This window comes from Girardinichthys multiradiatus, chromosome 14, assembly GCF_021462225.1.
Source record: "Girardinichthys multiradiatus isolate DD_20200921_A chromosome 14, DD_fGirMul_XY1, whole genome shotgun sequence".
In the NCBI taxonomy this organism is placed as follows: Eukaryota; Metazoa; Chordata; class Actinopteri; order Cyprinodontiformes; family Goodeidae; genus Girardinichthys; species Girardinichthys multiradiatus.
The window spans coordinates 9,779,550-9,851,638 of record NC_061807.1 but is presented as its reverse complement, the minus strand read 5'-3'; the positions used below and the strand labels follow the sequence as shown (position 1 = coordinate 9,851,638).

The 72,089-nt window shown below is 39.6% G+C and overlaps 4 protein-coding genes across 5 annotated transcripts in view; 2 read left to right on the top strand and 2 right to left on the bottom strand.

Moving 5' to 3' along the window:
• Positions 1-1,747, bottom strand: part of LOC124881024 (zinc finger protein with KRAB and SCAN domains 3-like) — a 13,692-nt gene extending 11,945 nt beyond the window's left edge. Inside the window, exon 1 of the mRNA XM_047386509.1 lies at positions 1,692-1,747. The gene's annotated coding sequence lies outside the window, so the exon portion shown is untranslated. The remainder of the gene's footprint in view (positions 1-1,691) is intronic.
• A 197-nt stretch (positions 1,748-1,944) lies between these two features.
• Positions 1,945-21,735, top strand: LOC124880610 (Fc receptor-like protein 4). Of its 2 annotated transcripts, none has more exons than XM_047385885.1 (4): positions 1,945-2,075; positions 9,472-9,637; positions 9,717-9,959; positions 19,871-21,735. In XM_047385885.1, exons 2-4 carry the CDS (start codon positions 9,481-9,483, stop codon positions 19,879-19,881), a joined length of 411 nt encoding a protein of 136 aa, XP_047241841.1. In that variant the 5' UTR covers positions 1,945-2,075; positions 9,472-9,480; the 3' UTR covers positions 19,882-21,735. The 2 variants fall into 2 exon arrangements, with proteins under 2 accessions (XP_047241841.1, XP_047241840.1); XM_047385884.1 differs by lacking the exon at positions 19,871-21,735 and adding an exon at positions 10,032-10,700.
• Positions 21,736-26,334: 4,599 nt separating this feature from the next.
• LOC124881023 lies at positions 26,335-65,122 on the bottom strand. Its single transcript, XM_047386508.1, has 6 exons — positions 64,934-65,122; positions 61,067-61,188; positions 45,224-45,316; positions 31,372-31,517; positions 29,358-29,500; positions 26,335-27,128 (listed from the first exon to the last, which is right to left on the bottom strand). The coding sequence occupies exons 1-6, from the start codon at positions 65,120-65,122 to the stop codon at positions 26,397-26,399; spliced, it is 1,425 nt and encodes a 474-aa protein (XP_047242464.1). The 3' UTR covers positions 26,335-26,396.
• LOC124880567 (gastrula zinc finger protein XlCGF57.1-like) lies at positions 49,076-69,256 on the top strand. Its single transcript, XM_047385812.1, has 2 exons — positions 49,076-49,131; positions 67,296-69,256. Exon 2 carries the CDS (start codon positions 67,319-67,321, stop codon positions 68,954-68,956), a length of 1,638 nt encoding a protein of 545 aa, XP_047241768.1. The 5' UTR covers positions 49,076-49,131; positions 67,296-67,318; the 3' UTR covers positions 68,957-69,256.
• The last annotated feature ends 2,833 nt before the right edge of the window (positions 69,257-72,089 follow it).

Sequence of the window (72,089 nt, the reverse complement as noted above, 5' to 3'; positions counted from 1 at the left end):
TCACACATCGCATGTTTCCCTAATTAAGTACAGCCCTATTAATTAGTTCCTAAACAAACTTGTATCGGTGTCGAAGGCCAACAAACCACTCAAAATGGCGGACGTGTATAGCAGGCCATTTTAACATTTATTCAAAGCGCACACATCTCTGTTGTTCCATTTGTAGATCACTAAAATAGGATTATTCCTAGTCAAAATTACATTCCTACTAGTCAGAACTGTAATTATAGATGTCCTCAATTACATTTTTGCTAGCAGAAACTTAATTTCAGAATCTCAGAAAATGACATTGTACTTGTAAGAATTAAGTTTCAGATACCTATAAATCTTTACAATTTCTACAATTTTGACATTTATTAGCTTGACTGAATATGTATTTTAGATATCTAAAATAACATTCTTCCTATCTAAAATGAACATTCCAGATATCTTGAATATAATTCTTACTAGGATTAACTCTAATTTCATATCTCCATAATACGAACCAAAGTAAGTTTCCGAACCAAACAATCATGGAAAATAAAAATAAATAAATTCCTTGTCCTTGAAACAAAAACAATGGTAAATCATGCTACTAGATTACATCAATGAGTCACACTCATTTTTATTCCATTTTATGCATTTTTATATTTTTTAGGATTATTTTTAGTTCAAAATTAGCATTTTTCTTCATTAGCTTCCAGGTTATGTGACCTACTGACACAAAAATCAATATATCTGCCATATAAACCAGTAATCCATTACTGAAGAGTTTTAATAATACTTCTCTTTTAGAAGGTGTACTTGTGACTAAAATGGTATCAATTTAATCTCTTTCATTAAACCTCTACACACAACACCCCATTATGACAATCTGGAAGAAGTTGGTTTGAGATCGTTTCAAATTTATTATATATAGAAATCACATTTCCATAAGCATTCACACCCTTTGCTAAACACTTTGTTGATCCACCTTTGGAAGCAGTTACAGCCTCAAGCTTTTTGAATATGACACCACAAGCTTAGCAGACCAGTTTTGCCCATTTTTCTTTGCAGAACATCTCAAGCTCCATCAGGTTGGATGAGAGAGGCCTGTGCACAGCTATTTTCAGATCTCTCCAGATATTCCATCACATTCAAGTCTGGACTCTGGCTGGGCCACTCCAGGACATTTATAGGGTGGTTCTTAAAAATATAAAAATGCTTAAAATTTAATAAAACTGAGTGTGTTTCGTTGTAATCTAGTAGCATGATTTACTATTGTTTTTGTTTCAATTGGTCACAAGACAAGGAATTTATTTATTTTTATTTTCCACGATTGTTTGGTTCGGAAACTTATTGACGGTCCCTAAGTGAACCACCGCGGGTCAGAAGAGGGAGCAACAGAGAGCAGCTAGCCGAAATCTGAGTGCCTGAATCGGATCAACCGTCAGCTAGATGCCGCTAACTCCGCGGAGCTTGAATATCCAATGTCCAACTTTAAACTAACTTCACCGCGGTATATCATGCAGCCCTATTAATTAGTTTCTAAACAAACTTGTATCGGTCTCGAAGGACAACAAACCACTCAAAATGGCGGACGTGGGTCGTTCCCACCGAGTGACGAAGCGTTTACCGTTTTAAGTCTATGATGAACATTTGGTCTTTAAGAAGCTAATCCATTAGTCACCTAAAATGTTCCTAAACTGTAACTGACATGAAAACATACAAACCTAATCTGTGCAGCAGAACTTTAGGGTTGAAATCAGCCTCCAGGATGTTGAGACGCTGCTGATCTTCTTTGTCCTCTTTAGCTGTTTGGGAAATCTCTCCCACTGCTGCACTCTGCCACCGTTTGAGCTGCTGTCTCCACATCTTTGTTGTTAGCTTCTCTTCAAAAGATCCTTTAACAGTTACTGAGTAGTTATAACTCGGCTTCGATCCAAACTCTAGAGATGGAACATTTGAAGCAAAGCTTCAAGGAGTTTACAGAGTAAAAAGGTTCAATGCTTGTAAATGCAGTAAACCACGTGACCGATGACAAACGATGCCTCTTCTTCTTCTTCTTATAATGGCGGTTGGCAAACAACTGAAGGAGGCATTACCGCCACCAACTGGTAAGGAGTGTGAACCACATGACATCTATACATACTTATACATACCCCTTCATACACTAAATCCTATTATACAACTAACACTGTTTAAAAAAATTAAATATAGCCTGATATCCTCTGTGTTCTGAATCTTTTGCAATAAATGAACAATGTCTAATTTCATTTTCATATTACTAAGTTTCCTAACCAACTTATTCCTCTGGACCTGATATTTCCTACAATGTAAAATAATATGTTCTATTGTCTCATCTTCCTCGCACTCACATTTCCCTGTTTGATCTTTTCCTTTTATAAATATAATAAGACGTGATATAATTGTCTCTTCTCTCCTGTTTCATTCTGTTTTTCTCATTTCTCCAATTCTCCTTTGTATTTTATAAAACCAGCATCCTTTCCTTTTTTCTTTCTATAACCTCTGCCACCTCTCTTCCATTTTATGTTTTATTATAGCCTTTACTTCTTTTACACTAAACCTAACATTAATGTCAACCATTATTCTATTGCCGCTCTTTTTAGCCATATTATCCACCATTTCATTCCCCTTAACCCCGTGACGTGCTGGAAGCCATACAAAAAAACTGTAAGCCCCATCATAATGATTCTATAAAGTGTTTGTTGTATTTCAATTAATATATTTGGTCAATTATCTGATTGACTATGTTGCAAACTGGCTAATGATGAACTAGAGTCTGAGCAAATGATTGATTTTAATGGTTTAACCTCTTCCACCCACTGAACTGTTAGAAGTAAAGCAAGCATTTCTCCTGTATAAACCGATGCTCCATCACTTACCCTTTTTCCTACTTTAATATTAAATTGTGGTACAAAAAAAGCTATTCCTATCGTATTTGGAGCATTTTTTGATGTATCACTATACATACAGGGGTTGGACAATGAAACTGAAACACCTGTCAATTTAGTGTGGAAGGTTTCATGGCTAAATTGGACCAGCCTGGTAGCCAGTCTTCATTGATTGCACATTGCACCAGTAAGAGCAGACTGTGAAGGTTCAATTAGCAGGGTAAGAGCACAGTTTTGCTCAAAATGTTGAAATGCACACAACATTATGGGTGACAGACCAGAGTTCAAAAGAGGACAAATTGTTGGTGCACGTCTTGCTGGCGCATCTGTGACCAAGACAGCAAGTCTTTGTGATGTATCAAGAGCCACAGTATCCAGGGTAATGTCAGCATACCACCAAGAAGGACGAACCACATCCAACAGGATTAACTGTGGACACAAAAGGAAGCTGTCTTAAAGGGATGTTCGGGTGCTAACCCAGATTGTATCCAAAAAACAAAACACCACGGCTGACCAAATCACGGCAGAATTAAATGTGCACCTCAATGTGAAACATGTATTGTTCTCTGATGAGTCCACCTTTACTGTTTTCCCCACATCCGGGAGAGTTACGGTGTGGAGAAGCCCCAAAGAAGCGTACCACCCAGACTGTTACATGCCCAGAGTGAAGCATCAGTGATGGTTTGGGCTGCCATATCATGGCATTCCCTTGACCCAATACTTGTGCTAGATGGGCGCATCACTGCCAAGGACGACCGAACTATTCTTGAGGACCATGTGCATCCAATGGTTCAAACATTGTATCCTGAAGGCGGTGCCATGTATCAGGATGACAATGCACCAATACACACAGCAAGACTAATGAAAGATTGGTTTGATGAACATGAAAGTGAAGTTGAACATCTCCCATGTCCTGCACAGTCACCAGATCTAAATATTATTGAGCAACTTTGGGGTGTTTTGGAGGAGTGAGTCAGGAAACGTTTTCCTCCACCAGTATCACGTAGTGACCTGGCCACTATCCTGCAAGAAGAATGGCTTAAAATCCCTCTGACCACTGTGCAGGACTTGTATATGTCATTCCCAAGACGAATTGACGCTATATTGGCCGCAAAAGGAGGCCTTACAACATACTAATAAATTATTGTGGTCTAAAACCAGGTGTTTCAGTTTCATTGTCCAACACCTGTATGTACATAGTTATAATACCGGTTTATGTATTCTTGTACAATATATTTATTCATGATAAACTTTTTTTTTTTTTTTCTAATAATGAAAAATCTATTTTTGCATCAGGAAGTTTCCAAGGTGGTATTGTAGGTAATGGAACTCTGATCTATATCTAATTTATCTAAATTAATTTCATTAGCTTTAGATTTCATTATCCATCCAAAGCTTTTTATTTTTTCCTTTTCCCAACATGTTGTAAGCACTTTTAATGTTGGATGGTCATTCCTTTGTCCTTGTAAATTTGCCCAATAATTCAAAGATAACTGGTCCCTTCTAAATTTAAGAGGCATTTCTCCCATTTCAACTTGTAATGCTGCTATCAAAGATGTTTTAAAAGCACCTGTATATATTCTTAAAGCTTGATATTGAATATAATTTAGCTTTTAGAGAGTTGGATCTGCTGCTGAATTATAAACTATGCACCCATAATCCAAGACTGACCTAATTAATCCAGTATAAATGGCTTTCAATGCCTTTCTATCAGTTCCCCCACTCGGCTACAATACCTCATTATATTTAACACCTTCCTACATTTATCTAATATTTTCTTAATGTGTATTCCCCATGTCATTCTTTCATCAACCCACAACCCAAGAAACTTAAATGTTTTAACTCTTTCCAACTCCTGATCATATCATTTCAACTTGATTTTTCATCAACTCTTTTCCGTGTAAAAACATTATTTTAGTTTTTTCCACAGAAAACTTAAAATCCCATTTATATGACCATTTTTCTACAACTGAAATTGCCCACTGAAGCTTCTTTACAATACATTTTTAATTCCTTCCCCTTTTCCACATTGCTCCATCATCAGCAAAAAGTGAAAATCCCATTCCACCCCTTACTTCCTTAAACACATCATTAATTATAACAGAAAATAATAACGGGCTTACTATGCTTCCCTGTGGTGTCCCATTTTCTATTCAATCTCTCAGAATCTTCCCTATCGTCACTTGTATTTTTCTTCCTTCTAAAAAATTCTCAAGCCATCTAAACATACAACCATTTATACCCATTCTTCTAATTTTCATTAATAACCCTTCCCTCCACATCATATCATATGCTCTTTCAGTATCAAAAAATACCGTATCAACACTCTCTTTATTCACTTGAGCCTTTCTAATCTTGTTATGGGAAAATTCTTTTAATGCTCTGACCTTCTTTTTACCTCTCTCACCTGTGACCTCTGTGTTTGGTTACTTAAGAGCAGATGGGCTCTAAATTCATTATCAGGAGTTTTGTGGTTAACACTCCGTGAGGTGTTGTATCCCAAGGGATGGTAGATGGGTGCCCTCATAAATAACTTTGTTACCTCTGACCCGGGGAGGGTCTAGGGGCTATATTTCAAAACTCTTTTTAAGTTGAGGTAACACCCACATATTGGTATAAATACTGTCTGTAAATTCTGTTCGGGGCTCTGCTTCACTGACTATGCTCAGTAACAGGGTCTTCAAATGCTGAATGCCTTTGAATAAACTTATAAAGACAAACTCCGGTCTTTCTCCTGTTAATGAGTTGAAGTGTCTCTCACTTTGATAAGAAAAATCCACAACAATTTTGGCGTCACGAACAGGATCCGACATGCCAGAGAAATCCATAGGAGGGGATAAGGATGCCTGGCCAGCATAAAGACTAAGTTTTCCTCAGTCCACCTCCATTTAACAGAGGGGAGTCCTGGTGAGTGTGTCTCCAGCATTCATCTACCTGCCTTATCAAGCAGATAAGATTAAGTAAAACAGAACTTAAATTTGTTCTTCACAACGCTTCCCATCAGCACAGCATGTCCACGGTCAATAAAAAGAATTGTAAACAACTTAACACCATTTCTCCACTAGCCAAGCATACTTCAGGCACAGGAAGAGACAAAACTAGCTGGTTAGGAGGACCAGCTCTGTCCTGGGCTGCCCACTTGACTTTGTGGAGGTGGTGGGTGAGAGGAGGATGTTAGCCAAGCTCACATCCATCATGGACATAACTTCTGACCCACTGCACCAGATGGTAGAGGAGCTGAGCAGCTCCTTCAGTGGCCGACTGAGACACCCTCAGTGAAGGAAGGAACTCCTTCATCCCCACCGCTGTTCGACTGTCCAATTCTACCATATAATAACTAATCACAGTCAATAACTACCACAAATCACCTCCACCATTAACTCTACATAAGTTATTGTTATTTTATTTCATTCTTTTATTACTACTTGTTTTTACACATTAACCTTGTTTCTAATTAGATTGCAAATGTTTTCATAACTATCTGCACCCTACCTTTGTGTTGCTAAGAGCTGCTGTAACAAGTTTATTTCTCCATTGTGAAATCAATAAAGTCAATCTTATCTTACCTCATTGTATCTTATCTTATCTTACACACACACACATATATATCTATATATATATATATATATATGTATGTATATATATATATATATATATATATATATACATATATACATATATATATATATATATGTATATATGTATATATATATATATATATATATATACATATATACATATTTTCGTTGTCCGATGAGCTAACCCCTACCTCCTACTTCCCTATGTCTAAAGGGATTGCTCAATCCAGCTCTCCATCCAACGACTTCCCTAAACCTGAAAGATTTTACTAAGCAGGTTTACTGAAAGTTTTGTTAAAGCTGGTGTTGGGAAATGACTCACCTAGTCTCTGACAGCCTTCATCCAAAGTCTCGCCCTTCTTCAACTGGAGGTCTGGATGACCGAGTAGCCTCTCACAGTCATCCACACCTTCGACAGTCACTTTTGTTCATGGCTGAAGGAATAGTTGAAGGAAACCCGGAGACATAAATGAGGTTGATTCAGGGTTTCCAGAAGCCTGAAACTTAGAGCAATCAGCTGTCCACCGATCAAGTTCACTTCTGTTGTCTGGATAAAAAGGCTTTAGATTAAATCAGATTCTTAATCTTGGCACAGTCCTTTCTGGGCTCACGGGTTGATCCTCCTTTTTAATGCAGTCGATCAGTGGGGCTGTGTCTCTGTTCCTTTTCCATCTAAGCTTCTTTTCTCCATCCGATCTTGTTAGCTGGTCTTTTGCGAGGAAACAACCCCGTTTCTGCTCTCAGCATTGTTTTAATAGCACTTGATGCCTTCACCGGTCAGGCCCTTATTAGGCTTCTTAGTTGACGGGTACCGTGAGGCCAAGCGTGCTGCGGCCCGGGCTGTGGCAGAGGCAAAAACACGGACCTGGGAGGAGTTCGGTGAGGCCATGGAGAAGGACTACTGGTTGGCCTCGAAGCGATTCTGGCAAACCGTCCGTCGCCTCAGGAGGGGGAAGCAGTGCTTCACCAACACTGTTTATAGTGGGGGCGGGAGACTGCTGACCTTGACTGTGGACATTATCGGGCGGTGGAAGGAGTACTTCGAGGATCTCCTCAATCCTGCCATCACGCATTCCCTGGTGGAAACAGAGGCTGGGGACTTGGGGTTGGACTCTTTCATCACCCAGGCTGAAAAAGCTCCGCGGTGGCAAGGCTTCGGGGGTGGATGAGATCCTTCTTATGAAGGGGGACCGGAGGGTGTGTTCCAACTACAGGGGGATCACACTCCTCAGCCTCCCTGGTAAGGCCTATGCCAGGGTATTGGAGAGGAGAGTCCAACCGATAGTCGAACCTCGGCTTCAGGAGGAGCAGTGTGGTTTTCATCCCGGCCGTGGAACACTGAACCAGCTCTATACCCTCTACAGGGTGCTCGAGGGTTCATGGGAGTTTGCCCAACCGGTTCACATGTGTTTTGTGGACCTGGAGAAGGCATTCGACTGTGTCCCTCGTGATGTTCTGTGGGGGGTGCTCCAGGAGTATGGAATCGGGGGCCCTTTACTAGGGGCCATCCGGTCCCTGTACGAGCGGAGCAGGAGTTTGGTCCGCATTGCCAGCACTAAGTCGGACCTGTTCCCAGTGCATGTTGGACTCCGGCAGGGCTGCCCTTTGTCACCGGTCCTGTTCATAACTTTTATGGACAGGATTTCTAGACGCAGCCACGGGCCAGAAGGGGTCTGGTTAGGGGACCAGTGGATTTCGTCTCTTCTTTTTGCAGATGACGTGGTCCTGCTGGCCCCCTCTAGCCAAGACCTACACCATGCGCTGTGGCGGTTCGCAGCTGAGTGTGAAGCGGCTGGGATGAGGATCAGCTCCTCCAAGTCCGAGGCCATGGTACTCGACCGGAAAAGGGTGGCTTGTCCTCTTCAGGTTGGAGGGGAGTTCCTACCTCAAGTGGAGGAGTTTAAGTATCTCGGGGTCTTGTTCACGAGTGAGGGAAGAATGGAGCGGGAGATCGACAGACGGATCGGTGTGGCTGCCGCAGTAATGGGGGCGCTGTGAAGAGAGAGCTGAGCCGAAAAGCAAAGCTCTCAATTTACTGGTCGGTCTACGTTCCTACCCTCACTTGGCCATGAACTTTGGGTCATGACCGAAAGAACGAGATCCCGGATACAAGCGGCTGAAATGAGCTTCCTCCGTAGGGTGGCCGGGAACTCCCTTAGAGATAGGGTGAGGAGCTCGGCCATCCGGGAGGGGCTCGGAGTAGAGCTGCTGCTCCTCCACATCGAGAGGAGCCAGTCGAGGTGGCTCGGGCATCTATACCGGATGCCTCCTGGACGCCTTCCTCGGGAGGTGTTCCAGGCATGTCCCACCGGGAGGAGGCCCAGGGGACGGCCCAGGACACGCTGGAGGGACTATGTCTCTCGGCTGGCCTGGGAACGCCTTGGGCTCCCCCTGGAGGAACTGGAGGAGGTGTCTGGAGAGAGGGACGTCTGGGCGTCTCTGTTGAGTCTGCTGCCCCTGCGACCCGGTCCCGGATAAGCAGAAGACGACGAGTACGAGTACGAGTTATTGCGCAACCTATTCAGCTCAGCTTCTTTATTATTGCTCAATACTTTAGTCATGGTCCTTGTGACCTACTGATTCTACTTCTCACCCTTGGAGATGCCAATAATAGCCACGCTGGTCTGTAGTCGCATCCTCCTGTCGCTTTCAGCATGCAGCTGGCTCTCGTCACTCCTTGTCATCCTCCAATTTTTTTCCTAATCTGCTCAGTTTTAAACTTTACACAGTATTACACATTTCATTCTTCAGCTTCCAGCATTTACTTTAAAACACATTTGCAAAACCATCACTTCATTCTCTTTATTCATGCTTTAATGTTATATTTCTTTCATATATAGCTGATTGAGAATGTCAAACCTTAATGTTTTTCCTCTAATTCTCAGTTCTTAACCACATTTCACTCATACATCTTATAACTTGTTAATCAAAGACTACTAATTTTATTCAATACATGTGAAAGAATATAAAATCATCATACATCATTTCTTTGGATATACTTGTTTATATTTTTGCAAAAGATAAGACAGATGGCACGTGGCTCCACACAGGCCTCTCCAGATGTATGGGGAGAACCAGATGGTCTGACCTGTAAGATGACCTACATGGAAACAAGGGACACTGGAGTGTACTGGTGTGAGTCCAGAGAGGGAGCAGCCAGCAGCAGCATCCAGCTCACTGTCTCTGGTAAGATCAGACTGTGGAGTTAGTGTTGATGAAGCTGTGTGGAAATGGATGAAATGCTGTAGTTTGTCTCTGTGTTGAGGTGGATCAGTGATCCTGCAGAGTCCTGTCCTCCCTGTGATGGAGGGAGATGACGTCACTCTGAGCTGTCAAACAAAGACTCCCTCCAACCTCTCACCTGCTTTCATTAAAGATGGCTCCCTCATCAGGACTGAGCCTGCAGGTCACATGACCCTCCACCATGTGACCAGCTCTGATGAAGGCCTCTACAAGTGTTTCATCAGTGGTGATGGAGAGTCTCCATCCAGCTGGATCTCTGTCTCAGGTCAGGAGGATTAAATTGTTTAACTGGTTTCAGGAGAAAATGTTTGGTAATTATTTAATATCTTTATTTCAGAGAAGCCATCAATCTCTTCTAGTACTGGAACCACTTCTAGTACTACAACCTCTTCTAATACTACAATCACTCCTCCACCTCCCTTCCAGTCTCTTTCCTGTGTGTTCCCGTCTCTTGTATGTGTGATTGTTGTGGTTTTACTGGTGATACTGGTTCCACTGGTGAGACGACACGTTCAGAGAAAATCTGAATGTGGGACAAACCTCCTTACTTAAAGTTTATACTAAAATAGTTTTAAAAGACTTACAGTAAATTGGTTTACGTTGTTTTATTTTAGGTGTTGGATGGGTGCGAGGACTTGTTATCACTCATGTAAAAACTTTGTGCTGCAAGGCACCTGCAGTCTGCTCTGTATCTCTGGTATGCAGCTTTCCCTGTGTGCTGTCCTCCCTCCTGTGTGTGAGATCACCGTTATCTATTTCCCATGAGAACCAGCCTCCTTTCGGCCTCACACACACACATACACCCTGTCTGAACCGTCTGTTGAACTGTGCATATAAATAAAGAGATAGGGTGTCAAAACTTGGTAGTTGCACTGCAAAGTGGGCTACCCTTGTCACAAGTAAAACTGACTCTGTATCGTTCTTACCTCTGAGTTGACTAAATAATACCTAACAATAGGTAATCAACAAGTCGGAGGGGAAAATATTAATTACACTGACATCAACATTTCACATAATCGACGACAGAAAAACAAATCAAATGAAGGTAAAAAATGTGTCTGTGTCCTTGGTTTTGTTTTGTGGGATTTTCCATCTATAATGAATGATTTAGATGGATGACAGGAAACCCGTACTTTTACTGAGGTCCTGTTGGGTAGAAGCTAAAATATCATCTGTAGAACTAGAATTAAATAAGTTTTACAACTCTGCCACCTTTAGCTGAAATTAACTGTTTTACAAACAGACATTTTAAGGATAGTTTTACATTATAAGAGCTTTTTGAAAAGTAACATACCAGCTATCCATGTCACATATAAATAACACATCATGGCTACAACTCTAAATGTTTCATTTTATCACTGGAATGATTGTTACAACGAGACATCGGTTCCACCTCAACCAGAGTATTTTCTGTGGATCAAACCTGTGATGGTTTAACTTTTACACACAATGGACCTTTATTACCAGAAGTCACAACATGCTAACACATGAGCAGATGTTTTTAATTAGCGCCACTTGGTTTAAAAAGATCTCATGAAGATGGTTGGTCCTCTTTAATATTATAATCTAAGTTACCATGACAACAATGTTATTAATAAATGAACTTATTAAACTATTTTTATCTGAACATGATATATTAATTCATGCACAGTCAGCCTTTAGACATGGCCAAAGCACAATAACCATGACAACTGTCCTAAATAACATTCTTATTGCTCTGAACATGAAATCATGTGCTGCATTTTCTGTAGATGAATCTAAAGCATCGGATTCTGTAGATCATAGCCTTCTCTAAGAAGGTCTTCAACAGATGGACATTAGTACCTCTGTACTGAACTGGCTTTCCAACTAACTTAGAGAACCCAGTGAGAGTTTCCAGATAAAAACAACCCTGCAGCTTTGGAGATACATGGTTGGTTCTTTATCTAAATAGTGATGAGATAGATCTAGGTCCAACTATGGTTCATTATTATGCAGATGATGGTAGTTATACAGCGACATCATCCTTACAAGTAGCAATAGACTACATTCAGTGTGCATTTGACCTTTCTCAAAGTTCTTTGGCCAAACTAAAAGTGGTAATTAATACTATAGTATTATATTGGTAGGTTCATGTAAAGAATTAGGAAAAACTGCTTCCCAAACAGTTCCTGCTTATGAATGGAATGACCTGCAGAACGTACTTCATTACCTTCACCTAGTCATTTTAAACAACTTTTAAAGACAGGTTTGAAGAAGAGAGTCACGGATTTAATTAACTTGTTAATTAAACTCAAGACGTTCTTGTTGCAGTGTTAACTGTCTCAGTGCAGCCTCGTCTTGTGTTTTCCAGTCTATGTAGATGTAAAAGAAATGTTTGCTTCCTTGGCTAAAAGAAGATAAATTGTGTCTCAATAGAAAATTCTGTTCAGGACAAATTTGTTCTAAAGTGCTGCAAACAACCACACTTGAAGAACAAGATTAATCCAATGCTTCTGTATCAGGACAGAGGGAAGTCAGGATGAGGAAACATCAGTGATGTATTCAGATTTAAACTTGTCCTAATGAGATGGACACCTTATGAAAAGTTCCACTTTTGTCTCGTCAGTTCATAAAATATTTTCCTTGGGGGCCCAAAAAGATGTTAGACGGGTCTTTGTGTTTTTGGTCAGTAGTGGTTCTGGCTGTGGAACTCTCCCCTGAAGGCCATTTTTATAATTACTTCTGAACCACAAATACTTAACTTAACTGAGGCAAGTACTTTTGTGGCCTTCTGGATGACTCGTTTTTGCTCTAGCAGAGTAGATTTGGTAGGTCAGCCTCTACTGGGAAGGTTCTCCACTGTTCTATGTTTTCTCCATTTGTGGATAATGGATCTTCCTGTGGTCCTCTGGAGTCCCAGGCCCTCAGACATGGCTCTCTAACCCTTTCTAGACTGATAGATGTCAGAGACTCTGTTTCTCATCTGTTCTTGCATTTCTTTAGATCAGGAATAATTATTTGTGTTATGACAACTGTCCTATGACTGTCCCCTCTTTGAACCGCCACCTTAACGTGGTGGAGGGGCTTGAGTGCTCGAATGATCCTAGAGGCTATGTTGTCTGTGGCTTAAATGCCCCTGGTAGGGTATCCCATGGCAAACAGGCTCTAGGTGACGGGTCAGACAAAGAGCGGTTCAAGAACCCCTCATGACGACTACAAAATCGAGGCACGTGACGTCGACCGGTACGGCGGAGCCGGGGTCCCACCCTGGAGCCAGGCCTGGGGTAGGAGAGCGCCTGGTGGCTGGGTTGCTCCTTGCGGGACCCGGCCGGGCCAAGCCCGAACGAGAGACGCGAGACCATCCCCCAGTGGGCCCACCACCTGCAGGGGGAACCGTGAGGGACCGGTGCAAAGAGGATTGGGCGGCGGACGTAGGTGGAGACCTTGGCGGCCTGATCCCCGGATGCTTAGGCTGGCTCTAGGGACGTGGAATGTCACCTCGCTGGGAGGGAAGGAGCCTGAGCTTGTGCGGGAGGTCGAGAGATATCGACTAGAAAAAGTCGGGCTCGCCTCCACGCACAACGTGGGCTCTGGAGCCCATCTCCTCGAGAGGGGCTGGACTCTCTTCTACTCTGGAGTGGCCCACCACGGGGAGAGCCGGCGGGCTGGGGTGGGTTTGCTTGCCGCCCCCCAGCTCAGCCGTCTCGTGTTGGGGTTTACCCCAGTGGATGAGAGGGTCGCATCCCTGCACCTTCGGGTTGGGGAGAGGTCTCTGACTATCATTTCGGCCTACGGGCCGAGTGGTAGTGCGGAGTACCCAGCCTTCTTGGCGTCCCTGTCGGGGGTGCTGGATAGTGCCCCTCCTGGGGACTCCATTATTCTGCTGGGGGACTTCAACGCCCACGTGGGAAACGACAGTGACACCTGGAGAGGCGTGATCGGGAGGAATGGCCTCCCTGATCTGAATCCGAGCGGTGTTTTGTTATTGGACTTCTGTGCTAGTCACGGATTGTCCATAATGACCACCATGTTCAAACATAAGGGTGTCCATCAGTGCACTTGGCACCAGGATACCCTAGGCAGAAGGTCAATGATCGACTTTGTTGTCGTATCATCAAACCTTCGGCCGCATGTTTTGGACACTCGGGTGAAGGCTGAGCTGTCCACTGATCACCACCTGGTGGGGAGTTGGATCCGCTGGGGGAGGAGAAAGCCGGACAGACTTGGCAGGCCCAAGCGCATAGTGAGAGTCATCTGGGGACGTCTGGCAGTCCCCTTGGCCAGGGATGTATTCAACTCTCACTTCCGGGAGAGCTTTGACCAGATTCTGAGGGATGTTGGAGACATAGGGTCTGAGTGGACCATGTTCTCCGCATCTATTGTCGATGCTGCTGCCCGTAGCTGCAGTTGTAAGGTCTGCGGTGCCTGTCGTGGCAGCAATCCCCGAACCTGGTGGTGGACACCGGCAGTAAGGGATGCTGTCAAGCTGAAGAAGGAGTCCTATCGGCTGTGGTTGGCTTGTGGGACTCCTGAGGCGGCTGACGGGTACTGTGGGGCCAAGCGTGCCCCGGCCCGGGCGGTGGCAGAGGCAAAAACTCGAACCTGGGAGGAGTTCAGTGAGGCCATGGAGAAGGACTACCGGTTGGCCCCGAAGCAATTCTGGAACTGAAAACTGCGATAGAGAGAAGTGATCCATAGTGTTTCCGCGAGGAATGAACAGAATGAGGGTGTCTTTGTATAGCGAGACACTGCTGAAAAACAAAGCTGATTGACATGGTGCAGGTGGGCCACATGAAGCTGATTGCTTAACAGAGACAGAGAGTGAAACCAAAGCATGGCAGGAACTAAATATTATTATAAATAATCAAACCTAAGAAACATAGCAATATAAACATAATCCAGAAGCAATATGAACAGAATGCAACAATCAGAAGAAACCAAAACATAACACCACCTCTAAAACAATAAACAGAAGCAGTATCCAAAACTCAACTGTGAGAAACATAAGAGGAAAAACCCACAACCAAAAACCAAACACCCCCAAATCATGCCAAAAATGATTCGTTTAGTGAGGAGCTTGAAGTTCCTGTGACACAAAATTTCATGATAAATCCAATTACATTTATGGAAAAGAAACATTGATACAATATTTTAAAAGGTAAATTCATGCCACTGAAATAAATGGTGGTTGAGAAATAGGGTCATAAATTTCACCAAAAAGGCAATTCCAGATTCAGTTCAATTCAGTTTATTTATATAGCGCCAATTCACGACACATGTCGTCTCAAGGCACTTCACAAAGTCAGGTACATACATTCCAATTAATCCTAACCATTGAACAGTGCAGTCAGATTCAGTCAGATGACTCCTTTGTGATTTTGTTGCGCTCTTTTATGACGTCAGAGGGGAACCTCTGCAGATAAACTGACTGCTGCTCTGGACCGGACTGGAACGGAGCAAATACAGTGTGGTTACAGTAAAAATGGCACTGAGTGAAACAACCGGAGGTGAAGCTGAGCATCATGGAGCAGCAGCAGTGACACAAGGGATGATTCAAGATCTGAAGACACTACCTGGTCTAATTTTTTTAACTTTATATTAGAATCTTTAGAGAAACATTTATTTAAAAATATTGTATGTGCCTGTAATGTATCTTATTTTAATAATAATAATAATAATTTCAGATTTTAATTATTAACAATAACTGCTGATATCGAAATGTACTTTTACAACAAGGAAGTATTATAACCAGCTGAGCCTTGATCCGTTTAGCAACAGCAGCAACAACCTTTTCTTAGGCGATCTTTTCCCATCAGATGCTCTGAACAACATGGCTATAGACTCTGCGTCATCATTCTCCATCTGTAACATATCCTGACCTCTGACATAATTTGTTTGGTGAATTCAGAGGTTTCTTGTTCAAAGCAGTTTGATGAGACTCCAATCAAAACTAGCTGTTCTTGGTGGGACCAGACCATCTGTCCCTCCTCTGTTTTCCAGCTCTGATCCAGGCAGCTCTGATCCTCTTCACTTCAGGAAAGTAGTGCAGACTAACGGCTGCTGTCGTAGTATTGCTGCCACCACCAGCTATGCACCGTTTCACCATATTAACGCCGTTTTTAACGCAACTTTGCTTCTACCTGAACCGTTTTTTTGTTTACGCTCACAGAATGAATGACCAGAGACCCCCCCTCTGATATCACTTCCTGGCAACTTTGGACTTGGAAAATTTAACAACAAAATATGCCTATTTTGTCTCACAATTGTCTTTAATCGCATCTTTAATGCTAATATGATATCAATGGCTGCCCAATTTCTTAAATATTAAGATATTTCCTTTTAATATTTGCATTTGAGTGAAAAGTGTGTCACAGGCACTTTAATGAGGTTAGGACTGATTGTAAAGTTGAACTGTAGAAACAAAAAGGTTAAAGACAAATAAGAGATCATTCAGAAACATTTACCAGGATCTTCACTTGCACAACAACCAGAGCTTTCAAAGTTGTTCTTTAGTCCTTTTCTTCTGTTTCATAGATGCACAGATGTTAAAGAGGAAGTGAAACCTGATCTTGTAGCTACCAGCAGGCTGACACTGGTTGGGCCTCTCACTGTGGTCTAATCTTAGTGGTTGTTGATTCGGCTCAAGCTTTGAGAGCATTGTTATTTTCTACTTTATGGTGAAATGTTTCATCTCTGAAAATAGTCATGAAGCTTGTGGTCTGCTTCTTAGTTTAAGATACATTTCCATGACTTATTTAGTGACTTGCTGCAAAGGTGTCAAGTTACAAACAACTAAACGCTGCTGTTTATCAATTCTTCTTCAAAATGGTATATAAACTGTTTTTAATCTAATGTGGCATCTCAACAGCAGTTGTAGTATACAGTACAGTAATGAATGTTTGTTTGCAGTGAGTGACCCATGTGCAGTGTACTCACCTGTGGAGACAAATAACGTTAGATAAGGACAGAACATCAGCGGAAGCAGAACCAGAGTCAAACTCTCTAAATCTATAGCTGCATAAATAATTATCTGCTTCTTGCTTTAAACACTGTGATTAAATGGCCAATTGTGACTCCTAGAGCCAGATGATAAACTGATCTGTTCTCAATCAAACTGTTTATCTAAAAAGGCAGATCATATGCATTTCTTCCCCAGAACTATGAATTCCTGTTTATTTTTTCTTTCACGAGTTTCCAAGCATGATTTCAATTCCAGTTCTTACCGATGCACTGATACATAAAACGATCAGCCACCAGGATAACTGAGCTCCTTACCGTGTCTCTAAGAATGAAGCGCCACCGTGCAACCTGAAAAACATGTATTTAAAAATATTTCTCAATAAATCCCTTATTATTAAATGAAGGAAGTAAAATTTTATTTGAATACTAATTTAATTTCAGATAATAGTTGACTTGTAATAATTTAAGCAACTTTTGAAATCTATCTTACTAAACTTTTCAGTTTTCATGTTTTCTTTATAATTTCAATATTTACTTTTTCATATTTGCTGAAATGCATCATTACTATAATTATGTCTACTTCTACAAGAACATGAACTTTGATGACATCCTCCAGTCTATGAGGTCCAGTTTGTTGATGGACCAAACGTTGCCAGCAACAGCAACTTTAACTCCTCTGTAAACATCTTCCTCAAGGTTTAGGAGTTTCTTCATAGTTATAAGAGGAAACCAGAACTGCAGCCTCTGCTCTTATTCATCCCAAAGGTGTTCAAGAAGGTTGATGTCAGGACTCTGCAGACCTATCAAGGTTCTCTACACCTGCAGCCATGGAAGTGATTGGACCACCAGAACTCACAGATTTTGTGCTGTGATCCAATACTTTTAGCTATATGGTGTACCTGTTGGTAGGAACAGGGTGTTTGATCCTAGTTATTCTTGTCTTTATGTTTAATGATTCATAGTTAATCCTTCTCTGTATTTCTACAGAGCTTCCAGTGGTTACACTAGTTATCTTCTCACGCTGCACCAAAGAGCACTATAGATGGTTTTTCATGTGTTCCCAAACTGTGAGAAGATAACTGAAGCCTCTTTTAGCTGCTACCAGCAGACTGAGACTGGTCAGGCTGTGGTTTGGTCTTCATAGATGTTGACTCTGTTCAAACCTCAGAAACTATTTGCTTCTTATTTTGATGTGAATGTGTCTCACTGAGCAACAAAGGTGAGAAACTTTGTGGTTTCCACTGCTGAGCTTCAGATAAACTCTCCCTGACACTCCTGGTGAAGATGAGGAGAAGCTTGCTGCTGAAGCCCATCTGCTTCAAGGTTTCATGTGTCGTGCTCTCAGTGATGGTGTTCTGCAGACCTTGGTGGTAATAAGTGGTTATTTATGCTACTGTTGCATTTCTAGCATCTGGAACCAGTCTGTCTGTTCTCTTCTGACCACTGAAATCAACCAGACATTCTTCATCCAAACATCTGTGGCTCACTTGAATTTGTTGAAGAGGCGTGTCAACGATGAGAGCCGTACAACTTCCAAAGACTTGAGGTACTCTGGGCGGATGTCATCCACCCCCGAAGCCCTGCTATTTAACCACCTCGGTGACTTCAGCCTGGGTGATGAAAGAGTCCAACCCCGAGTCCCCAGCTTCTGTTTCCACCAGGGAATGCGTGATGGCAGGATTGAGGATATCCTCGAAGTACTCCTTCCATCGCCCAATAATGTCCCCAGTCGAGGTCAGCAGCTCCCCACCCCCACTGTAAACAGTGTTGGTGAAGCACTGCTTCCCCCTCCTGAGGCGCCGGACGGTTTGCCAGAATCGCTTCGGGGCCAACCAGTAGTCCATCTCCATGGCCTCACCGAACTCCTCCCAGGTCCGAGTTTTTGCCTCTTCCACCGCCTGGCCGTGGCACGCTTGGCCCCACGGTACCCGTCAACCGCCTCAGGAGTTCCACAAGCCAACCACAGCCAATAGGACTCCTTCATCTTGACAGTGTCCCTTACTGCCGGTGTCCACCACTGGGTTCGGGGATTGCCGCCACGACAGGCACTGCAGACCTTACGGCCGCAGCTACGGGCGGCAGCATCAACAATAGATGCGGAGAACATGGTCCAATCGGACTCTATGTCTCCAACATCCCTCGGAATCTGGTCAAAGCTCTCCTGGAGGTAGGAGTTGAATACATCCCTGGCCAAGGGGTCCGCCAGACGTTCCCAGCAGACCCTCACTATGCGCTTGGGCCTGCCAAGTCTGTCCGGCTTTCTCCTCCCCCAGCGGATCCAACTCACCACCAGGTGGTGACCAGTGGACAGCTCAGAGCCTCTCTTCTCCCAAGTGTCCAAAACATGCGGCCGAAGGTCTGATGATACGACAACAAAGTCGATCATTAACCTCCTGCCTGGGGTGTCCTGGTGCCAAGTGCACAGATGGACACCCTTATGTTTGAACATGGTGTTCATTATGGACAATCCGTGACTAGCACAGAAGTCCAATAACAAAACACCACTCGGATTCAGATCGGGGAGGCCATTCCTGCCGATCACGCCTCTCCAGGTGTCACTGTCGTTTCCCACGTGGGCGTTGAAGTTCCCCAGCAGAATAATGGAGTCCCCGGGAGGGGGACTATCCAGCACCCTGACAGGGATGCCAAGAAGGCCGGGTACTCCGCACTACCACTCGGCCCGTAGGCTGAAATGATAGTCAGAGACCTATCCCCAACCCGAAGGCGCAGGGATGCGACCCTCTCATCCACTGGGGTAAACCCCAACACGAGACGGCTGAGCTGGGGGGTGACAACCAAACCCACCCCAGTCCGAGGCCATGGTTCTCGACTGGAAAAGAGTGGCTTGTCTTCTTCAGGTTGGAGGGGAGTTCCTGCCTCAAGTGGAGGAGTTTAAGTATCTTGGAGTCTTGTTCACGAGTGAGGGAAGAATGGAGCGGGAGATCGACAGACGGATTGGTGCAGCTGCCACAGTAATCGGGGCGCTGTGCCGGTCCGTTGTGGTGAAGAGAGAGCTGAGCCGAAAAGTGTTAGGAATTAATTAGTCAAACTCAGAGGGAAGAAGAAACGACACAGAGTCTTTGTTAATCTTGCACAAGAGGTAGCCTGCTCTCTACAGTGAGAAGAACTACAAAAAGTTGGCATGCTCTTCCTTTATTTATATGCTGGTTCAAACACAGTTCAACAGACATTTAGGGTGTGTGTGTGTCTGTGGGGGTGTGAAGAGTTATGGTGTGTGTGTTTGTTCTTCTACAGAGAGGGAGTAGAGACTGGCACAGGCAGTCCCAGTGTGTTGCAGATGGAAGCATAACTCACCTCTACTCCATCCCCCTTTCTGTGACATGAAAGAAGAAAGAGCACTTTGTACAGACATATGAGTGATAAACAATACAAAAGTTTTCAAACCCTAACAGTCCCTCCTTTTTTATCACGAATAAAGTCATGATTAGAACCTGTAAAAGAAAACACTCTGTGTGAGTGAAAACCCACGGACGGAAAGCAGATTATATTGTGGGAAAAATACTCACACGCCCCTCCGCCCAAGGTGACCACCAACCATGGTAGAGTACAATAATAATAAAACAATGTAATAAATCAAAGAAAACAAAATGTAAAAAAAGTAAAAGAATTAAAACAAGCCTTGTTCATGTCATCATTGTACTTTTTCTCATTTCCCTTAAATTGCAACTTCTTTCGATTTTGTGTTATAAAGTCATTTTATGAAGTACAATTATGAGTACACTCAGGCGTCAAAGATATCATCATAAGAGTAGTGGTCTTTATTTTGTAGCTCGGTAAAATAAACCTTTTCTGTGTCATCATAGTCATCTGTTTTTGTGTTCAGTGTGGTGTCAACTTGAATCAATGCTGTATATGCGACTGTGACTGATTGAGTTACTATCCTTTTTTACCATGTATTTGCAACATGGGATAATACATATTGACAAGGTGCACAGGATGATCAGGAATGCTGCTATGGCAAATAAGAAAATTTTAACCCAATTCATCCATCCCCTTTGGAGCATCCAGTCTAGCCAAGAGGAGCTGGGAGTCGGGTGGTCGTGTGTCATGACGTTTTGCAGGTTATTCAGTGCTCCTGTTATATTTGAGGAATGTATATTATCTGGCATATATGTACAACAGGTGTTGTTCAGCAAAACGCAAACGCCCCCCGTTGATGCTGTTAGAATATCCAAAGCCATGTGGTTCTGAATTATCATGGCTCGCATAGCGCTCATTTCTGTGTTTTGGCCCTCTTCTACTATTATGGAGTTATTCAAAAACAGCCCTAATCGGTAGCTTAAAATTTCCACACGCAGCATTAGTTTGCCCACACCTAGCCAAGGAAGGAGAGATAGTATCATTTTATTATCTTTTGGCCAAACCTTAAATTCATCCGGGACATTAGTTCCCCAGACAGAGTCGTGTGGTTTAATTTCTATGTGTCTCTTTAGCCTTTTGGAGAACGTGGGTATCATCGTTACCTTACTGAGTATTATAGTGTGGTCAGATGTGAAAACTGGAGCACACACCCCATACCAATTCGGGGGTAGTATGAAATAAGCGTTATTCCCGCATAACCAAGCTACGCCCTCAACCCAGTATGTTCCGTTTTGGTTGTTATTACCATTGGGGACCCATGTGCCTCCACACTGCGTGGTGTTACCCATATAGATAGAAGAATCATTTTCTTTTTTTCTACTCAAACAATCGTGGTGGAATGTGTTTCCGTTGGCATGTGCTTCGAATGGTGTGGCTCTTCCCTTATTACTGATGTGCAGAGGCTGCCATTTACGTGGGTCACATGCATATGCAAGAGAATTGTTGTAATATGTGTATGTTTTGTTGTCCTTACCAACCATTTGGATGCCTTCTCCTTCTGTCAGGTTTTGACCGGGAATAATGAAATATGTAAGCTTCGCATACCCCCAGAGTCCTATTGAAAAGGCACAGGCTGCTTCTGTGAAAATCATTTTTCTCACATACACTGTAGGGCCCTGGGAATGAACTGGCATGATAGAATGTCATGATGTAGGGTTGTTTGGTTTTTGGTTTCAGGTTTTTTCTTATGTTTTTCACAGTTACGGTTTTGACTCGTTCTTTTGTTATTATTCTTCTTAGATTTTGAATCATGCTTCTGTTATTTTCCTGGTCATGCTTTAGTTTTGTCGTCTTGTTCATGTTTTGTCAAGTTTGGTTTTCGGATCTGGTTATGCTTTAGCTTCATGTTTTTCTAGTTTGTTTACTAGAGTCTCTGTTTTTCAGCCATGTTTTGTTCTGTCTGTCAATTAAGTTTATTCGGTTCACCTGTCCAAGTTAATCTGTCTCCTTGCTCCACCTGTACCATGCTCCATTTATACACACCTGTTCAGATGGTCATTGCGGAAACATCTTTCACTCTCATGCTCATGTCTAGCTCTCTAACCAAGTCTTGTCTTTTTTTTTATCATGCCATGCCTGTCTTGCCTGCCTGTTTGTTTTGTTCCTGCCTCCTGCTGAGTGAGTTTTTGTAATTAAACCTTTTCTTCACTTACCATCACGCTGCCTGCTCGTCTGCATTCTGAGGTCCAATATCAAGTTAACCGTGACAGAACCGTGACAATAGAACATACATAACAGTCTGTTTTATTTTGTGCTTTAGCTGTTTCATACACATAACGATACCAATAGTTCTGCAGAAACAGATGTCCTCCTCCTTTCTTTAGGGGTCTGAGATGAGAGCTGTCCGGTGTCCATCTGTTCTCGTGTGATGTTGTATCCTGTGGATCCTGCCTTAAACAGAGAAAGAGTCCTGCTACCAGAATTAGGCTCAGTCTTATCAGTCCTGTCCACGTGTTACAAAAAGCCATGCTAAGTTGGGCACAGGTCAGTTGTTTTCTTCACCGGTTTGAGATGCTGAGCGCTATGGGTTTCCAACCCCTTTGTATCCGGTCTTTCCCCTGTTACCCCGTCGGTTGGTTTGGCTCCTGTAACGGTGATATTAGCTTACAGTGGCTCTTGTGGATCCAGGATGGTCTCTCTGTGATTTTTAGAGCTGTTGGTGTGGTCAGGAGAACCCGGTATGGCCCTTGCCAGCGGGGGGTGCTCCAGTCCTTCCTGTGGAGCGTCTTAATTAGGACCAGGTCTCCAGGCCTTAGGTTGTTCTGTGGAATAGGAGCAGAGTTTACTGGCAGACTACTGGACAACTGTGCTTCTTTTGTTTGTAACATTTTATTCATCCATTCAGCTAATGATGTTTCCTGCTGTGCTTTTCCTATGTCATCCATTTCTGATGGCAATGGAAAAGGTCTGCCATGTACTATTTGAAATGGAGTGAGACCAGTTTGATTTGGAGTTATTCTCATCCACAATTTAACCAGAGATCGACATTCAGGCCATGGCCTCCCTGTTTCTTCCATTGTTTTCCTTAATCTATTTTTTATTGTTCCATTTGTTCGTTCAACCAGCCCAGCAGATTGTGGGTGGTAAGAACAATGGTTTTTTAACTGAAACCCTAATGCTTTAGAGCACAATTCTATTACATAATTTGCATTATGAGTCCCATTATCTGATCTTATGATTTGTGGGATACCATATGTGGGGAAGAAATGTGTCACTAAACTCTTTGCCACTGTGAGTGCATCACCATGCTTTGCAGGGTATATTTCAACCCACTTTGAAAATGCATCTATGATCACTAAACAATATTTCTTTCCCCCTGACCATGATAACTCTATGAAATCCATGTGTATCGTGTGAAAGGGATAAGTTGCTGCTGGGAACTGGCCTCTTTTGGGTCTCATGTTTCCCTGTGGATTATGCTTGCAGTAGATAATACATGATCTACAAAAGTTTTTTGCGTAGTCAGAAAAATTTATGGTGTGGAAATTTAGATTTACTAAGTGTAACATTCCCCCTTTTGACACATGGGAAATTCCATGCGTCACAATTACTGCTGTGTTATACAAATTTTTTGGTAGTATTGGTTTCCCCTTTAGGGAATATAAATCATCCTCTTTAGTAGCACCTCTGGTGAGCCAGGATTTCACTTCTGCAGCGGGTGCAGATTGTTGTGACTCTTTCAGGACATCAGTTTCTATAAATGGGAGGTCTGACATTTTCAGTGTGAGGGGAAGTTTCAAAGCTATTTTTGCGGAAATGTCAGCAAATGTGTTCCCCTTAGTTTCCATGGTTTCATCAAATTGATGCGCTTTACATTTACAAAGCGCTATCTTTGCTGGTAGCTGGATAGCTAACAGCAGTCGCTTTAACAGATTAAAATGTGTCAATTCTGTTCCAGATGATGTTTGAACCCTCTATTTTCCCATATTTTGGCAAAATGGTGAACAGAACCGAATACATATTGGCTGTCTGTGTAGATGGTTAGGATTTTTCCTTCATATAGTTCACAAGCTCTGATAACAGCATACAGCTCTGCAGTCTGTGCTGAGCATATATGGGGCAGGGCCTGTGATTTTATAATTTTAGTTTCAGTGGTTACTGCATAACCAACTCTGTTTTTTCCATATTCATCTTTTGATGCTGGTCCGTCCACATAGATTACTTGTGAGTTTTGCAGAGGGGTCTGAGAGATATCTTGCCTAGGTTTTGTGTCTTCCTCAACCTTTGTTTTGCAAGAATGTGGATTCCCATCTTCTGCTGTTGGAATTAACGTGCTAGGGTTCAGTGAACCACATCTTTGCAGAGCTATATTTGGTTGTGAGAGTAGCAGGGAGGTCAATGTGATATGCCTTGCATGTATCAAGAAAGGAAGTGAGGTTTGTAGCAATACAAGTGACACTGAATGAGGAACTTTCAGTGTGAGTAGGTGGCACAGCACAATTTCAGCTGTCTGCTTCACAGCTTCTGCTGCCGCTGTGCAGGCCTGCAGGCAAACTGGGAATCCAGATGCCACTGGGTCCAGTTTTTTAGAATAAAATGCTAAAGGTCTGTCTTTGGAGCCAAATGGCTGGGTTAATACAGCTTTCATATACAGGTCCTTCTCAAAATATTAGCATATTGTGATAAAGTTCATTATTTTCCATAATGTTATGATGAAAATTTAACATTCATATATTTTAGATTCATTGCACACTAACTGAAATATTTCAGGTCTTTTATTGTCTTAATACGGATGATTTTGGCATACAGCTCATGAAAACCCAAAATTCCTATCTCATAAAATTAGCATATCATTAAAAGGTTCTCTAAACGAGCTATGAACCTAATCATCTGAATCAACGAGTTAACTCTAAACACCTGCAAAAGATTCCTGAGGCCTTTAAAACTCCCAGCCTGGTTCATCACTCAAAACCCCAATCATGGGTAAGACTGCCGACCTGACTGCTGTCCAGAAGGCCACTATTGACACCCTCAAGCAAGAGGGTAAGACACAGAAAGAAATTTCTGAACGAATAGGCTGTTCCCAGAGTGCTGTATCAAGGCACCTCAGTGGGAAGTCTGTGGGAAGGAGAAAGTGTGGCAGAAAATGCTGCACAACGAGAAGAGGTGACCGGACCCTGAGGAAGATTGTGGAGAAGGGCCGATTCCAGACCTTGGTGGACCTGCGGAAGCAGTGGACTGAGTCTGGAGTAGAAACATCCAGAGCCACCGTGCACAGGCGTGTGCAGGAAATGGGCTACAGGTGCTGCATTTCCCAGACCTGGGCTACAGTGAAGCAGCACTGGACTGTTGCTCAGTGGTCCAAAGTACTTTTTTTGGATGAAAGCAAATTCTGCATGTCATTCGGAAATCAAGGTGCCAGAGTCTGGAGGAAGACTGGAGAGAAGGAAATGCCAAAATGCCAGAAGTCCAGTGTCAAGTACCCACAGTCAGTGATGGTCTGGGGTGCCATGTCAGCTGCTGGTGTTGGTCCACTGTGTTTTATCAAGGGCAGGGTCAATGCAGCTAGCTATCAGGAGATTTTGGAGCACTTCATGCTTCCATCTGCTGAAAAGCTTTATGGAGATGAAGATTTCATTTTTCAGCACGACCTGGCACCTGCTCACAGTGCCAAAACCACTGGTAAATGGTTTACTGACCATGGTATCACTATGCTCAATTGGCCTGCCAACTCTCCTGACCTGAACCCCATAGAGAATCTGTGGGATATTGTGAAGAGAACGTTGAGAGACTCAAGACCCAACACTCTGGATGAGCTAAAGGCCGCTATCGAAGCATCCTGGGCCTCCATAAGACCTCAGCAGTGCCACAGGCTGATTGCCTCCATGCCACGCCGCATTGAAGCAGTCATTTCTGCAAAAGGATTCCCGACCAAGTATTGAGTGCATAACTGTACATGATTATTTGAAGGTTGACGTTTTTTGTATTAAAAACACTTTTCTTTTATTGGTCGGATGAAATATGCTAATTTTGTGAGATAGGAATTTTGGGTTTTCATGAGCTGTATGCCACAATCATCCGTATTAAGACAATAAAAGACCTGAAATATTTCAGTTAGTGTGCAATGAATCTAAAATATATGAATGTTAAATTTTCATCATTACATTATAGAAAATAATGAACTTTATCACAATATGCTAATTTTTTGAGAAGGACCTGTAACCCTTACATGCATCTACACAAAGTGTGAAAGGCTGGCTATAATCCGGCAGAGCTAAGGTGACTGTTGTTTGAAGCAGATTTTTTAGCCCTGTGAATGCTGCTTCTCCTTCCTTAGTCCATGTGATTTTGTCTTTTAATGTCATGTCTTTGCCATAGATCATAGATTGCAAGGGTTGTACAATGGCTGCACAGTCTGGTAGCCATTCTCTGCAAAAGTTACACAGTCCCAGAAAGGACATCATTTGTTGTTTAGTTCGTGGTTTAGAGCTTCCAGTATGGCTGTTTTTCTGCTGCTTAGGAGGGAGCGGCCATGTTGTGATAGCATATGTCCCAAATAAATCACTTTCTCCTTACAGAACTGCAGTTTATCCGTAGAGGCTTTGTGCCCTGTCTGGTGGAGATGTTTTAGAACTGTTATGGTAGCTTCCTCACAGTGTTGTTGAGTGTCTGAAGCTATAAGAATATCATCTACATACAACAGGACTTGGCTATGTTCAGGCACCTCACAGGTGCTCATAGAGTATCTTAAGGCTTGCGTATATACGTATGGACTTTTGCTGAAGCCTTGCGGTAGTCTGGTATAGGTGTATTTTTTCCCTTTAAACTGAAAACCAAATAAATGCTGTGACTCTTCATGCAGTGGTACTGTAAAGAAAGCATTGCTAAGATCTACCACTGAGAAATATTTTTTATCTGGAGTCAATGAATGCAGTAATGTATGTGGATTTGGGACATCAGGAGCAACATGCTCCACTATTTCATTTATTGGTCTGAGGTCCTGGACCATTCTCCACTTTCCTGTGCTGACTTTCTGCACGGGAAAGATAGGTGTGTTGCATGTAGCGTCAGGTGCCTCCCTTAATATTCCTGATTTCAGCATGTCCTGTATTACTGGCTTAATACCTTCTTCAGCTTCTGGCTTCAAGGGGTACTGGCGAACTAGTGGTCGTTTTTCGGATATTAATTTAACCTAATATGGTGGAAATCCCTTTATAAGTCCTACATCAGTTGATGATTGGGACCACAGTTCAGGTGGGACAGCAGCTAAAGCAGGGTGCCTGTTGCTCTCTTTGCTTTCAGCCTGGCCCTGTATTTGTCACTTTGCCTCATCCAAATGTGTCTTTGGAAGAACTTTGACTGTCCACCCTAGAGTGAGTTTCCAGATTCCTGTGTTAGGATCTACTTTCCAGTCAGAGCTTGTTGATGCCTCATATCTCCCTCTTTCAGCACGCTGTATAAAGTTTTCTGATTCTTTCCACTGGCCCCCCACGGGTTTAGTTGATGATAGATGAGGTGTACTGCCTTTAAACTGTTGGAGCTGTTTTCCTGACAGTATGATTGAGGTGGAGGATTTCACTATTTTGGGGTCAACATACAGGTGCTGTATGGTAACAGTCTGATTATTTTCTCTGTGAAAAACAGTATCGTGCTGACAATCTGGCCCTGGAGTATTTTTATATCTCATGGTTACATGGAGCTCAGTATCTGGCATGTACTGTGCCTCCTGGGAGGTTTGTTTTTCTCTGGTTCTCCTCAGCTGTTCTCGAACTGTTGGTGTGGGGCCCAGATCGAGGGACCAGTAATAATGCGGCTGTGAGAGTTCATTTAGGACTAGGGCCCCTTCTTCCACTACCGCCTTCATACCTGTTTCTGTTGATACTATATTTATATGCAACTTTTACATAAGATCTCTTCCCAACAGGTTTACTGGGCATTTTTGCACTGCGGTGTTGGAATATTTGACTCCGGGTGGAGGTTCAGTTAGCACAGTTCTACATGTCCCTGTATCACACAAACAGCTATATCCTTTGCCATTTATTATTATGTCCTTATATGGCAACTCTTGCGTCCTAGTAAGTGCTATAAGTTCCAGTGCTGCTTGTATGTCAACGTCCTCCATTTCACTACTGTTTTTCTCTGCTAGTGGGGGAGGAGGTGGGGGCTGTGGCTGTAGTTGTCAATTCTGGGTAGAGTTGGGGTTATACACCCTCCTTTCATTACATTCTCTTGCAAACTGTCCTGGCTCATTGCAGATCCAGCAGTTTTCATCTCTTGCGCCAGGATTTTGTAAGTTTGTTCTACATTCTCTAGCATAATGCCCTATTTTTCCACACCTCAGGCACGCATTGCTCTGTGTGTGGGTGTGTCATGGCCCTCCTCCTCTTCCTCCGCGACCTCTGAACCCTCCCCTTCCCCTTTGCCCGTTTGTCCCTGAACGATGCAATGCTATTAAGCCGTCTTGCATTGCAAATGTATCTGTCTTCCTATTTTGCTGTGTCTTATGGGCATGCTGCGCATACTCTAAGGCTTGGGTAACATTTCCTGTATTTTGATGAACCCAGTGTTTGTCTATATACCGTCTGAGTTCAATTTTAAGGCCTTGCAAAAAGGCTCTCTTCAACTGCTGCTGATAGGCTCCTGCCTCTGCTTCATCATATGGTATAGCAGAGTTTGCTCTAAAAACACGTCTCATCCTATCCAAGAAATTTTGTGGGTCTTTTTCATCCTTTTGTTTGCATTGTGAAATTTTACCATAATCTGCTGTCTGTATATAAACTCCTCGAATTCTTTCAAAGAGTAAGCGTAAGGCATCCCTTAAATCTGGTGAATCAAGTGCTAATATCTCACCATTGTCATCGCATCCAGTGAAACCTCCTGCTACTCTGCACCAGCGGTGGCCAAACAGCTGGGTAAAACACTGGAGCATTTCTCTGCCATTAAGATGGAAGCTTCCTCTGAGTTCTGTAATAGCTGCTAAAAACTCCTCCACACCTTCCTGTATCGGTGGGATACTGTTAGATAAATGTACATACATTATTCAGTTTTCATTCTACATTACTTATTTACTATCTAGATGTGCTGTTTATATTACTGATTGAGAATGGTTGTTGATGTTGCAACATGAGCACAGGATGTGAGAACAGTCTGTTCTCACATAAACATAAACATAAACATAAACTCCCTCAGCAGTTGAAACCTCATGTAACTAGGGCGTTCCTTATCTAATAAAAGCATGAAGAGCGGAGACTGTCTTCAGAGTGTGTTTGGAGGATTGTAACTGAGACAGTCTCCGGGACACTCTCCTTGCAAGTTAAAACAAACTAACTTCTCTGTGTCTTTCTTTGTGCAGATGTTGTAATGAGTGTTGGGGTTTAAACCTACTATTTAAATGGTCCTTCGAAGCCGGATTCCAAGATACCTGACGATCCCAGCGGGTGAGAGAGATCCAGGTAAAACTCCGTGGCCACGGTAAAAAGACCTTTTCCGGGACTGGTCCTCCCTGGCGGGCTGGGATCCGAGGGTTGACGGAACTCCAAGGACGCAGAGAAGTGTGAGTAAAATCTTATGATTAAAAAGAGGGGTGAATGACAAAAGAATAAAATAGTAAAACCCTGACAATTCTAGACACTATCAGGTACAAGAGAAGAATACAGTTAAATTCCGCAGGAGGGTAGACTCCCTTAGTTGAAATAGACTAATTAAATTCTACGTTAAGGACGGCGGAGTCCTCTGTTAGGAAACTAAGAAGAATACAGTTAAATTCCGCAGGAGGGTAGACTCCCTTAGTTGAAATAGACTAATTAAATTCTACGTTAAGGACGGCGGAGTCCTCTGTTAGGAAACTAATAAAAGGAGCGAGTGAGTGTGAGAGTGGATAAATAGCCACCACTAGGTGACTGTTTTTCATATAAATTAAACAAGGAACAAATGGTGAGCCGTTGCGGATGCATGTAGGCAAGAAAATTCCACCTTAACGGGTTGAAGTGAATTTTACCGCAACAGGTTAGTTGATCACCATCTTGTTTAAAAGGTATTTCCTGTATTTAGAACACACCAGGTGTTAAAACCATACTGGAACTAAAAGTCGCCTAAAAATGGGTAAGGGACAAAGTAAAGAAAAACAAAAGTTACTTGATAATTTATCATGCAAAGATTGGAAAGTAGTAGAAAAGGAAGAACCAACAGCTGTGGAACCATTATGTTACTGGGTAAAACATTATAACTTTAATGGAAAGTTATCCACGGCTGCCTTAAAAGACTTACAAGGTAAAATAGCTAACAAATGTAAACAAAATGAAAAACAAATGAAAAGAGAAGGTTATGCACAGACAACGGTATGGTGTAAAATAGCAAGACAGCGAGAGGAAGGTGAAAGAGTGGTGCGACAAAGAAGGGAAGAAAAGAAAAAAGAGGAAAAAGAAAGAGAACTGGCAGGTAAAGAAAAAGAAATAATGTTTCACCGAAAGGAAGATGATGAATATTCAGGTCCTTATGCAGCCTTACAGCAACAATTAGCCCAACAAGATGAAGAGGCGGCTGGGGAAGATGAAATAACTGAGCCTACGGCTCCCCCTGTCGCCCCATTTCCCAAAAATCCACCTAAATATACACTAAAAGATATAGGAAGTAAGCCTAAATTACGGAAAGACGGTGCAGTAGGGAACTGGTCAACAACCCTTTCTGGGGACTTTAATAGTGTGTTAAGCCCTCCCAGGGAACCTCAAAAGTTACTAAGTTTTGAGGAAGAGGGACTTGAAGTACAGACTTTCCCTCTGATAGAACTTCCAAATCCACGATCAGGAGAGAATGATCCGGCTGTAATAAGGGTATATCGAACATGGACACAAGATTATATTAAAAAGGCAGTAGAGGGCATTCCCCACCCTAGAGAAGATGTTGAGGAATGTTTGAAACAAATGGAAGACCTTAGACGTTCTTATCACCTGAACGGAGCAGAAGTACAACAGGTGTGGATGTGCAAGTTAGGCCCTGACTGGTTTCATGTTAAAGGAACTTATACGCCTACACAAGCAGATGGTACCAACCGAGTTGCTGACAGTGATGATCTGACAGAACATGTGAACCCCCTATTGGAAAGAATTAAAGCTAAATATAAAAAGAGAGCAAATTACACTGAAATAGGAAGGTGCCGACAGAAACCAGATGAACCATTTGATGAATATAGAGCAAGAATGGGAACGGTGTTCAAGGTTCACAGTGGTCTAGAACCAAGTGAAGATGTAAACAGTGCCTTCCAACAACAGTTAAAAAATGCACTCCATTCAGGTTCGTCAGCTGAAATACATGGCTGGGTAAACCGCCATGACATAGGAATGAGTGGAGGCTCATTACAGGATTACATCAACCATGCCCTGCATGCAGAAAAAGTTATAAAAAGTAAAAAGACCAAACAAAAAGACACAGTGTTCTACCACGAGGAAGAGACAGCCTGTTTTGATAATGCAGTTTATTATCAACAAACACGAGGCAGGGGGCGTGGTAGAGGTCGAGGAAGAGGTCGAGGAAGAGGTAGAGGCAGAGGACATTTTGGAGCACAAAATCCAAGAGCATGCTGGTCCTGTGGAAAAGAGGGACATATGGCTAGAGACTGCCAAAGTAGCTCTGCCCAACAAAACTATAGTGCGTGACTAGCACCAGAGCCGCAGGGGAAACTGAGCAGACAACCCCTTGGTGAAATGACAGAAAGGGTACTTTTGACTGAGGAGGGAGAAAATATATTAAATCTGGAAGAACTGTTCTATGTAGAAAAAATTAGACCAGAAATAACATTGATAGTACAAGGCACACCTATCACGTTTGTAATGGAAAATTCTTTTAAAGTGCTCTGATATTCCCTTCACCTCTCTCCTCTGACCTCTGTGTTTTATTAGTGTTCTGTTATTTAGAGCAGATGGACTCTAAATTCAAATGCTGGAGAGTTTTATGGTTAACACTTCCAGAAGTGTATATTTCAAGGGAAGGTAGCTGGGTGCCCTCATAAATAACTTTGTTAACTCTGACCCGGGGAGGGTCTAGGGGCCATATTTCTAAAACTCTTTGAAGTTGAGATAACACCCTCATTTTTGGTATAAATACTGTTTGTGATTTCTGTTCGTGGCTCTGTTTCACTGACTAAACCTCAGTGTCAGGGTCTTCAAATGCTGAATGCCTTTGAATAAAACTTATAAGACAAAGTCCAGATTTTCTCTTGTTATGAGTCAACTTCTACCCACTTTGATAAGAAAATTCCACAACAATTTTGGCGTCACGAACAGGATCTAGCGTGCCAGAGGAGACCGCAGGATGGGACACGGACGCCTGGCCAGCCTGAGAGTTGTTCTCAGTCCACTTCCATTTTACGGAGGGGAGTCCTCATGTCCGCCTGCGGCTTCTGGCTGATTAGATCCGAACAATTTGTCTTCAAATATATCTGGGTGAGAAGTTGCTCTGTATGATATAATGTGTATTATTATTTTTTATTACACATTAACCATCATCTCCTAACTAATTAATTAGGTTCCAGAGTTGCGAGAGGGAGGACATCAGCTGAGGGCCCGGTTACCCTGTTAAGGAATGGCAGGGAGGTTCTTATTGGTAACAATAAGATAAAGCAGAACACAGGGTTTTGCGGGTGGTTTTTAGCAATTTTCTACACCTCATAAAGGAGAAAAGCCAGTGGGCAGACGTGCCGCTGAACAGGTAAAAAAGAAAAATGGTTCCGGAACCTTGAGGCATCAGGGGTGTCTCCTTCTTCATACTCTGATTTATAAAATAATGAAAGGAAAAAGTGGGGATGATTGTGTTAAATGTGCTTTAATTTGGAAGATAAGTTTGGTTTTTCACAGCGTGGAAGTTTGAGTGTAAATAAGTTAAATAGTTTAAAAAGTTTCAAGTAAAACAGTTGATGGAAAAATAAATAAAAAAACATAAGAAAAGATTAAAAAGCACAGAGTGCATCAATTAAGGGGTTAAAGAGTTAAAACATTCCTGAAGGAAGTTTTGTTTGTCTTAAATATTGCGATCAGTCGGTAAAGAAGGTAAAAGTGAAAAGGGACATTAGAGATGCGAAAAGAAAGTTGTTTTAGAAAGGAGTATAGTGCATGTTGTGGAAGGAAGTGACAGGCAGGGGGACAACTGACTGACTGACTGATAATATGTATTTGTACAAAATCTGAACCTATACTAAACTTTTCTTCTGTCTCTCTCACACACAAATACACACATATATGGGATTTGAGTTCAACATCTGCGTTTTTGAGTCTGGATTTTAGAAACCTTCCCTTCTCCATGGCTACTCCGCCAGAGAAGCTTCTCCAGCACGGCCTGAAAGAGAGAGATCTGCCTTCCTGCATGTTGAAAATCGCAGTGTGACTTTCTACAAGAAAAAAAAAACGAAACTCAGAAGAAGTCTGGACCCACTGAGATGGACAAAGATCCATGCTGTTTGCAAGAGCCAGAAGAGCGATACACTGGATTGATATTGAAAGCACATCTTATGCGGGCAGAAGAGAAACCGGAGCAAAGTTTCTTCTTTCTCCCTCCTAGATAAGTTAAAGTGGACAAAGAATGATTGAATGTCTCACCAACAGACCGGGGAAGGGCCTGGTAGTTTTTTTGGACTGATAGAGGACTGTGTGACAGTCTGACTCTGGAGCGATTAAGAAACTAATGGGGGTAACGTACAAACACACACACATTTGCATAAATCTTTTCCTATTTTCTGCAATGAAGAACGCTTATTAACCGCTGCTCATGTGACGCTTGCTTGACGTTGACAGATATAGCGGGTTAAAATATTATTTTAGGGTTAGAAAAGTATCTTTAAAAAGGTGATAACTTAGTTCATTTGATACTTTCCGGTTAATTCTTTTAGAGAAACAAGTTCTCTTTCGTCGTGGAATATTCAGGGTCAATTATTCTAGTTATTAAAAGTTATTAAAAGCAGAGGAAGTTACAACATCTCCAAAACTCAGTAGTAACCATGTGTTTCTATGTTATTCTCAGGACAGATCTCATGAAGGAGCATTTTTATAAAACCCAGTGCATGCGTAAAACCTGATGGGTTTCTTCTTCAGGCATTATTTTCTGTTGTCAGATTTTGTATCCCATAAATCTAATGGGTAGAGACCTCATTAAAACAGGCTTAGTTCTACTGCAGATGGTCTTCATACAGTCTCTGACACAGTATTTACAGTTTGGTGCAGTTTTTGTCCGCAAGTGTTAACTGACGCTTATGGAAAGTACAAATTCATTGTTTTTCACAGCAGCTGCTGGAAGAGGTTATATTAGTGTTTTTTTCTTCCCTCTTCTGATTCATGCAGCGTGTTGATTTACACTGTACCTTATATCAGGTCCTGACAAAAAACTATGAAAGGTTTGGTTCTGCAGGTTCTTTTTTCTCCCTTTGGAGAAGGAAAGGACACCTGATCAGTTCTGTGCTGCATAGAAATATTAAAACACTTGTTGTTTTCTAAGATATCACCAGCTAAAAACTTTTAAAACTTTTGAGAGTAATTGGTTTTGTTAAACACATTTTCCTTGGTAAAACAAACCTTTAAAATGAGTATGAAAAAATTGGGTTATTTAGAAAGAATCTGATTGGACAGTAGTACCACACAAAAATTAAACTAATCTCATGCTTCCTAAAAGACTCTGCATGAAAAGGCCTTCAGAACCGTGGAGTTATTTTCCACCACAGTAACATGTTTTTTTAAGCATGCTTTTTCTTTATTTTAAAACAGATTTGTTTTTTTTGTATTGTTTTTGGTTTTTTAGCATAATGTTTGTCTGAAGCTTCTTATGAACTGGGTTAGAAGCAAATATGATCTGAGGTAAATTAGGAGCTGTGAACTAATAATTTTAAATCTGATTATGGTCCAAGCAGAAACAATATATTTAGCCAATCCTTCAATCTCTGCAGAAAGTTAACACCATTGTTCAATGCAGTAGTACTCAACTTGTGGTTCCTGGACTCCTGAAGCCTGTAAGCCATAGATTTTGGGTCCATGAAATTATAATATTTAATTAAAGGTAGGCTGATTACTTATTAAAATAGATCTAAGCCAATGATGAGTTCCAGTCATTTTGGTGACTTTGAAATGCAATAATACTCAAACAATTTCTACTCTGGGGAACACAGATTGGGGTTGAAGAGTTTAGTTTTGAAACCAAGGTTAGGATTTTTGTAACAGAATCAAGACAAGTAAAATCCTTCATTTTAGGAAAAGAAAAGAAATAAAGGCCCTCTTAACAGTAAGAGGATGGTCGGCTCAAACTCAAGTCTCCTTGTTTGATTTCTTAGGGTTTAAAGATTAAAGGAATACATATGAGTACAAAGATACACAAGGTGATTTCAGATTACTAAGAGATAAAATATTAGAACATTTATCAGCATTTGGATTGTAAAAGAGGGGTTCTAGTAATAAGTTCTCCCCAACTCTCAAAATTTAAATACCCAAATTAAAGAAAATGATGTTTGTTCTTTTTTGAAACATTATGTGGGGAAAAGTCCAGTTTGGAGACAAGCTTCTTATCTTAATTTATGATTAAGTCAAACACTGCAGTTTTGTTTAGTTTGGGTATACCATAAAAATGTCAACCGTGACTTTTCTAATTTCCCCTCGGGGATCAATAAAGTATCTTTGAATTTGAATTGAATTAAATTAAAAATACTTCTTTGCATTAAACTTGAAATTCTGCAATGCAGCTGCGCTCAAATTGAGCCAAACAAAAAGAGAACTATAACAATAACTCTCAGGATTGTAGTTATTATTATAGAGTTACAGTACAAAGAATTAGCAAAAGGTTTCAGCATCAGTAAATTTGGATTAATTTAAGAGAAAACTGTTGCTGTGCCTCTAAATACTTTGAGATTTGTTGGACTATGTGCACTCATTTTTAAAAAGGATCCTGACGATTTTCATAACAAAATTTATCAATTATAGCATTAAAAGATATGGTTGAGAAAACATATTCTGAAAAGAGATTGTTAAAAATTTTTTTGAATTCTTGAAGCTTCAAATTTGGCTATTTGTCTGTCTTTGATGTTTTGTCTTTGTTTTGTTGGTATGAATGTTTGTTTATATGTTGCATGAAAAAATAATCCATGTTTAGAATAATGTTTCTAAATCCCAGATTGATTAAACTTTGAGTTTTCAGGAGAGTTAAGAAGCAGCTTGTTTCTGAGGTAGGTGCATGTTAATAGCTTTGCAGTTTAAGTTAAACTAATGTGGGATGGGATGAAGAAACTGTGGTTCCGCCCATAGGCTGTCAATCAGAGGTTAGTTCTGCCTGACTCCGCCCACCTACCAGGTTGGTTCATGCCTTTGTTGTCATGGTCACGCTCAGCACCTCCCTTCCTGAGTTTTAACACTGTTTAAGAGACAATAGAATCAAAATGCTTGTAGTGATTGTTGCCTTAAAAACATGTTTTTTTTGTATAATGATTAAGGATGTAGGATAACTTTTAGATTTATGTGTTTTATTATTAAAAGGTTAATGAAATAGTTTAAACTAGTTTGAAGAATTAGTTTTGCATGCAGAATCATTGGTAATTTATTAGATTGAAAGTTTCCCTGGTACCATTAAACTAGCTGACAATTCAAGATATGCCAAAAGTAAGGAATATATTTTTGATAAAGAATCTGAGTCATGACTTTATACTTGGTGGGAATTATTTATTAGATTCAATTTGTAGGGTTTATTCATCCAAATTACATTAGATGTCCATTAATCTAATACTCATCTTTGTACAAGACAAATTAGGATGATATGTGACTAATTTCTACGTGAGACATTGATGACGTGAATAACTAAAGTTTGTGTTTGGTTGTTGATGGAACTGAATTGCAGTTAAAAACATCTGGATTTTCTTTATGTTGCTTTCGTTAAATTCATAGAGACACATAGTTATGTCAGAATTCATTTCTTTGGTTCTAGGTTATGTGATCTTGGTTATTAAAACATTTTTGTACAAACCTTTTGCTGGATTGTCGCATGGGTTGGACCCTGCGCCAGAAGAGGGGAATGTCAGAATAAAGTAACATGGGGTTCCAAATGTTTTAGCACTCATGGGAAAAAGGGTAGCTCATACCTCCAGTGAAGACTTAGTGACAATGCGAGAGAGACGTTGTACTTTGTTTATATAAATGGTGCATAGCTCCCTATGACCACATTCTGAAAACCTCTCTGAAATTATGGTGTTGATTTTTTGTGAAATTTTACATCTCCACAGATTAGACCATTTTTGAAATTCTTTTTGGGTTTTCTGAAACTATGAAATGTTGACCTGTAATCAGACCTTCCTCAAACATCATGTCACATTTTCGATATTCAGAATATTTAGCTGATGGTTACTGCTAGTATATCAGGTGAAGTCAGAAGATCAATTCTTTAGATTTTGTTGGATGTTTTGATGAAGTTCATGTAGTTAAGCACTTAGGTTTGAGAATGGGACTTTGAATTGAAAATTAGCCAAGTGTTGTGAAGGCTCTACCTATTGTTCTCACTTATATGAGATTGAGACAAAGGACACAGGCAAATCTCAGTCCTTTTGAAGTGCTGTGTGGCAGGTCTCCTAATTTGGACATGGGGATATTGCCAAGATAATTTTCTTCCACATCTTTGTGTGAAGATAGGATGTTATTTTACGGTCAAAACCTGTCCACTGTGTTTTCTCAAGTTTCACAGACGGTGAAGACTGCATTACCAGAAACAGCCGCTTCCACCCTCCAGTCCTTTATTCCTGGCGACTGGATTCTGGTCAGAGAATTTAGGAGAAAACACAGGAAGTCCAGGTGCTGGAATGGCCCATATCAGATCCTACTAGACACCCAGGAAAGCTGCAGGAAAGCTCCAGCTCCTCCAGCTTCATCTGGCTTCCGGGACGCAAGTCATCTTCTACCTGGATCATCCACGGCCTGAAAGGTGTGAGGACAGCGGACCACCACAAGATAAAGAACTGTAAGCTGATCACTGGCGAGTGATTGAAGAGGTGGTTGAAGAACACTGTTCTTACAAGGGCACAATAATCCCTTGGGCAGTGCAACGTTATTTCAGAATCTACTTAAGGCCATCGCATTGCCTGAAAGTTAGAAATCATAAGGTCATTTGCCTCACTACACACACACCACAGTGTGAGATTCTTTCCTCCCACTTTGACAGCAAAACAGACTCTGAGGAGGAAATATCGGATGCTTTTATCTAACTTTTATGTTTATTGCTTGATATTTATCATTATGGTATTATTACAAATTTGAATGTGTTCATTTCCACCGTTGTTTAGTTGGACTATGGAAGCCTAACTTCCAGCAGGTTAGAGTTCCTGTTTCTAAATATATTTCTAGAGGAGCTTCCTACGACCGCCCACCTGTACCAGACTGGTAACAGGGCAGCTTGAAGCCACTCAGGAGAGGCAGCAGAATTTTTTGTTTTTTAAGTTGTGTTTATAATTTGTTTTCTTTAAACAAAACTGTTTGCTTTCAGTACCAGAAGAAAGGACATTCCACTTCAAGGTCACAATGCAGTTAAATGGAAGATGGTCTGTTCTGATGCTAATGATTGGTATTGCAAGTATTTTTTACAACTCTTGTGTTCATTTGGGAAAAGGTACAGCAAAGACAATGTAGGGCTAATTTGAGGAATTGTGCTAATAATACTCATCAGCGGATTCGAAGAGAGATTCATCACTTTTCTGACTACTATGAACATGCTGATAATGTCTGGTGGCAACTGATGCATCAAACCGTGAGGAAGATAAGAAATGATAGTTGTTATGTTTGTTGTTTGATTTCACGTGCTATTAATGATCAACCATTTTTGGTACCAGTTTCTATTGATACTACTTATACTCTAATTACTTTCTTTCCAGATAACTGGTTGGTGGAGGTCATTTTTCGTGGCTCTGTTTCACTGACTAAACCTCAGTGTCAGGGTCTTCAAACGCTGAATGCCTTTGAATAAAACTTATAAGACAAAGTCCGGATTTTCTCTTGTTATGAGTCAACTTCTACCCACTTTGATAAGAAAATTCCACAACACGTTCCTTTGTGATTCTGGAGCATGTAGAACCACCCTCAGAGAGCCACTACCACATGCAAAGCCTAGTGGAAATTATGCTGTGGTCAGAGCAGCCCAAGAAGTGACAAAAAGGGTTACTGAGACTGAACCCATATGGCTCAGAGACCTGGAAGGAAAAACATGCCAACTTTCGGTACTGATATTGCCAGAATGTCCAGTAAATCTATTAGGTAGAGATGCAATGGTCGCCTTACAACTAATCATATTGCCAACTCCTGATGGATTAAAAATAGCTAGGGAAAGGCCTGAAAATGTATATGTAATGCAGGGAGTGGGAAGCCCAAACTATTACTATACATTGGACATCCCAAATAAAGCACCAACTTCCACGGGGTCATTTCTCATAGATGAAGGAAAAAATTCCATACAAAACCCTCAGGATGTAATGTCACCTGATGACCTACATGTTATAATGTGGTACATAAACAAACCAGACACCAAATACAAAAGCGAACTTGACAAAATCACTCCAGTAAAAATAACAGTGTCATATGTGTACTCAGACGTGACGGCAAATGCCGCAGCTGCAGTAATACTGCCAGATACAGCCAAAAGGTTGTTTAGACAATACTCAGAACCTCATATCTCACTGTGTAAAGAGACAACTGAAGAGTGGAAAAACTTGGGCCAATTAGTAAACAGTGGTGAAAGAGCAAGAGATTGGGTTGCAACAGGTGTAAACACCTGGTACAGTCAATCAACCCTGATGACAAAAAAGGCATTGTTTTGGACAGTGACTGTCCAATCCGGAGTGCATCTAGACAAAAAGGAAAAGTGACGTATCTTCTTTACTAAGGAACAAGAGGAACTGTTGAAGCTGGTTCCTGAAAAACTATGGTCTCAAGGGCCAACAGATGTTGGCCTAGTCAAAACAGCGCTTCCTGTTGTAATAAGACCCAAAACAGAATACAGGCCTAGAATGAAACAATACCCGCTAAAACCTGATGCAATGATAGGAATTGAACCAGTTATTACAGATTTGAAAAAGGCAGGAGTGTTGATTGAATGTGCTGAGTCACCCTGTAACACTCCTATATTCCCTGTAAAAAAGGCACCTCCATCTGTAGGGTGGAGGATGGTTCAGGATTTACAAGCAGTTAATAACGCAGTCATTCAAAGATCGCCATGTGTAGCAGATCCACACACACTGTTGAATTCTCTGAACCCAAAAGCTAAGTTTTTCACTGTAGTGGACATAAGCAATGCATTTTTCTCTGTACCACTGCATAAAGACAGTCAGTACTGGTTTGCTTTCACATTTAAAGGAAAAAGGTACACCTACACAAGGTTACCTCAGGGATATTGTGAGAGTCCAACAATCTACTCTCAAGTTTTGACCTCCAGTCTGTCCACCTTCAAGCCTCCACAAAACAGTCAACTATTAACATATGTAGATGACATACTGGTGGCATCAGAAACAGAAGAAGCATGTAAACAGGACACTTTAGCTCTCCTAACACATCTAGCAGGAGAAGTGCAAATGTGCGGCACACACAACAGGAACTGACCCAGTTTCAAAAGGCAACGCCTTTGCAGACAAGATAGCAAAGGAAGCAGCACAGAAACAAATACAAGTTCTAATGATGACAGGAGCTGATTTACAAAATGAAACATTAAAAGACATGCAACAACAATCACCAAAGCAGGAACAACAACAATGGCAAAGAAAAGGGGCACAATTAAAAGATGGTATTTTCACCTGACCAGAAAATAAACCAATCCTACCAAAAAACCTATACAAATGGGCAGCAATATTGAGTCATGGTAAGTCACATGTCTCAACAGGAGGGATGACAGGATTGGTAAACCAAGTATACACAACCTATGGATTCAACTCCTATTCAAAAAATGTTTGTAGAAGCTGCTTAGTATGTGCAAAACACAATGCCCAAGGGAACTTAAGGCCAAAAAGGGGACAATTTCCCAAGGCCAAATACCCTTTTCAACATATCCACATGGATTTCATAGAACTAAACAACAGCGAAGGGAAAAAGTATTGTTTAGTAATAATAGATTCATTCTCAAAATGGATAGAACTATTTCCAACAAAAAATCCAGATGCATTAACAGTGGCAAAAGCCTTATGCAAAGACATAATACCAAGGTATGGTATTCCAGAGAAAATCTATAGTGACAACGGTACACACTTTGTTAATCAAATCATTAACAGAATAGGACAAACCTTCCACATAGACCTAAAACACCACTGTGCTTATCATCCACAAAGCGCTGGGCTAGTAGAAAGAATGAATGGGACTATAAAGAACAGGTTAAGAAAATGCATGGAAGAAACTGGAAGACCATGGACTAAATGCATGGATTTAGTAAAACTCTATATCAACATAACTAGCTCAGATGGATTAACACCATATGAAATTTTGTTTGGGAGACCTTACAGACTGCCATATTTTAAAAATATGTGGGAAACAGATGATGAAAGCACACTGGCAGATTATATGAGAAAGATGTTACAACAAAGACAGCAAAACAATGAGAAAACTAATGATGATGAAACTTCTGTGTCTACGCAGGGAATACCGTTAGTTGAACCAGGTGACTGGGTCCTGATAGAAAGCATAAAGAAGAAGCATTGGCATTCACCTAAGTGGGAAGGGCCCTATCAGGTGTTGTTGACTACTGGAACTGCGATTAAGATTGCAGAAAGGAACTCATGGATCCATCTAACACATTGTAAAAGAATAATAGAACATGACTAAAATAAATTTCTCAATAGCAGTGTTTACCCTAACTATCATTGTTTGTGTTGTAGTAATAGCATTGTGGTATCTGTTGTAGCATTGTAGCTCTTCATCTGACCTTCAGAGGTAGTCCGGCTACAAAGGGGGCTGCAATTATAGTTTGCAGTTGTCTCAAACCGGTGAAGATTGTCCACAGCTCTGCTACAGGTTTTTAGGAAGGGCTCCAATCTACAGAAAGATGTACACCCCTACACACAAAAAGATATTGATAATAGGGAGCATCATCTCAATCATAGTTGTAAGTGCCCTGTTAATATGGGAAAGAAATCACAAAATGCAAAAAAGAAGAACAGGGTACTATAATCCTAATCGATCCAGAATCCAACATGAAATATTAAAAAACCCCTGTAATACTACAGATGGGGATAGCAGTAGAACAAAAGAACTGTATTTCTGCTATCAAACTAACAGAACACAGACTGTGTTCACTTTTGATCGAAACTTGCAAATAGGGAGCTATGGGGCAAACAGCTGGGATGGATATGACTGGTATCTAGATTGTAGTGGTATGAAACAATCAGGATGACCCTACTTACAGAGACAGCATAGGAATACCAAGAGGGGTCCCTGATGAATATAAATTAGCAGATCAAGTGGCAGCAGGCTTTGAATCCACCATATGTTGGTGGTGTACAATCAATAAAAATGTAGACAGAATCAACTACATCCATTATAATGTGCAGAGATTAGGAAACAAAACTGAAGAAGGTTTCTCCGCTATCCATGAACAACTGTCAGCTACCTCACTTATGGCTTTCCAAAATAGAATTGCCGTTGACATGCTCATAGCTGAGAAAGGAGGGGTTTGTTCCATATTTGGTGGTCAGTGTTGCACTTTTATACCAAATAACACCGCAGCTGATGGAAGCCTGACTAAAGCGTTGGAAGGCCTTAGATCACTCAACGACAAAATGAAAGACCATTCTGGAGTTGACACCTCAATGTGGGATGGTTTTGGGGAAATGTTTGGAAAATATAAACAACTAGTGTTTTCTATATTAATGTCTATTGCTGTGTTTGCAGCTATTCTCACCTTATGTGGATGTTGTTGTATTCCTTATATAAGAGCCTTGTGTTCTCGAATAATCACCTCTGCTATACAACCAGTTAAAACAGAGCTCTCAGAGATGTATGCCCTTATAAGACCAGACGAGGACTCAGATGAAGACCCTGATGAGACAAGCAACGAAGAGACGTCTCTGCATTTTCCAGACTTGTATCCAGACCCTGATGGTTATTAGGGAGGTCCTCTGAGTGTAGCTTTTTAGCATTGCAATGATTTCATGACTGCAAATCTGAAAAGAAGTAGTCACTGAATGATGTTTAAAATTGATATAATGCTAAACTGAATAAACAGGAGGGAAATGAAATGTTAGATAAATGTACATACATTATTCAGTTTTCATTCTACATTACTTATTTACTATCTAGATGTGCTGTTTATATTACTGATTGAGAATGGTTGTTATCTCCTTATATGCATAGAGGTATATGATGTTGCAACATGAGCACAGGATGTGAGAACAGTCTGTTTTCACATAAAGATAAACTCCCTCAGCAGTTGAAATCTCATGTAACTAGGGCGTTCCTTATCCAATAAAAGCATGAAGAGCGGAGACTGTCTTCAGAGTGTGTTTGGAGGATTGTAACTGAGACAGTCTCCGGGACACTCTCCTTGCAAGTTAAAACAAACTAACTTCTCTGTGTCTTTCTTTGTGCAGATGTTGTAATGAGTGTTGGGGTTTAAACCTAACAGTTGTTGATGTTGCAACATGAGCACAGGATGTGAGAACAGTCTGTTCTCACATAAACATAAACATAAACATAAACATAAACTCCCTCAGCAGTTGAAATCTCATGTAACTAGGGCGTTCCTTATCTAATAAAAGCATGAAGAGCGGAGACTGTCTTCAGAGTGTGTTTGGAGGATTGTAACTGAGACAGTCTCCGGGACACTCTCCTTGCAAGTTAAAACAAACTAACTTCTCTGTGTCTTTCTTTGTGCAGATGTTGTAATGAGTGTTGGGGTTTAAACCTAACAGATACCCTTTAGAGCAGCAGTTCTGTCTTCCTGTGTCCATGGTCTATATACTAGAATAGTTGGCGGCTGTCGGTGATTAGTGTCACCTACGTTTGGATTTGCTACCTCAACTAGAGGAAATGTGTCTTCCTGTAAATTTTTTCCAGATGGATGAAATTTCTGTTTGTGAGCCATTAAGCCTTCGCCTGGGTATATGCTGGGGTCAGTAGTAGTTTTCTTATCTTTACTCCTAGTTCGCACGCCTGTGCCCGCCCAGAAATTAGGAGACCAGGACTCACTAGAAGAGCTCTGTTCTTGTTTTAAAAGGATTGCTTGACTTTTCTTGCTTTCTTATAGGAGTTTTAGGAACTGCTACAGCTCCTTCCATCTCTCCTCCAATTTGCTGTGATGCCGCCGCCTGTCCTTGCAGCTGCCTGCACGGCAGGGGGCTGCGCTCCTCGCTGTCTGGATGTGACCACCGTTTCCTCATGTGGGTGCACCAAGACCGCAGCTGTCAGCTTCTCCTTCTTATCTTGCCTCTGCATGTCTCTTAACTTACTTTGTTCCAGCCATTTGTCTGAGAATTTATACTTGACCTTTCTCTGTTCCTTTTTAGTTGGTTTCTTGGTTTTCATTATTTCTAATTTAAAATTTCCTTGTAATTTTAAGATATCGTTAATATTTAGTTTACCCAAGAAACCATGTTTTTTATTCCATCTATGACAGATCACACCTGCTCCTTCTACATAGTTCTCCATAAACTTTACATCCCCTTCTAAGTTAATTAGTTTACTTTGTTCCTTCCCCATGATGTTTAATTTTAGTTCACAATACTATAAATATCCCAAATAGAAGTTCACTGGCATGAGATTCAAGGAGAGGACATTAACACGCCCTTCTACTGCGACTAATCTGCAGCGATGTTAATTTTCTGGGATTAAACCCGACCTTTATCTCCAAAAATCACCAATACGTCTTTCGATTCTGGGCAAAAGAAAACACAGGACCAGCAGAATCTTGCTATGATTCTTCCAAAATGCTTAGTCCTCCAAACACACACAACAGCACTCACACAGTTAGTGTTTTGACATATTTTTGTCCCTTCAGCAATATGTATGGTCGACCTAGCTTATTTTATGAGCTCCCTTATTATTCAACATTTAATTTTGTTCCCTTTCGGCGGAATGCTACCAACCAAATTATCCAGTTCCCTTACAGCGGAACTACCTAGTCGTTTCTGATCCCCTTACGGCGGGATCCTACCAAATTTATCGCTAACCCTTTTTGGCGGAATAATACCTATCCAATTGCTGTCTCCTTACGGTGAGACACTACCAACGACTTATTATAACCTTTCTTTAATGTTAAACACGAAACGTCTCACCTCTGAGCCAACTTCTAGGTGACTCACTGGACCCCCAGAGTCACCCGGCATTGAGCGAAGCGATAAGCCACCGGCCAGATGCGAACTTACACACCGGGGCGGCGCTTCGTCGGCGGTCCCCGGGGATCCTTAGGTCACTGCAAAGAAAAACAAGATCAGTTTAGTTCTTAAAATTATCCAGCTTGGAGGACCAAGTTAATGTTAGGTATTAATTAGACAAACTCAGAGGGAAGAAGAAACGACACAGAGTCTCTGTTAATCGTGCACAAGAGGTAGCCTGCTCTCTGCAGTGAGAAGAACTACAAAAAGTTGGCATGCTCTTCCTTTATTTATATGCTGGTTCAAACACAGTTCAACAGACATTTAGGGTGTGTGTGTGTGTGTTTGTGTGTGTGTGTTTAACTCTTTAACCCCTTAATTGATGCACTCTGTCCTTTTTAATCTTTTTCTTATTTTTATTTTTCTCCCAATCTCCATCTATCAACTGTTTTACTTTATTTAACTGATTTACACTCAAACTTCCACCCTGTGGAAAACCAAACTTATCTTCCCAAATTAAAGCACATTTAACACAATCATCTCCACCTTTTCCTTTCATTATTTTATAAATTGCAGCGTCTGGAGAAGGACCCACCGCTGATGCCTTTGAGGTGTCTGCCATCTGGCTTTTCTCCTTTATAAGGTGTAGAAATTTGCAAAAAACCATCTGCAAAACCCTTTGTTTTGCTTTATCTTATTGTTACCAATAAGAACCTCCCTGTATTCCTTACAGGGTACACTAGCCCTCAGCCGATGTCCTCCCTCTCCCAACTCCGGAACCTAATCAATTAGTTAGGAGATGATGGTTAATGTGTAATAAAAAACAATAATATATATTATATCATATAGAGCAACTTCTCACCCAGATATATTTGCAGATCTATGGTCCTGATCCGATCGGCCAGAAGCCGCAGGCAGGCACCAGGACTCCCCTCTGTTAAATGGAGGTGGACTGAGGACAACTTAGTCTTCAGGCTGGCCAGGTGTCCTCATCCCCTCCTGCGGATTCCTCTGGCACGTTAGATCCTGTTGGTGATGCCAAAATTGTTGTGGATTTTTCTTATTAAAGTGGGAGAGATGTCAACTCATTAACAAGAGAAAGACCGGACTTTGTCTTTATAAGTTTATTCAAAGGCATTCAGCGTTTGAAGACCCTGTCACTGAGCTTAGTCAGTGAAGCAGAGCACCAAACAGAATTTACAGACAGTATTTATACCAATATGTGGGTGTTACCTCAACTTAAAAAGAGTTTGGAAATAAAGCCCCTAGACCCTCCCCAGGTCAGAGGTAACAAAGTTATTTATGAGGGCACCCATCTACCATCCCTTGAGATACAACACTTCAGGGACTGTTAACCATAAAACTCCTGATAATGAATTTATTATCTGCTCTTAAGTAACCAAACACAGAGGTCAGAGGTGAGAGAGGTAAAAAGAAGGTCAGAGCATTAAAATAATTTTCCCATAACAAGATTAGAAAGGCTCAAGTGAATAAAGAGTGTTGAGGCGGTATATTTTGATATTAAAAGAGCATATGATATGATGTGGAAGGAAGGGTTATTAATGAAAATTAGAAGAATGGGTATAAATGGTCGTATGTTTAGATGGCTTGAAAATTTTATAGAAGGAAGACAAATACAAGTGAGGATAGGGAAGAAATATTGTGAGAGATTGAATATAGAAAATGGGACACCACAGGGAAGCATAGTAAGCCCGTTATTATTTTCTGTTATAATTAATGATGTCTTTAAGGAAGTAGGGGGTGGAATGGGATTTTCACTGCTGATGATGGAGCAATGTGGAAAGGGGAAGGAATTTAAAATTTATTGTAAAGAAGCTGCAGTGGGCAATTTCAGTTGTAGAAAAATGGTCATATAAATGGGGTTTAAAGTTTTCTGTGGAAAAAACTAAAATAATGTTTTTTACACGGAAAAGATTTGATGAAAAAATCAAGTTCAAATTATATGATCAGGAGTTGGAAAGAGTTAAACAATTAAAGTTTATTGGGTTGTGGGTTGATGAAAGAATGACATGGGGTGTACACATTAAGAAAATATTAGATAAATGTAGGAAGGTGTTAAATATAATGAGTTGTTGTAGCCGAGTGGGAGAGCTGATAGAAAGGCATTGAAAGCCATTTATACTGGATTAATTAGGTCAGTCTTGGATTAGGGGTGCATAGTTTATAATTCAGCAGCAGATCCAAATCTCCAAAAGCTAAATTATATTCAATATCAAGCTTTAAGAATATGTACAGGTGCTTTTAAAACATCTTCAATAGCAGCATTACAAGTTGAAGTGGGAGAAATGCCTCTTAAATTTAGAAGGGACCAGTTATCTTTGAATTATTGGGCAAATTTACAAGGACAACGGAATGACCATCCAACATTAAAAGTGCTTACAACAGATTGGGAAAAGGAAAAAATAAAAAGATTTGGATGGATAATAAATTCTAAAGCTAATGAAATTAATTTAAATAAATTAGATATAGGTCAGAGTTCCTTTACCTACAATACCACCTTGGATACTTCCTGATGCAAAAATAGATTTTTCATTATTAGAAAAGAAGAACAAAAATAAGTTTATTATGAATAAATATATTGTACAAGAATACATAAACTGGTATTATAACTATGTACATATATATACACGGATACATCAAAAAATACTGCAAATAGGGTAGGAATAGCTTTTTTTGTACCACAATTTAATATTAAAGTAGGAAAAAGGGTAAATGATGGAGTATCGGTTTATACAGGAGAAATGCTTGCTTTACTTCTAGCAGTTCAGTGGGTGGAAGAGGTTAGACTATTAAAATCAATCATTTGCTCAGACTCTAGTTCATCATTGGCCAGTTTGCAACATAGTCAATCAGATAGTTGACCAGATATATTAATTGAAATACAACAAACACTTTATAGAATCATTATGATGGGGCTTACAGTTTATTTTATATGGCTTCCAGCACGTCACGGGGTTAAGGGGAATGAAATGGCAAATATGGCTAAGAAGAGCGCCAGTAGGATAATGGTTGACATTAATGTTAGGTTTAGTGTAAAAGAAGTAAAGGGTATCATAAAACAAAAAATGGAAGAGAGGTGGCAGAGGTTATAGGAAGAAGAAAGGAAAGGATGCTGGTTTTATAAAATACAAAGGAGAATTGGAGAAATGAGAAAAACAGAATGAAACAGGAGAGAAGAGACAATTATATCACGTCTTAGAATAGAACCTTATTTATAAAAGGAAAAGATCAAACAGGGAAATGTGAGTGTGGGGAAGATGAGACAATAGAACATATTATTTTACATTGTAGGAAATATCAGGTCCAGAGGAAGAAGTTGGTTAGGAATCTTAGTAATATGAAAATGAAATTAGACATTGTTGATTTATTGCAAAAGATTCAGAACACAGAGGATATCAGGCTATAATTTATAATTTAATTTTTTTAAACAGTGTTAGTTGTATAATAGGATTTAGTGTATAAAGGGGTATGTATAAGTATGTATAGATGTCATGTGGTTCACACTCCTTACCAGTTGGTGGCGGTAATGCCTCCTTCAGTTGTTTGCCAACCGCCATTATAAGAAGAAGAAGAGGCATCGTTTGTCATCGGTCACGTGGTTTACTGCATTTACAAGCATTGAACCTTTTTACTCTGTAAACTCCTCGAAGCTTTGCTTCAAATGTTCCATCTCTAGAGTTTGGATCGAAGCCGAGTTATAACTACTCAGTAACTGTTAAAGGATCTTTTGAAGAGAAGCTAACAACAAAGATGTGGAGACAGCAGCTCAAACGGTGGCAGAGTGCAGCAGTGGGAGAGATTTCCCAAACAGCTAAAGAGGACAAAGAAGATCAGCAGCGTCTCAACATCCTGGAGGCTGATTTCAACCCTAAAGTTCTGCTGCACAGATTAGGTTTGTATGTTTTCATGTCAGTTACAGTTTAGGAACATTTTAGGTGACTAATGGATTAGCTTCTTAAAGTCCAAATGTTCATCATAGACTTAAAACGGTAAACGCTTCGTCACTCGGTGGGAACGACCCACGTCCGCCATTTTGAGTGGTTTGTTGTCCTTCGACACCGATACAAGTTTGTTTAGAAACTAATTAATAGGGCTGCATGATATACCGCGGTGAAGTTAGTTTAAAGTTGGACATTGGATATTCAAGCTCCGCGGAGTTAGCGGCATCTAGCTGACGGTTGATCCGATTCAGGCACTCAGATTTCGGCTAGCTGCTCTCTGTTGCTCCCTCTTCTGACCCGCGGTGGTTCACTTAGGGACCGTCAATAAGTTTCCGAACCAAACAATCGTGGAAAATAAAAATAAATAAATTCCTTGTCTTGGGACCAATTGAAACAAAAACGATAGTAAATCATGCTACTAGATTACATCAATGAGGCACACTCATTTTTATTCCATTTTAAGGATTTTTATATTTTTTAGGATTATGTTTAGTTCAAAATTAGCATTTTTCTTAAATAGCTTCCAGGTCATGTGACCCACTGACACAAAATCTGTCTGAAATTGTTCTACTAGTCTGGATAGATGAGACACACCCTTTTTTCTATTCCATTTTAAGCATTTTTTTATTTTTTATACATTTCTTTCATCACAAATCATGTTTTTTTTCCAATAGTTTTTAGGTCATGTGACCCAGTGGTACAGAACTACTGTTAAATAATTCTATTAGACTGAATAAATGAGACACATTTCTTTTTATCTGATTTAATTGCATTTTCTATTTTTTGTGAGGTAACATGACTTTCACAAAACTAATGTTAACTCATTCAAACAATCGTGGAAAATAAAAATAAATTCCTTGTCTTGTGACCAATTGAAACAAAAACAATAGTATATCATGCTACAAGATGACTTCAATGAAACACACAAATCTTTATTCCATTTTAAGCATTTTTATATTTTTAAGGAGTATTTTTAGTTCAAAATTAGCATTTTTCTTAAATAGCTTCCAGGTCATGTGACCCACTGACACAAAATCTGTCTGAAATATTTCTACTAGTCTGGATAGATGAGACTCACCCTTTTTAATTACATTTTCAGCATTTTCTGTATTTTTTAGGAATTTATTGGGTCAGAAATTAGCATTTTTCTTCAATAGCTTCCAGGTCATGTGACCTACTGACACAAAATCTGTTTGAAATTGTTCTACTAGTCTGGATAGATGAGACACAGGCTTTTTTCTATTCCATTTTAAGCATTTTAATATTTGTTAGGATTATTTTTAGTTCAAAATTAGCATTTTTCTTCAATAGCTTCCAGGTCATGTGACCTACTGACACAAAATCTGTATGAAATTGTTCTACTAGTCTCGATAGATGAGGCACACCCTTTTTTTATTCCATTTTCAGCATTTTCTGTATTTTTTAGGATTATTTTTAGTTCAAAATTGGCTTCCAGGTCATGTGACCTACTGTCACAAAATCTGTCTGAAATTGTTCTACTAGTCTGGATAGATGAGACACACGCTTTTTTCTATTCCATTTTAAGCATTTTAATATTTTTTAGGATTATTTTTAGTTCAAAATTAGCATTTTGATTCAATAGCTTCCAGGTCATGTGACCTACTGACACAAAATCTGTCTGAAATTGTTTTACTAGTCTGGATAGATGAGACACACCCTTTTTTATTCCATTTTCAACATTTTCTGTATTTTTTAGGAATTTATTGGGTCAAAAATTAGCATTTTTCTTCAATAGCTTCCAGGTCATGTGATCTACTGACACTAAATCTGTCTGAAAGTGTTCTACTAGTCTGGATAAATGAGGCACACCCTTTTGTATTCCATTTTAAGCATGTTTATATTTTTTGGATTATTTTTAGTGCGAAATTAGCATTTTTCTTCAATAGCTTCCAGGTCATGTGACCTACTGACACAAAATCTGTCTGAAATTGTTCTACTAGTCTGGATAGATGAGGCACACCCTTTTGTATTCCATTATAAGCATTTTTATATTTTTTGGATTATTTTTAGTGCGAAATTAGCATTTTTCTTTAATAGCTTCCAGGTCATGTGACCCACTGACACAAAATCTGTCTGAAATTGTTCTACTAGTCTGGATAGATGAGACACACGCTTTTTTCTATTCCATTTTAAGCATTTTAATATTTTTTAGGATTATTTTTAGTTCAAAATTAGCATTTTGATTCAATAGCTTCCAGGTCATGTGACCTACTGACAAAATCTGTATGAAATTGTTCTACTAGTCTGGATAGATGAGGCACACCCTTTTGTATTCCATTTTAAGCATTTTTATATTTTTTGAGATTATTTTTAGTTCAAAATTAGCATTTTTGCTTCAATAGTTTCCAGGTCATGTGACCAATTCACACAAAATCTGTCTGAAATTGTTCTACTAGTCTCGATAGATGAGGCACACCCTTTTTTATTCCATTTTAAGCATTTTTATATTTTTTAGGATTATTTTTAGTTCAAAATTGGCTTCCAGGTCATGTGACCTACTGACACAAAATCTGTCTGAAATTGTTCTACTAGTCTGGATAGATGAGGCACACCCTTTTGTATTCCATTATAAGCATTTTTATATTTTTTGGATTATTTTTAGTGCGAAATTAGCATTTTTCTTTAATAGCTTCCAGGTCATGTGACCCACTGACACAAAATCTGTCTGAAATTGTTCTACTAGTCTGGATAGATGAGACACACGCTTTTTTCTATTCCATTTTAAGCATTTTAATATTTTTTAGGATTATTTTTAGTTCAAAATTAGCATTTTGATTCAATAGCTTCCAGGTCATGTGACCTACTGACACAAAATCTGTATGAAATTGTTCTACTAGTCTGGATAGATGAGGCACACCCTTTTGTATTCCATTTTAAGCATTTTTATATTTTTTGGGATTATTTTTAGTTCAAAATTAGCATTTTTGCTTCAATAGTTTCCAGGTCATGTGACCAATTCACACAAAATCTGTCTGAAATTGTTCTACTAGTCTCGATAGATGAGGCACACCCTTTTTTATTCCATTTTAAGCATTTTTATATTTTTTAGGATTATTTTTAGTTCAAAATTGGCTTCCAGGTCATGTGACCTACTGACACAAAATCTGTCTGAAATTGTTCTACTAGTCTCGATAGATGAGACACACGCTTTTTTCTATTCCATTTTAAGCATTTTAATATTTTTTAGGATTATTTTTAGTTCAAAATTAGCATTTTTCTTCAATAGCTTCCAGGTCATGTGACCTACTGACACAAAATCTGTCTGAAATTGTTTTACTAGTCTGGATAGATGAGACACACCCTTTTTTATTCCATTTTCAACATTTCTGTATTTTTTAGGAATTTATTGGGTCAGAAATTAGCATTTTTCTTCAATAGCTTCCAGGTCATGTGACCTACTGACACAAAATCTGTTTGAAATTGTTCTACTAGTCTGGATAGATGAGACACAGGCTTTTTTCTATTCCATTTTAAGCATTTTAATATTTGTTTGGATTATTTTTAGTTCAAAATTAGCATTTTTCTTCAATAGCTTCCAGGTCATGTGACCTACTGACACAAAATCTGTATGAAATTGTTCTACTAGTCTGGATAGATGAGGCACACCCTTTTGTATTCCATTTTAAGCATTTGTATATTTTTTGGGATTATTTTTAGTTCAAAATTAGCATTTTTGCTTCAATAGCTTCCAGGTCATGTGACCTACTGACACAAAATCTGTCTGAAATTGTTTTACTAGTCTGGATAGATGAGGCACACCCTTTTTTATTCCATTTTCTGTATTTTTTAGGAATTTATTGGGTCAAAAATTAGCATTTTTCTTCAATAGCTTCCAGGTCATGTGATCTACTGACACAAAATCTGTATGAAATTGTTCTACTAGTCTGGATAGATGAGACACACGCTTTTTTCTATTCCATTTTAAGCATTTTAATATTTTTTAGGATTATTTTTAGTTCAAAATTAGCATTTTGATTCAATAGCTTCCAGGTCATGTGACCTACTGACACAAAATCTGTATGAAATTGTTCTACTAGTCTGGATAGATGAGGCACACCCTTTTGTATTCCATTTTAAGCATTTTTATATTTTTTGGGATTATTTTTAGTTCAAAATTAGCATTTTTGCTTCAATAGTTTCCAGGTCATGTGACCAATTCACACAAAATCTGTCTGAAATTGTTCTACTAGTCTCGATAGATGAGGCACACCCTTTTTTATTCCATTTTAAGCATTTTTATATTTTTTAGGATTATTTTTAGTTCAAAATTGGCTTCCAGGTCATGTGACCTACTGACACAAAATCTGTCTGAAATTGTTCTACTAGTCTCGATAGATGAGACACACGCTTTTTTCTATTCCATTTTAAGCATTTTAATATTTTTTAGGATTATTTTTAGTTCAAAATTAGCATTTTTCTTCAATAGCTTCCAGGTCATGTGACCTACTGACACAAAATCTGTCTGAAATTGTTTTACTAGTCTGGATAGATGAGACACACCCTTTTTTATTCCATTTTCAACATTTCTGTATTTTTAGGAATTTATTGGGTCAGAAATTAGCATTTTTCTTCAATAGCTTCCAGGTCATGTGACCTACTGACACAAAATCTGTTTGAAATTGTTCTACTAGTCTGGATAGATGAGACACAGGCTTTTTTCTATTCCATTTTAAGCATTTTAATATTTGTTTGGATTATTTTTAGTTCAAAATTAGCATTTTTCTTCAATAGCTTCCAGGTCATGTGACCTACTGACACAAAATCTGTATGAAATTGTTCTACTAGTCTGGATAGATGAGGCACACCCTTTTGTATTCCATTTTAAGCATTTGTATATTTTTTGGGATTATTTTTAGTTCAAAATTAGCATTTTTGCTTCAATAGCTTCCAGGTCATGTGACCTACTGACACAAAATCTGTCTGAAATTGTTTTACTAGTCTGGATAGATGAGGCACACCCTTTTTTATTCCATTTTCTGTATTTTTTAGGAATTTATTGGGTCAAAAATTAGCATTTTTCTTCAATAGCTTCCAGGTCATGTGATCTACTGACACAAAATCTGTATGAAATTGTTCTACTAGTCTGGATAAATGAGGCACACCCTTTTTTCTATTCCATTTTAAGCATTTTTATATTTTTTAGGATTATTTTTAGTTCAAAATTAGCATTTTTCTTCAATAGCTTCCAGGTCATGTGACCTACTGACACAAAATCTGTATGAAATTGTTCTACTAGTCTGGATAAATGAGGCACACCCTTTTTTCTATTCCATTTTAAGCATTTTTATATTTTTTAGGATTATTTTAGTTCAAAATTAGCATTTTTCTTCAATAGCTTCCAGGTCATGTGACCAATTCACACAAAATCTGTCTGAAATTGTTCTACTAGTCTTGATAGATGAGGCACACCCTTTTTTATTCCATTTTAAGCATTTTTATATTTTTTAGGATTATTTTTAGTTCAAAATTGGCTTCCAGGTCATGTGACCTACTGTCACAAAATCTGTCTGAAATTGTTTTACTAGTCTGGATAGATGAGACACACCCTTTTTTATTCCATTTTCAACATTTTCTGTATTTTTTAGGAATTTATTGGGTCAAAAATTAGCATTTTTCTTCAATAGCTTCCAGGTCATGTGACCCACTGACACAAAATCTGTCTGAAATTGTTCTACTAGTCTGGATAGATGAGACACACGCTTTTTTCTATTCCATTTTAAGCATTTTAATATTTGTTTGGATTATTTTTAGTTCAAAATTAGCATTTTTCTTCAATAGCTTCCAGGTCATGTGACCTACTGACACAAAATCTGTCTGAAATTGTTTTACTAGTCTGGATAGATGAGGCACACCCTTTTGTATTCCATTTTAAGCATGTTTATATTTTTTGGATTATTTTTAGTGCGAAATTAGCATTTTTCTTCAATAGCTTCCAGGTCATGTGACCTACTGACACAAAATCTGTCTGAAATTGTTCTACTAGTCTGGATAAATGAGGCACACCCTTTTTTATTCCATTTTCTGTATTTTTTAGAAATTTATTGGGTCAAAAATTAGCATTTTTGCTTCAATAGCTTCCAGGTCATGTGACCCACTGACACAAAATCTGTCTGAAATTGTTCTACTAGTCTGGATAGATGAGACACACCCTTTTTTCTATTCCATTTTAAGCATTTTTATATTTTTTATACATTTCTTTCATCACAAATTATGTTTTTTTTCCAATAGTTTTTAGGTCATGTTACCCAGTGGTACAGAACTACTGTTAAATAATTATATTAGACTGAATAAATGAGACACATTTCTTTTTATCTGATTTAATTGCCTTTTCTATTTTTTGTGAGGTAACATGACTTTCACAAAACTAATGTTAAATCATTCTACTAAACATGACAGATGAGACACAGTCTTAAAGCAATCTAACAGATCTACAGTTTTATTTCCAACATTATTTATTTCTAACATTATTGGACAAACTTCACACTTTGCACCTCACTTACATGATGGACATTTCCATCCTTTCTTTGTCATTTTCTGTGCTGTTTGTGTTGAGGCACTGGACCTGGAGCCATCTATCAGTCATCACACTGGATCTGTTAATACTGTAGATGCTGATGGCTGTGGGCAGGAAGGATCTCCTGTAGGTCTGTCTTACAGCAGATCTGAAGAAGCCTCTGACTGAAGACACTCTGTTGTTGTAGGACAGTCTCATGAAGAGGATGCTCAGGGTTCTCCATAATGTTCTTCATTTTATGAAGAATCCTTCTTTCCACAATGATCTCCAGAGGTTCTAGAGGAATCCCCAGAGCAGAGCCAGCCTTTATCAGCCTGTTGAACTTGTTCAGGTCCCTGGTTCTGATGCTGCTACCCCAGCAGATGATGGCAGAAGAGATCAGACTCTCCACAACAGACTTATGGAAGATATGCAGCATCTGGCTGCAAACACCAAAGGACCTAAGCTTCCTCAAGAAGTACAGTCTGCTCTGTCCCTTCTTGTAGATGGCTTCACAGTTGCATCTCCACACCATGTTTCCACACCATGCCACAAAGCGGTCCACCACCTTCCTGTACTCATCTTCTTGTCCATCTCTGATCCACCCCACAACTGCAGAATCATCCGAGTATTTCTGCAGATGTCAGGAGTCTGTCTTGTACTGAAAGTCTGAGGTCTACAGAGTGAAGAGGAATGGTGAGAGTACAGTCCCCTGTGGTGCTCCTGTGCTGCTGACTACCTGGTTAAACTCACAACCCTTCAGTCTCACAAACTGTGGTCTGTTTGTCAGGAAGTCTTTGATCCAGGAGATTGTTGAGGCCTCCACCTGAGTATTCTGGAGTTTCTGACAAAGCAAATCAGGTTGGATTGTGTTAAATGCACTGGAGAAATCAAAGAACATGATCCTCACAGTGCTGCTGGCTTTGTCCAGATGACAGTGGGTTTGTTGAAGCAGGTGTTTGATGGCATCTTCCACTCCACAGCGATAAGCAAACTGAAGGAGGTCCTGATGGTTCATTGTTTGCTTACTCAGGTGGGCCACAACAGGAGTCTCTCTAGGACCTTCATGATGTGAGATGTCAGGGCAACAGAACTAATAATAATAAAAGGCACATTGACAGCCTGTCTGGAGTTTGCCAAAAAGGCACCTGAAGGACTCTCAGACCATGAGAAACAAAATTCTCTGGTCTGATTACACAAAGATTCGTCACGTTTGGAGGAGACCAGGCACCGCTTATCACCAGGCCAATGCCATCCCTACAGTAAAGCATGGTGGTGGCAGCATCATTCTATGGGATGTTTTTCAAAGCAGAAACTGGCAGACTAGTCAGGATAGAGGGAAAGATGAATGCAGCAATGTACAGAGACATCCTGGATGAAAACCTTCTCCAGAGCATTTCTGACCACAGACTGGAGCGACGGTTCATTTTTCAGCAGGACAATGACCCAAAGCCCACAGCCAAGATCTCAGAACCACCCTGTAAATGTCCTGGAGTGGCCCAGCCAGAGTCCAGACTTCCCTAAACCTGAAAGATCTTACTAAGCAGGTTTACTAAAAGTTCTGTTTAAGCTGGTGTCGGGAAATGACTCGCCTAGCCTCTGACAGCCTTCATACAAAAGTCTCGCCCTTCTTCAACTGGAGGTCAGGACGACTGAGTAGCCTCTCACAGTCATCCACACCTTCAACAGTCACTTTTGTTCACAGCTGCTCATTCCCTAATTTACAACTGGCTCTTGGTATATGGGCTAGGTTAACGTTAGTAGCTCAGCATGAGCCCCAAGGGTGCTGTTTTAACAAACTTGACTAAGGCAACCTATAAAAACCTCCTAAAATATCTTAGAACCAGGCAACAAGACTTTTTACCACCAATGAAAAACCAACAATACGGTGACTTAAATAATTGAATGTTCACAATTTAACTAGAATTTTATATGCTTTCTTTAATTAGTAACGCTTTAGCAGAAGTCAGTAACAGCTTCAATTAGGCAACACAAAATAATTTCAATAATAGAAATGAATCAATCAACTCAACCTGTCTTTCCCTGATGCTGAAACTAGTGAGTTTGGAGAGGCTTTGAAGACGGAGGCTCATCCATGCACCTGATGGAGAAGATTCTTCTGGTAACAACAAGTGGTTTCTTGAAGGGAATATGACTTAATCTTCAGTTTTCTTCCTTTAAGTGGCAGGCACTGATGCTCCAGACTTTGATGGTTAAACAGGATCTTTGTTGTTATTTGTCTCCGAAGACAGTATTTTCCAGAGGCTGAAGAGTTGAAGGAAACCCGGAGACATAAATGAGGTTGATTCGGGACTTCCAGAAATCTGAAACTTAGAGCAATCAGCTGTTCACCGATCAAGTTCACTTCTGTTTTCTGGATAAAAAGGCTTTAGATGAAATCAGATTCTTAATCTTGAGGCACAGTCCTTTCTGGGTCCACTTGTTGGTCCTCTTTTTAATGCAGTCGATCAGTGGGGCTGTGTCTCTGTTCCTTTTCCATCCAAGCTTATTTTCTCCGTCCGATCTTGTTCGCTGGTCTTCTGTGAGGAAACAACCCCGTTTCTTATCATTGTTTTTATAGCGCTTGATGCCTTCACCGTTCAGGCCCTTATTAGGCTTCTTAGTTATTGCGCAACCTATTCAGCTCAGCTTCTTGATTATTGCTGAATACTTTAGTCATGGTCATTGTGACCTACTGATTCTGCTTCTCAGGCTTGGAGATGCCAATAATAGCCACTCTGGTCTGTAGTCGCATCCTCCCGTCGCTGTCAGCATGCAGCTGGCTCTCGTCACTCCTAGTCATCCTACAGTTCTCTCCCTAATCTGCTCAGTTTTAAACTTTACACAGTATTACATGTTTCATTCTTCAGCTTTCAGCATTTACTTTAAAACACAGTTGCAAAAACATCACTTCATTCTCTTTATTCATGCTTTAATGTTATATTTCTTTCATATATAGCTGATTGAGAATGTCAAACATTAATGTTTTTCCTCTAATTCCCAGTTCTTAACCACATTTCACTCATACATCTTTTAACTTGTTAATCAAAGACTACTAATTTTATTCAATACATGTGAAAGAATATAAAATCATCATACATTTCTTTGGATATACTTGTTTATATTTTTGCAAAAGATAAGACAGATAACATGTGGCAGATAATATGTGGCTCCACACAAGCCTCTCCAGTCTCTCAGCTCCAGAATATGAGACGCCTGTCAACAGCTGATGTGGACAAAAGGAGCACAGCTCTGAATGATGGACGGACGCTTTGACCCTTCATTTGTGAAGGGACAACGTCTGGGCCCCTCTTTTTCCAAAGTAAGGTTAAGTCACAATCAGATATACGAAGAAACTGGTTCATGCATTGAAGACTTATGCAGTAAAGCTGGACAAAAAAGCAGGTGTGATCTGCTAAAATGAATGTTTTACGTTTGACTGGAGCTTGTAAGCTATGAGAATTACCTTGCAACCGATCACAGTATGTATTATAATCATATGTTTAATCAAAGTGATCAATTGTGATTACAAAAATTCTTAAATAAAAAATAGAAAATGCATTAAAATCAGATAAAAAAAGGGTGTGCCTCATCTATCCAGTCTAGTAGAACAATTTCAGACAGATTTTGCGTCAGTGGGTCACATGACCTGGAAGCTAATGAAGAAAAATGCTAATTTTGAACTAAAAATAATCCTAAAAAATATTAAAATGCATAAAATTGAATAAAAATGAGTGTGACTCATTGATGTAATCTAGTAGCATGATTTACTATTGTTTTTGTTTCAAGAACAAGGAATTTATTTATTTTTAGTTTCCATGATTGTTTGGTTCGGAAACTTACGTATTATGGAGATATGAAATTAGAGTTAATCCTAGTAAGAATTATATTCAAGATATCTGGAATGTTCATTTTAGATAGGAAGAATGTTATTTTAGATATCTAAAATACATATTCAGTCAAGCTAATAAATGTCAAAATTGTAGAAATTGTAAAGATTTATAGGTATCTGAAACTTAATTCTTACAAGTACAATTTCATTTTCTGAGATTCTGAAATTAAGTTTCTGCTAGCAAAAATGTAATTGAGGACATCTATAATTACAGTTCTGACTAGTAGGAATGTAATTTTGACTAGGAATAATCCTATTTTAGTGATCTACAAATGGAACAACAGAGATGTGTGCGCTTTGAATAAATGTTAAAATGGCCTGCTATACACGTCCGCCATTTTGAGTGGTTTGTTGGCCTTCGACACCGATACAAGTTTGTTTAGGAACTAATTAATAGGGCTGTACTTAATTAGGGAAACATGCGATGTGTGATAACAGTGCCTAATAGTGTGAAGACGATATGACTTGTAATATATGAACAAATACTTACAGTACATCCGGAAAGTATTCACAGCGCTTCACATTTTGTTAAGTTACAGCCTCTTTCCAAATTGTCTTTATCTCTATCTCCAAAATTCTACACATGCTCCGTATTTGTTTGTAGAAATTTGAGGAAATAGATTATTACAATTTTGAATGAGGCTGTAATATAACAAAATGTGATGCGCTCTGAATACTTTCTGGGTTCAGTGTTTGTCTTTCTGCTCTGGGTTCATAGAAATATAACAATTAAATACATAATTTCCATTCCAACACGTCAGTTTTATTTAAAAACCTTAGGCCATTTTTCCTTGTAATGTGTTGATGAGCTTCCTTATCCGACTCTAATAAAAGGGAAACATTAGAACTTAAGCTTTATATTATTATAGTATAAGTGTGAGAAACAGCTATGAGTCATATTAATGAAGGTTATCCTTACAAGAAAATGCAACTAGACATAGCGGCTGTATTAGCATTGAAACAACAGACTGCATGATATAGTTTCTTAATGACTTCAAAACATCGTCCCCATAAACATTTTCTGATGTTCTAAATACAGAAAAACACCACTTAATATCAGTTTTTTTGAAATAACTAAATAAAAACTTAAAATACGTTGAAGAACTTTAAATAAAAGTTAACAAAACTTAAATTCAACTGCAAATCCTCCCATTGCAGTTGTTCCACATTTTCTCTACTCCCTAAGTGGTTATAAGGCTGTTGTATTACTGGAGGAAGGACTTTGCTCAGTCAAACTAGGAGAAGGGTAAGGTACTGGTCAACAACGGTATGAGCAACAATGTAAGTAAACTCAATAAACTCTTTTTAAAGTCTTAAGTGTGTGGTGAACTAAATTATAGTTTTATTTATGGTGTTTCTCTGTCTCTCATCCTGAGTGAATGTTTTATTAGGGCAGGTTCTTGGTTAAAAAGAAAAACCCAACATGTTCACTTTGCAAGGTTTTATGCATGTGTGCTGACATGTTGTTATATTTCCTGACACAAAAGATGAGGCAGGAAGTGGTGCTGTCTTGAAGAAACTGCCCAATGATTTCTTTGCCTCCTTCATGGTGGCACTGGGTGGATCATTGGTCTGGGTCTCTGGATCAGTGAAACTTCTTTCCTAGAACAGAGAAAATAATATAGGGGAAATAAACACACTTTAATTATCATGATATACATATATCACGTCATTTGTTTTAATTTATATGTATGTGTATATATATATGTGTGTATATATATATATATATATATATATATATATATATATATATATATATATATATATATATACAGGTCCTTCTCACAAAATTAGCATATTTCATCCCGCCGATGAAAGAAAAGTGTTTTTAATACAAAAAACGTCAACCTTCAAATAATCATGTACAGTTATGCACTCAATACTTGGTCGGGAATCCTTTGGCAGAAATGACTGCTTCAATGCGGCGTGGCATGGAGGCAATCAGCCTGTGGCACTGCTGAGGTCTTATGGAGGCCCAGGATGCTTCAATAGCGGCCTTTAGCTCATCCAGAGTGTTGGGTCTTGAGTCTCTCAACGTTCTCTTCACAATATCCCACAGATTCTCTATGGGGTTCAGGTCAGGAGAGTTGGCAGGCCAATTGAGCACAGTGATACCATGGTCAGTAAACCATTTACCAGTGGTTTTGGCACTGTGAGCAGGTGCCAGGTCGTGCTGAAAAATGAAATCTTCATCTCCATAAAGCTTTTCAGCAGATGGAAGCATGAAGTGCTCCAAAATCTCCTGATAGCTAGCTGCATTGACCCTGCCCTTGATAAAACACAGTGGACCAACACCAGCAGCTGACACGGCACCCCAGACCATCACTGACTGTGGGTACTTGACACTGGACTTCTGGCATTTTGGCATTTCCTTCTCCCCAGTCTTCCTCCAGACTCTGGCACCTTGATTTCCGAATGACATGCAGAATTTGCTTTCATCCGAAAAAAGTACTTTGGACCACTGAGCAACAGTCCAGTGCTGCTTCTCTGTAGCCCAGGTCAGGCGCTTCTGCCGCTGTTTCTGGTTCAAAAGTGGCTTGACCTGGGGAATGCGGCACCTGTAGCCCATTTCCTGCACACGCCTGTGCACGGTGGCTCTGGATGTTTCTACTCCAGACTCAGTCCACTGCTTCCGCAGGTCCACCAAGGTCTGGAATCGGCCCTTCTCCACAATCTTCCTCAGGGTCCGGTCAGCTCTTCTCGTTGTGCAGCGTTTTCTGCCACACTTTTTCCTTCCCACAGACTTCCCACTGAGGTGCCTTGATACAGCACTCTGGGAACAGCCTATTCGTTCAGAAATTTCTTTCTGTGTCTTACCCTCTTGCTTGAGGGTGTCAATAGTGGCCTTCTGGACAGCAGTCAGGTCGGCAGTCTTACCCATGATTGGGGTTTTGAGTGATGAACCAGGCTGGGAGTTTTAAAGGCCTCAGGAATCTTTTGCAGGTGTTTAGAGTTAACTCGTTGATTCAGATGATTAGGTTCATAGCTCGTTTAGAGACCCTTTTAATGATATGCTAATTTTGTGAGATAGGAATTTTGGGTTTTCATGAGCTGTATGCCAAAATCATCCGTATTAAGACAATAAAAGACCTGAAATATTTCAGTTAGTGTGCAATGAATCTAAAATATATGAATGTTAAATTTTCATCATGACATTATGGAAAATAATGAACTTTATCACAATATGCTAATTTTTTGAGAAGGACCTGTATATATATATATATATATATATATATATATATATATATATATATATGAATTAATAAATTACCCAGTTGTTTAGTTCTGTAGCTTTCACAATGTTGGCACCATGGTCCAAGGTGATACATACTTGTTGGTCTTCTTGAAGATCCCAGCTGGACAACACCTCACGTAATCCAAGGGATATATTTTCACTGGTGTGCGACTCTGGAAAATACACAGGCTCTAGACACTGTTTCTTTTAGTTCAAAGCCTTTGGTGAGGAAGTGCACAGTAAAACTCATGTATGGTTCTGTTGTGCAACTTGACCAAAGGTCTGTAATACTTGCGTAGTATTTAGCTCGGAAAAGTAATTCCGTGACTGGATGTGGCATCTTCAGTCCAATGTGTTTATCAGACTGACTAAACCTTCCCAGCTCACTGTATTCATGGGCATCATGTCCTTAGCCAAATAACGTGCAATGACCTCAGTTATGTCTGTGTATCGCTTCGATGTTTTCTCATAAGTAGTGATACGTGGACGTCAGCTGGACTGTTGTACTCTGACTTTTCGTAAAGTTTGCAACTTTTACTTTGCTAGCGCTTGCTTTTTGAAACTCATCATACAGGTCTTTGTGGTTGTATTGGAGGTGACAATGAAGATTCATCGTGTTTCCTCTCGTAGTTGTTACATGCATTCAGCATGCCTTGCAGAGTACCTCAGTTTGTAAAGAAACGTGCAGTTTTTTTTTTTTTACTTCGTTACAGTTTCCTCACTTGTCTGGCTCTCAGCCATTGAAACTCTCACTAAAACTGCTTAGTTATTTGCTATCCACTCGCGTCTACATAGGGGGCTGGCATCTAATGTAAAGAGATCCATCGGAATAGCCAAACACAGTATTTGATTGGTCAAATACTCCAAGCTTTCATGTGATTGACAAAGCGTGTTACTTTAAGAAGAATTTATGTAAATCATAAACGTAAATATTTGAGCCAACCATTTAAAAAGCTGTACATAAGCTGCTAAGCTTTCTATGTCTAAGCATGTTTTTGCTATCTTTAGGGAAGCCGCCCTACGAATTTAACAATTCTGACCCTGACTGGGTTAAATTGCCCTTAGGTGTGGTTGTGTGCATGGTGGTTTACCTCCATCATGTTTAACTTAGTCAATGGGAGATGACACTTTCGTGCTTTTTTTGCCTTATAATCTTTCCATTGGTGCCATTTTAAACCAGGGTCTTTCTTATTGTTCAGTCTAGAACACTGACTTTAAATAAGGAATGTCATGCCTTCAGTGGTTTAGATGTTGTCCTGGGTTTTGTTGTGACCTATTAGATTAGTTTTCTTGGAGTACTTATCATTTTTCTTCTAGCACCAGATAAATTCCTTACCTCAGAGGACTTAATGAGCTAATTACCTCTATTAGAAAGATTGTATTAGAACCAGCTCTTACCAGTAAACTCCCAAGGATTATTAGTCATTTGATTTGTTTTTCTGTGTTTTAATTTTCTGTATCATTGTAATGCTTTTCCTCATGTACAGCGCTTTGAGTGCCTTGTTGCTGAAAAGTGAAAAGTAAAAAAACTTGACTATCTTTGGTAGGCAGGTTACTCCTGGAAAGGTTCCCTGTTGTTCCACATTGTCTCTTTTTATGGAAGATGGCTCTCACGGTGGTTATCTGGATTCCCAAACCTTTTTTCCAGACGCATAGATTTCAATGACTTTGTTATGAACCAGGATCAACGTGTTATTCATATTCTAGGAGTATGCTCTTTTCACAGCGTTCCATTGGAAACAGGTTTTTCTACCGGCATTATGAAGCAGTGAGTAACATTCAAGGGAAGGAACAACGAGTCTGGGAGACAGGAACATAGCACAGATTTCTGCCATGGCAACCACGGGAGCCAGCAGCCAGACCATAAAGGCAATATTGGCTTTTATTTTTTTCCTAAACATTAAAGTTTCTCAAGTAATGAAGTGCATCGTTTCACAGAGGATGTTGGTATTTATGTTTGGTTAAAATCAAACATCTGACATCCAAAGGTTTCATTATCAAATTAAAACAATCAACGATATGTTTTCAGAAAACCGTAGTAGGACTTAGTGTCATGATTTGTAATCGGCCATGTTGCTCAGCTTAGCACACCTGTCTGATCATTTCACTCACCTGTTTCGCCAGTATTTCTACCCGTTTCTCCTCTGATGCCAGAACATTTCTTTGCCTTGCCGCAGTGTTCATGATAAACTTATTGTGTATGACCCAGTTTCCGATGCTACATCTATGATTCTTGCTAAACACTTGTTGGACCAAGCCTTCCATGTATGCTCTTTTTCCTGCCTGTTCGTTCCTCCTCATCTTGCCTCATGTCTTCTAAGTAGACTTATTCTCTGCCTCCTCTGTTTATGAACCTATTCTGAAGACCATTGCAGTTGAAAACATTACAAATTGGGGAAAAATTGTACCTGCTTTTTCCAGGTCTTTCTTAGGCTTTCTGTGAATGCTCCTTGACTCTTGGACAACTTGTTTGATTATTCTTTTGACTCCTTTGTCAGAATTCAGTTTTATTTATATAGCGCCAATTCATAACACACGTCATCTTAAGGCACTTTACAAAGTCAATTAAATCAAATTATACAGATTTCAAGTCAGGTACATACATTTCAATTAATCCTGTAATTCCTGATGTTTTGGATTAGCTGAAGGTTTACAATACTCCAGCCTTGAAGTAACAAATGCATGGACTAATTTTTCAGCGTCACTCGTGAGTAGGATATTTCTAATTTTGGCAATGAAAGAAGGAAGTCCTAGAAACCTGTTAAATATGGCATTTAAATGACATGTCCTAGTCGAAAATAACACCAAGGTTTTTTACTTTATTACCGGAGGCCATTTTAATGCCATCCAGGTTAAGTGATTGACTAAGCAGTTTGTTTTTTAAAGATTCGGGTCCAAAGACGACAACATCCATCTTGTCTAGATTTAGAAGCAGAAAATGCAAAGTCATCCAAGTTTTTATATCTTCAAGACATGCTTGTATTCTATCTAACTGGTTGGGCTCATCAGGATTTATGGATAAGTAAAGCTGAGTATCATCAGTGTAACTGTGAAAATTTATCCTATGCTGCCTGATAATTTGACCTATTGGAAGCATATATATAGTAAAGAGAACTGGCCCAAGTACTGAACCCTGTGGTACTCTACAATTAACCCTGGAGTTTAAAGATGGTTTATCATTTACATGAACAAACTGGAATCTGTCAGACAGATAAGATTTAAACCAGCCTAGCGCTGTTCCCTGATCCCTACAGCATATTCCAGCCTTTCTAAGAGAATATTATGATCGACTGGATCAAATGCAGCACTGAGATCTAACAGAACCAGAACAGACACAAGTCCATTATCTGAGGCCATAAGAATATCATTAGTGACTTTCAGCAGAGCTGTTTCAGTGCTATGATGAGCTCTGAAACCTGACTGAAACTCTTCAAACAGGTCATTGCTGTATAAATGTTCACACATTTGATTAGCAACTATTTTCTCAAGAATTTTAGATAAGAACGGTAGATTGGATATAGGTCTGTAATTTATTAAGTCATCTCGATCAAGCGAAGGTTTCTTAAGTGAAGGTTTAATTACAGCTACCTTAAACCAGAAGACCAGACGTCTTTCTAGGGGCACCTGACTTTGACTGGTCTATGGTGAAATTGTCCTTTCCACTTCAGGATTGTGGTTGCAGCAGCGCTCACTGGAACAGTCAGAAGCTTAGAAATGCAGCTGTAATGTTTGCCATTAGTATGTTTTGCAATAGTAAGACCTTTTTGTGAAGGTCTCTTTGCTTTTGCCAGTTTTATTCCTCTGTGCAATACTTCAGTAATAAGAAACCTTCTTATAGGGTATCAATAAATATTAAACCAGCTGATATTGATTTAAACATATAAAAGATGCTTTCTAAATGCTGACAGATTTAATATGGTTGTTTGGCTTTTTATACACCTTCAGACATCCATTTCTTCATGGGTTAAATCCTTATTCTCTGTGTCATTCCAAGTTTTTACCCTTAACTTTCTTTGTGGAATAATTGGCTTTAATTTCTTCTTATATGAGGAGTATTTGATAGTTGCCAACATCTGGTGTGAATTCTATGTCATTGTTTTTAAAATTTATATTAAACTGAGAAAAAGTTGACATGTTCATTGCTTATTATACCTGCTTTAAAACCTGATTATTCCACATAGAAACTAGTTAAAAAGATTAATTATGCGGCACACTGTAAACAATCGTAGACAAGCGAGATGGAGACAAAAAAGACTAAAATGGTTTCAGTATATGGTTGTTGAGAATAAGTGAACAGATCATGACATAAATCAATAGACATAAGAAGCAACAATGCAAAATAAAAGGATAAGAATAAATGGTAATTAAATCAAAGAATTTAATGTAACCAAAGTACTTAAATATATCTTTATTAAAAAGTCACTCAGTCCAGCCTGAAGTTAAAAAACTTTCTAATATGCATGTTGTGTTTCAGTGTTTCCTGCAGATGTTAAGCAGATGCTGATGGTTAAAGAAGCAGCTCCTGTAAAGCACAGACCTTGTGCTGGCCTACATGACCCAAAGCCCCACCACATAAAGAAGGAACAGGAGGAGGTCTACACCAGTCTGGGGGGAGAGCAGCTCAATGGGAAGGAGGAGATTGATGCCATCAGGTTTCCAGTCACTGCTACTCCCATAAAGAGTGAGGATGATGAACAGTCCCCTCTGCTCTCACAGCTTTATCAAGACCAAATTAAAGGCAGAGCGCTTCCAGAAGACATCGATGGAGGAGAAGAAACCATCAGAATACAAGATCATGGAGATGGTTCCATTTCCTCAGAAACTGAAGACACTGAGAAGGATGAAAAGGCCGATGATGGAAACATTAACAAACCTTTTAGCTTCCCTGAGTTTGCTGAACAATTTGTTCACCGTGGCTTTCTTCAGAAAGACGTGATAAATTCAGAAATAGGATCTTTAAGCTCACTGGATAGGAAGAACTGTTTCACAGAGAAGAAAAATGTGGAATCGCCAAAGAAAGTCCAGACAGGAGTGAAGTTTAGCTGTGAAGACTGTGGTAAAACCTTTATTGGGAAAGGCACTTTAAACACACACATGAGAATCCACACTGGTGAGAAACCTTTCTGTTGTGATCTATGTGGACAAAGATTTAGCCAAAAAGGACATTTAAACAGACACATGAGCATCCACACTGGACAGAAACCCTTCTGTTGTGATCTATGTGGAAAAGGATTTAGCCTAAAAGGACATTTAAACAGACACATGAGCATCCACACTGGACAGAAACCCTTCTGTTGTGATCTATGTGGAAAAGGATTTAGCCTAAAAGAACATTTAAACACACACATGAGAATCCACACTGGACAGAAACCCTTCTGTTGTGATCTATGTGGACAAAAATTTACTGAAAAAGGCACTTTAAACAGACACACGAGAATCCACACTGGACAGAAACCTTTCTGTTGTGATCTATGTGGACAAAGATTTAGCCAAAAAGGAAGTTTACACGCACACATGAGAATCCACACTGGACAGAAACCTTTCTGTTGTGATCTATGTGGACAAAGATTTAACCAAAAACGACATTTAAACACACACATGAGAATCCACACTGGACAGAAACCTTTTTGTTGTGATCTATGTGGACAAAGATTTAACCAAAAAGGAAGTTTAAACAGACACATGAGAATCCACACTGGACAGAAACCTTTTTGTTGTGATCTATGTGGACAAAGATTTAGCCAAAAAGGAAGTTTAAACGCACACATGAGAATCCATACTGGACAGAAACCTTTCTGTTGTGATCTATGTGGACACAGATTTACTGAAAAAGGAAGTTTAAACAAACACCTGAGAATCCACACTGGACAGAAACCTTTCTGTTGTGATCTATGTGGACAAAGATTTAGCCAAAAAGGAAGTTTAAACGCACACATGAGAATCCATACTGGACAGAAACCTTTCTGTTGTGATCTATGTGGACACAGATTTACTGAAAAAGGAAGTTTAAACAAACACCTGAGAATCCACACTGGACAGAAACCTTTCTGTTGTGATCTATGTGGACAAAGATTTAGCCATAAATCAAGTTTAAACAAACACATGAGAATCCACACAAGAGAGGAAAATGGCTAAGGTTTGAAGGCTCTAACAGATTACGGTCGCTGTAAAATTTGTGATGTGAAGTGCAAGGCCAGTGGACAATTTGCACAATTTTCGTCAGCCTCAGATATTTGGCTACAACTCCTGCATTCAGCACCGTTAACACGCCTGCTAATGGATGCAATTTGTGCATTAAATTTGTGCCTTGTTAAGAAAACTAAAACTGCGTAGTTAATGGTTTTCATGTTGAAGAAATGTTTGAAACATCTGAGATGTTACAATACAAACGGCTGGATGTTGTTTTGATATATTCAATAAAGTTTATATATTGAGAAATACATACACTATCGGTCAAACGTTTTAGATACACTTTCTCACTTAATTGGTCTCTTTATTTTCATGACTATTTACATTGTAGATTCTCACTAAAGGCAACAAAACTTTGAAGGAACACATAAAAACGCCAGTGACTGTCCACTGTCTCTACATGTTCATCCAGGAGGAGTGAATGCTGCAAGTCACTGACTGGATGTAATCTGCTGGGTTTCCTTAGACAGAAAAACTTTTTATCCAATTTGAATAAATAACTGAATCTGACTGAACTGTTCAATGATTACGATTAATAGGAATGTATGAACCTGACTGTTGTGAAGTGCCTTGAGACAACATGTGTTTTGAATTGGCGCTATATAAATAAACTGAATTGAAAACATATTTAAGGTTATTTTACAATTTCTATCAAATTAAAATGGTCTTTAATACCTACAAATTCTCTCCTCAAAATTGTTCTTGTTCATATTTCTGACACTTCAATGTTACATGTTCTATTGTTTCCTCCTCTCCATAATGATCACATTTTCCTGTATTATGTTTCTTTATCTTAAACAATGTAGAATTAAGTCCTTTATGTCTAAATCTTAATCTTGTAATTAACCTTTCCTCTTTTCTGCTCCTTCTTCATGTTCTTACTTCTTCTACTATCTTGTTGATTCTGTAAAACCATTTTCCTTTCCTTTCTTCATCCCACCTTTTCTGCCACTCTTTCCTGATTCTCTGTTGAATGATATTTCTCACCTCTGACCTACTAATATTAATGTGGTTCTCTGTTGCCTTCTTTGCCATCCTGTCCACCATCTCATCATCATTGTGAGCATTTACTATGTGTAGCATGGATTACATGGCAAGATCTCACCTTATTTTGACAGTACTTACCAATATTTTTAAATACATAATTTATCATTATAGAAAACAATAACGGACTTATACTTCCTTGAGGAGTACCATTCTCTACTATATATTTACATGACAATTCTTGACCAATTCTTACTTGTATTGTTCTATTTGATAAAACATGTTTTGATCCATTTAAACATTTTTCCATTAATACTCATTTTACTTAATAATCCTTCAACCCACATCATGTCATATGCTTTTTCTATGTCAAAACATAAAGCTACTACATTTTCTTTATTTGTGTTCTCCTAATTTCATTTTCTAAGCATAATGCCGAGTCATTTGTGCTTTTTCCTTTTCAAAAACCCTTTTGATATCAATATATATACCCATTAACATTTAAATATATTAATTACTAATCATTCTTTCCATTATTTTACAAATATTTGATGTTAATGCTATCTGTCTATAATTTTCTGGTTTTCATCTTTTCCTGGTTTATTGGAATAATTATGGCTTCCTTCCAGCTCTGTGGCAGCTCTCCCTCCTCCCAGACTTTATTGTATAATTCTAATATTTTGTCTTTTGCTTTATCATTGAGATGTTCTATCATTGTATAATAAATTAGATCTTTTCCAGGTGATGTATGTTTTGTTTTCCTGGTTACAAATTTCAACTCTCCTTTTGTAAATGGCTCATTTATTAAATTTGTATCTACGTTATTTCACATTAAGTCTTTAAATTTCACCTTTGTGATTTCCCTACCTTTCTTTCCTTCTTCACTAATATCACTTGAACTATGAATTTTACTAAATGTTTTAGCTAATATTTCAGCTTTTTCTTTATCTTCCGTTATAGTTGTATTAGCTATTTTTAATATAGGATATCCATATTCTTTTCTAATACCATTCATTCTTTTGTTTTCCAAATTTGGTCAATTTTTGTTTCTCTCTCTACGGTATTACAAAGGTTTCTCCAATATTCTCTTTTTGCATTCTTCGTGATCTTTCTTACCTTTGTGTCATCATTTTAGGAATTTGTTTGACCCACATTCAAACTCACACAGGAGACCAGAAAAGGTTCAAAGGTTTATTTACAAACAATGCTTACAGTTCCACCGGAAAAGTAGTATGCAATGGTCGGCAGGTTCTCCAGACTTCACGGGTACTCTGAAGAGAAAAGTACTGATTAGTTCTGGCCACAAGGAAGTAAATCCACAAGGTCCAAAGAGTTTAGCTTACTTTGATCACAGGGCAGAAATACACCGGGGGAATCATTCCACAGGGCTTGGGAGTCAGGCAATCCAGAATGCTTGTCCAACAAGAAGGTCTGAGTCCACACAGAGGGAGGAGCTTGGGAGTCTGGTGGTGAATAATCCAAAGTTCACAAACTGTAGTAAGAGGTGCTGGATGTCCGAGTCCAAGTAGAGAGGAAACCGCCCACACCTCACAGGTACTGGCAGAAAAACAAACAAGGTTAGCACAGGCTCAGGTCAGACAGGCAAAGTTTCACTGGCTTGGTGATTACCACATGGACAAAAACACTCAGGCAGCAAAGGACTGGTGGCAGGCTCCTAAATACTCCTCCCAGGTATGCACAATCAGCCATAGATCAGGGAACACCTGTAGAAGAGGCAGCAGTGGCTCAATGAGGACCTCTTGTGGACAAGCACAGGAATAACACTCCCAATTCTCAACACTTTGCTTGCTTTCTTTTGTTCTCAATTAGATTCTGATGAATTGGTGTACTTTTTTAACATTTTACATGCTTTATTTCTTAGTTTTATTACTTCACTACATTCTTTTGTTCAACATAGCACATTTTTTTATTGTTCTGTCTTCCTCCAGTTTTAATTGACTAGCGTCTATTCTGGTAACTTTTTTTATGGTTTTAGTGCTGCATGAACCTGGACGTTTCATTGCCTTTTGCTTTGTTTCTGACACACCCACATTTCTCCCATTGTGGGACAATAAAGGATTTTCTATTCTATTCT

What these genes read in the sequence shown, in the direction of transcription:
- LOC124880610 (XM_047385884.1), top strand. Translation starts at nt 9,481, where the DNA reads ATGGCACGTGGCTCCACACAGGCCTCTCCAGATGTATGGGGAGAACCA. An exon ending in CATCCAGCTCACTGTCTCTG is followed by an intron (nt 9,638 to 9,716) that starts GTAAGATCAGAC and finishes CTCTGTGTTGAG; the next exon opens with GTGGATCAGTGATCCTGCAG. An exon ending in CAGCTGGATCTCTGTCTCAG is followed by an intron (nt 9,960 to 10,031) that starts GTCAGGAGGATT and finishes TCTTTATTTCAG; the next exon opens with AGAAGCCATCAATCTCTTCT.
- LOC124881023 (XM_047386508.1), bottom strand. Translation starts at nt 65,122, where the DNA reads ATGAGGAGGAACGAACAGGCAGGAAAAAGAGCATACATGGAAGGCTTG. An exon ending in TAGAAATACTGGCGAAACAG is followed by an intron (nt 61,189 to 64,933) that starts GTGAGTGAAATG and finishes TCTCTGTTCTAG; the next exon opens with GAAAGAAGTTTCACTGATCC. An exon ending in CAGGCTGTCTCTTCCTCGTG is followed by an intron (nt 29,501 to 31,371) that starts GTAGAACACTGT and finishes TTTAATCATAAG; the next exon opens with ATTTTACTCACACTTCTCTG.
- LOC124880567 (XM_047385812.1), top strand. Translation starts at nt 67,319, where the DNA reads ATGCTGATGGTTAAAGAAGCAGCTCCTGTAAAGCACAGACCTTGTGCT.